The following is a 72,089-nucleotide window of genomic DNA, read 5'->3' as shown; positions in this document are numbered from 1 at the left end:
GGGAGTCTTGCCTGGCTACAGGAGGTGGCTGCTTAAGGTTCCTTACCTCCTATTGCTTGGAGTCTTAGCTAGGGTCAGCCTCATAAATTCCTGGAGGTTTCCATTGTCCTGGGTTTCTAGCTCATCCCAGAGATGACCCCCCCCCCCCCCTGCCGCTCCAACCCATTGGGGATTGGTCTGGTGCTATGTGTACAAATACCAAGTTCTGGCCCCCATAATCTGGTTGTAGACCAATGTTTCCTCACATACACAGGTATTTGTTGTGTAAATTTTGCTCCCCATTTTTTTCTGGTTGGTTTAAAAAGTTGCTGATAGCCAGTTACTGGGGAGAATAGATGTAGGCAGAACATCCTTTCTGGGTTTGGAGTCTGAGGTAGGGACCACAAGTCTGGGAAGGCGGGGGTGGGAGGGGAATGAGAGGAGAAAGAGGAGGGAGAAAAAGATGGAGACAGAGGATGTGGCCTGATGAAGCAGATCTAGCCAAGACAGGATGATTCTTTGAATCTGTGGACTATAGCGTGGTTACCCTGTACTTTATGGCTAATGTCCGTGACCCAAAAGTGATCAAAAAGCAGGCAACAAAGTCCAGACCAGAGACAGCCTTCTCTACCCTTACTAGTGGGTCCGCATTGAGCCTGAGCTGAAGGGCTACTAAGTTTGTTTGTTTGTTTTTTAAAGATTTATTTATTATTTATACAGTATTCTGCCCACATGTGTGCCTGCCCACCACAAGAAGGCACTGGATCTCATTACAGATGGTTGTGAACCACCATGTGGTTGCTGGGAATTGAACTCAGGACCTTTGGAAGAGCAGACCGTGCTCTTAACCTCTGAGCCATCTCTCCAGCCCAGGGCTACTAAGTTTTGTATCCACCGACTTTGCTTGAAAGTATTTATCAGCTGTAGGAGTTTCCCGTTGGAGTTTTTAGGATCGTTTATGTACACTGTCATTTTCTCTGCAGATGAAGGTCCTTTGATTTCTCCATTCCCAGTTTGTATCCCCTTAATCTCCTTCTGTTGTTTTATTGCTCTAACTAAGATGTCAAGTCTCCTTTGAGAATTCAAGTGGAATTCTAATAATGTCTAATTCATTATGTGTTACTTGGTCTTTTTCCCTTACAGCTTTTAATACTCTTTTTTTTTCTGTCCTTTATATTTAGTGTGTTACTTTTTTTTTTTTTAATGTGGCCAGGGTAATTTATTTTTCGATCTACTTGTTCTGCATGTTTCTTGTACCTTCTCAGTATCTCCTTCTTAAGGTTAGGTAAATTTTTCTTCTACTATTTTGTTGAAAATATTTTCTGGGCCTTTGAGCTGGGTTTCCTGTCTTTCTATTCTTATTATTCATAGATTAGGTCTTTTCATGGTGTCCCAGATTTCATGGATCTATTATACCAGGAGTGTTTTAAGTTTAACATTTTCTTTGATGGAGGTAACCTTTTCTTTTACTGTGTCTTTAAGGCCTGAGATTCTCTTTTGTCCTATTGGTGAGGCTTGCCTCTGAAGTTCCTGTTTGAGTTCCTAAATTTTTCATCACCATATTTCCATTAGTTTGGGTTATTTTTTCAAATTATATTTCTATTTTCAGTTACCTAGTGGTTTTATTCTTTTTCCTTTCACAATTTATGTTTTCGTAGATTTTTTAAAAGAGAGTTGTTAATTTTCTCTTTAATGCACTATATCATATTCATAAAACATTCATTTTTAAGGTCTTTTTCTTGTGCTTCAGCTATGTTGAAATACTCAGGGCCTGGTGTGGTAGGGTTGCTAGGCTCTATTGGAGACATAGTGTCCTGGCTGTTACTGATTTTTTTTTTTCTTCTTCTGACATCTAGGCATCTGGGTTTGGAAAGATTGTCATTCTAGGTGCTAATATCTGGGTCTTACCTTTCATGGGTGGGTGTTTTGTTCCTTGGTTGTCACCGTCTCTGCTTCTTAGCATGTGGTGGTCATGTGTTGCCTGGTATCACATTCTTCTAGATGTCTTATATGTGTGGCCACTGGGACCTCCGAATAAAATGTGTTTCTAAAAGCAGGCAACACAGTCCATGTCAGAGACATGCCCACTCCACTTGTTAGGAATCACTTTCCCCTAGCTGGGCTGCCTTATCTGGCCCCAGTGGAAGACAATTCCTTTAGTCCTGATTTGATATACCTGGGGTGGGGGAGGTGGTAGTTGGACTCCCCTTTTCTGAGGAGAATGGGAGGAGAAAAGGGGCAAGAGGTGGGGATAGACCAGGAAGAGAGGAGGGAGCAAGCTGCAATTGGGATTTAAAATGAATTAATAAATTTTAAAATATAAATAAAACAAAGAACAAAAAATGTGTTCCTAATAGTAGGAGCTGACACTTAGGAAAGGGAAGGCCTAGGGGGGCTGGAACAAAAGGAATACACAGGAGAGAGGAAAGCAGGATGTTCCCATCAGGATCTGCTTAGCTCCTGAGAACAGAGACAGAGTGTGGGGAAAAGAGGCCACAGCAGGTGGTGTGTTATAGAAGCTGGCAGTGGGACTGGGGGATTGGGCTTGGGTAAATGGAGGGAGAAGTGAAGATCTGCAGTTAGCCTGTGGAGTTTCAGGAACTGTCTATCGGAGTAGGGGGCCTTGGAGAAAGCAATGAGTAGGGCGAAGGAAGTTTGATCTGTGCAATCCACTGGAGGTGGGGGTGGGGGAGGGGGCAGGTGGCAGGCTGCAGCAGGTGATCCTAGACAAGGTGGGGATGAGATGGGAGGAATGGATTTGGAGGAGAGGGCGGATAGGTAACGATCTGCAGTTGGCCTACCTGCTATCCTGGCTGGAGTGGCCTCTGGGTTTCCCAGTGAGTCTGTTTGTTTAACTTTTTATCTTTTTGTTTTCGTTGGGAGTGCTCTGCCTGAGTGTACGTCTGGGCAGCACGTGCATTTTGTGCCCTAGGAAGCCAGAAAAGGATGCTGCAGCCTCTGGAGTTGCAGGTGGGTTGTAGATCCTCCTAATTGAACCTTGGTTCTGTCTTAACCACTGGCTATCTTTGCAGCCCTGTTTAGAGGTTTTTAAGATAGTCTTAGAAATTCACTGTTCCCAAATTATAGGGAGTTGAGAAAGTCCTGAGTGAACGAGTAAAGAGCAGGTGAAGTTCTAACTGAATTGTTTAACATGAGCCAGTCGGGTCAAGAACCAAGGCCTCAGACTCATGGGAAACTGGCAAACCCTTTCCCCCAGGTCAGAGTCTGAAAAGCAAAGCCTTCCCTCTGGTCCAAGTTTCAATGTTTATAAATGATCACCCAGTATGTGCAAAAACCACCAACGGCAGATTCCTCCTAGAGGATGTTTTACATCTGGAGACTACTCTCCTACAGAGACTGCCTACAGAGACCAGCTAACCCTTGTCCCTGTGACGTAGCTAATAAATACAGTGAAGTTCTGGGTTGATGTGATACTTAGTGCCACTCTATCAGATAACCTACCTGACCGCGGGTTTTCTCCGTATGTCTATCATTTCTTCAGTGTCTATTTTTGCTTCATCCCTTCACTGTTTCTTGCCATGGTTCCAGGGTTCAAGCTTTGGAGGAAATGGCACAAAATAATGTGTTTTTCAAGACTATTTGGGTCTTCTCTTCCTTCCATAAATAAGTAATCTTTATTCATTGTAACCATGCCTATACCATGTACAAAGTAAAAACAATTTCACTTAATTTTTCAGTAACATTTTTCACAGCCAATATGAGTAATAATAATGAAAATGTTTCCATAAAGCCAATGTGACTCAAAAGTTCCATTCCGTTATTGATGCCAAGAGCCAATCAGATCCAGATGGATTCATCCTGATTCAGCAGGCTCAGCAGGTTTGCATGAGGTTGGCATTTTGAAACCAACTCTTTCAGATTCAGGACGGAAAACCATTGTCCTCTTATGGAATAGGGGGCTTGGGTGTAACTCCTGTTTAAGAATCCGAGTGGCCCAGGGCACTAGCAAGATGGCAGAGTAGGAGTCCCTGGGGTTGTTTCCTTGGAGAACCGTCACACTTTGACAGTTCCCATAAATGGGAGTCTGGGCCTTTAGCAGAAATGGTACATCTTATTCGTAAATGAAAAATGACGACAAGCAGACTTAAAGGCAGTCTAAGAAAATCAGCCTTATGTTACCCATGCCACTCCTCCACCAAGGTGGCGCAGCTGAGTGCCAAGAGAGATCATTTTCAAACAGATGAATTTAACTATTATTGACATTATTAGAGACAGGAAAAAAAAAATCCAACCTGAAGAATACTAGCCTCTTTTTGAAAGGACTGGTGTAGGCACAACACAAGACAAGACCAAGTTCTTACCACAGAGGAGATTTATTTGCACCACAGGGAATTAAGAGACAAAGACAGGAGACAGATGGCGAGGGAGAAGAGGAAAGGAGCAAGAGAAAGAAGGGGAAGGGATATTTGTCCTGGACGGAGAAAGGCCTGCCTCTGGATAGAGAGGAGACAGACTTGGCCTATAGGCAAATGGCAGTTTATAAAGGGAAAACCCCACTTTAGGAAGAGGTGTTTAACTTTAATTGAGCCAAAAGGGGGCTTTTGATTGCTGGACTTAATACTTTGAAAGCTGGATCTTGGAAGGGAAGCTTTAAGAATATAATCTAGTGGCTTTTAGCAAGGGGGAGGGATTGGCAGAAGGGGAAGACTTGCCAGAGCCATGTTTGCCACGCTCAGGCCGGCTAGGGCCCATACATTCTTCAGGAACAGTCAGAATTCAGACAGGTGGGGAAAGGAAGAAGTTTGGAAGTTTACTGGTTTACAAAGGAAATCGCGAGAAGGATTCCCCAACAACAAATAATAAGAAAAACGTGTCGCAGAAGTTGTCCAAGTTTTGAGTCGAGGTAAGCTGACAGAGATAGAAGAGAAAAGGGATCACAGGAGGAAAATGAATATGTCTTGGTACAGAAGCTCTGAAGGGATCGCTGGCCAGTCTGCTTGAACTAATCTTGTGCTAGAAAGGAAAACTGAAACTGAGGTGGGGTCGGAAGCTCTTGACACAGTTTGAAAGCAGCTTGGCTTTGGAAAAGATAAGCAAAGGGCCCAGGAAGGCTCTGCCGTGATTTAGTAGGAACTTGGCCAGGTGGGGGCAGCAGAGACTCACCAATTGGGAAACAGCAAGCGCGTTGCTAGGGAGCTGGGTTGAATCTATGGAAGAATTGTAGCCAACTAAAAAGACATAAGCTGTGGAGCCTTGGTAGCGGGGGGGGGGGGGGGGGGGGGGCGGGGCGGTCACCTTGACTGCACAGATGTATGGAAGTCAACGACGAAAAGGTTTCTAGAAAGTTAGGGACAAGTGTATGCGTGAACAGAGCCAAGAGCCTATGGATGTTGGAGAAGATGATTCAGAGGAGCAGTGTGTGGGGTTAAATGAAAAATGGACACGCAAATGGAAGAAGCGGTGACAGTGGAAAGAAGTTGGTGACAGGATGGTAGCTTACAGAGAAGGCAGAGGAGGCTTAAGTGTTCAATTAAATATGAGTTCAACGGACTGATACCATGAGAAGAATACAGGAAGGTGACAGAGATGGGTGGGTGTTTCTCAAGGGAGTCAGGACATGATCAAGGCTACGGGTGGGAGGTGTGCCGGACAAGAGGACAGATACAGATGCTATCTGCATTTTGGCTCATAGGCCTGCACTCCCAATTACTGTGCAGTTTTCTACTTAACAAATTTATTCTACTCTAAAAAAAAAAAAGTACCAATATTGGATATATTAAGCCATATTTTAGTGTCCATTAGTTATCTAGGAAGCTTAACTCATTTCCCGAGACACAGGTGGTATTGAGTATGTGGTGTGTACAAAGACTGAGAGGTGAGCTCTCCAGAGAACCCTGTAGTTCCAATCACTTTCACCTTATGAATGCGCATATAACTCACAGCTTTGGTCTCAGATGTTTTTACTTTGAATTCTGCTTCTCAAATGTGTATTACTTTTTTTTTTTTTAAGATTTATTTATTTATTATTATGTATATAGTGCTCTGCTTGCATGTACTCCTGCAAGCCAGAAGAGGGCGCCATATCACATTACAGATGGTTATGAGCCACCATGTGGTTGCTGGGAATTGAACTCAGGACCTTTGGAAGAGCAGGTGGCGCTCTTAACCACTGAGCCGTCTCTCCAGCCCCGTGTATTACTTTTATACTCTGTTTGCACATTAAATTTTAGGTGCTGAGAATTGGATCTGGGCCTCATGCATGTTATGCAAATGCTCTACCATTTGGAGTTGTCTCCCCAGTTTTTGTTTTTGTTTTTTTTAACTTGATTCTGAGACCGGGTCTTTTAAAGATTCCTGGGTTAGCTTTGAACTGTGGTCCTTCTGCCTCAGCCTTCCAAATAGCTAGAATTACAGGTTGTGTCATTAGGCATGACCCTTTTACTACTTAAATATTAGTAAATACATAAAATATTTATTTATTTTGTTGGAAAAAATTCTTTAGAAGGAGGAACATGTAATAACTAGTTTTCATCAGTATTATAGTTTTTTTGGGTATTGTTTTAGATACTTTTTTTCCCCTTGCAAGCTCATGTGTTTGAGAACTGGGATCCTACTTGGTGAAACTGCTTGGGAAAGATTAGGAGATATGTCTGTGTTGGAGAAGGTGTGTCACTTGGGGTGGGCTCTGAGGTTTCAAAAGACTCTTCTATTCCCAATGCTCTCTCTCTATTTCCTGTTTGTGAATCAAAGTGTCAGCTCTCAGCTGCTGCTCAGTTTCCTGCCTGCCTGCTAGCCTGGTGTCATGCTCCCAAACATGATGGAGATGAACTCTTGTCCTGCTAGAACTGTAAGCCTTGAATAAACCCTTCCTTCTATAAGTCATCTTGGTCATGGTATTTTGTCACAATGACAGAAAAGTAACCAAGACAATTTCTGTGACAAAAAATACTTCAGGGAGGAAGGATTTATTTTGACTCACAGTTTCAGAGAGGGGGAGATAGGTAGATGATAGATAGCTAGATAGCTAGACAGGTAGACGATAGATAGATAGATAGATAGATAGATAGATAGATAGATAGATACTGGTTCATTGTGGCAGAGAAATTAAGAGAGTCCGTAACAGTAATAGTGTTTAGTGGAGAAGTCCCCATACAGGGTAGGAGACCTGGGAACAGAATGCAAGGCCAGATCTCATGAGACATGTATAACTTTGAAGATGATCTGGTTCTGTCAGGTCAGCACCACCTCCTATAAGGTCCGCAGTCTCCTTCAATAATGTGCTGGATGAAAAAAGAAATAAGCACTCAAAACACGAAGCTGTGAGAGATGTGTCAGATTCAAACCATAACAGGCACCTTTCCCAAAAACCAAGTATTTCCCAGATGGGGATTTAAGCACTACTTCTTAATTTTGGCTGATCATTAGAATCACTTTGGGGGAGCTTTTAAGCAATATCAATTCCCCAGCCTCACCCTTGGAGGTACAGAGAGAAGCCTAAGTCAAGAGGCTTAGAGTGAGGTCCATTTTTAAAAACCAATTTTCCAAGTAATTATAACTTTCGGTGAAAATTGAGAGCCACACATTTAGGCCATGATGGCAAAGTATTTACACTATTAGTCAACTTTTCAACACATCATGTAATGTAGGCTGCCCCTTCCAACTCTTTATCATCAAAATGGAATACATTTCCATAAGCCAATTTTCTTCATAATTTTTCTGCATATTAGTAATATTTCCACAAGAAAAATGTGGGGATGGTTTTGATTTACTCCATTCCTCCATTAACTCTTAAATACAATGAACTCCATAGTTTCATATCTGTTCTCTCTGAGCACTGCCTACCTCCAGGTAGTCATCAACCCCTGGAAATCTCTTTCTCCTTTTTAGTTCAACACAGACAGTTGAGTGATCTTCAGAGCACAGCATGTTGTCTTCATAGGTTCATGCACAGCCTTTATGAAAGTACGTATTTATTAGGTCCTTTAGTGGCCTCTTCTGCCCATAAACATCAGATTATTCCTTTAAGAGGTTGCCCTCTCCACATCCTCCTGCCTCAATCTTGCATATGTGTCTCTAGTTTCACCATCTCTGAAATCACACATAATCTATATTTATTATTTATTTAATGTATGTATATATATATATATATATATGTTCTGTTCTCATGCTCTTATAGATTCTTTTTTTGATCTGTGTTTAGTCATGCATGATTGTTTTTAGATACAAACACATATCTATACGTCTCTGGATTATTTAGCAAGATACTACCTTAAAAATCAAGTAAGCTGAGCTTGTAGAGATGGCTTAGCAGTTAAGAGTGCTTCCTGCTCTTCCAGAGGACCTGAGTTTGGTTTTTAGCACTCACACTGAATGGCTCATAAGCACCTTAAACTCCAGTTCCAGGGGAAAATAACTTTCTGTAACTCCCATTTCAGAGTATTTAGTGGTCTTTCCTGGCCCATTTGAAACACACACACATGGCATACATTCACACAGACACATAAAGATAAAAATTGATTTTAAAACAAAAGCAACAACAAACCATGAAATCAAACTCAGAAAGCAAGAGAAAACAAAAATAAAAGAATAGCATTTCATAGATTTAAAAGTCTGATACCTTTAGTTTGAAATAGATTAGAACCGAAACAAAATAAATGAAACCCACCAAAACCATGCCAGGAACCTAGGATAAACAAATGGATGCTAATTAAGTATTCATAAGTGGTGACTGCTCAGAAAATGTACTAATGCAATATAATCTGTCCCTGTAATTCCACTGCCACCAACGTGGTTTATTGGAGAAGTTATCAAGGGAGAGAACGTTGCTAATGCTTCTGTCTTATTTTGAAGAGGACCAAATCACTGCTTATCTTAAGACATTTCTGAGCAACATCGTGTTGGCACATATCACAATGTAAGGGTAATACCAGTAAAGAGTAGAATAAAAAACTTCCCAAGTGTTATAAAAGCCAATAATTTAGAAAATACTGCAGAAAAATGGATAAGTAGAACACGGAATGTACAACAACAATAGAAGCTCTGAGAGGCCATTTAGTGATAAATATGAATAGATTAAATTCGTCTGCTGAAACCCTGGATACAATTCAGATATAGATAATGAAGATGAGCAGAATAAGATTACTTGTGATGGTTGAACACAGAAAGGAGGAATTTAATGAGAAATTGTTTCAGAATATAACATATTTTCCCAAGATAATATTTATTAGGGTGTATGTGGAGGGACTGTATGGTGAACTAGAAATCATGTCCTACAGCAGATCCACTTAAGAGGCTTATTAAGGGAAGGGAATACAGAGACAGTCTCTGGAGACACACGAGGGAAAAAGGGGTCCTGGGAATGGGAGGAATTCAGTTTATAAGGTACCCAGCACATGCACAAAATGTGCACATGCATTCTCAGGCGTACATGTGTCGGAGGATGGGAGGAATTCCCTTTTATAGGTCAACTTAGCGCATGCGCAGAGGGTGTGCATTTGGCTTAGGGAACCTGAATCCTGCCGGCTGGTGGTGATGTGTTTCTGATGACATGCTTCCAGGGTGGATTTGGTGTTGCTTATTTACCCACGGTGATCAGGGCCTTTAGGGGTGGCTGTATCGCTGCCTGTTTACACAATATTTTTGTTGGTTACTTGGGAATTTCACATTATGCAAGCCAGTCACACTCACATTCCAGTCCTCCCATGTCCACTCCCCCACCCTTGTGACATTTCCCTCTCCCTACCCCATTAAAAAAAAAAAAGAAAGAAAGAAAGAGGAAAGAAAAAAAAAAATAAAAGGAGAGACAGAGAGAGAGAGAAGGAAAGGGGGAAGAAAAAGTCCATTTTGTGTTATTCATATACTAATTGGATCATAGTCAAACTCCCAGTGTCCAGCCCTTAAAGAAAATAGAGTCCTTCCCCACTCCCCAGAAGCCATCAATTGAGGAGAGCTACACTTCAGCATCTTATGGCAGTTTTTCAGATTTCTCTTTAATGGCTTCCTTTTTAGACTGTTACTTTTGGGGGTTTGAGGTGGAGGTAGTGGTTATTCCAGAAGCCTTCTATGTCCCTCCTTTTCAACTGTGCATCTGAAGTCATTGATACCACTGCAAAATTAGTTCCCTTGCCTTTTACAGTAAGAGGGAGTATGGATCCTGGGCTTCTACATAGTGTGTGGCAACAACACATACCACGAACATCCACATGGTCTCCAACATCAGCACCTCTACTTGGTCTTTGGTGGTAGTATGGTCTCAGGACATCAACATAACCCTCTGTTGAACCATGACTATGGACCAGCATGGCCTCTGGGAGAATTATGGACCATGGAGGACTTCCCAGCGACTTCCTGTCGCTGCTCAGAGCCAAGATGGTGGTGTGGCTGGGCAGCTTGGGGAAGGGGGTTGACTTGGCAAAAGCTTCTGGCTGCTGCTCACCACCCTAAGGACCCTACTGTGTAGTTATCTCTTCCTCCACCATCTGCAGCCTTCTTCCACACATGTTACAGTTATCATGTCTCTAGTTCGGCCTTTCTCGACTGTGCTCCCCTCTGTTTCTCCATCTTTGCCACCTCTCCATCATATATTTGTTCATCGTAGTGGCATTGGAAGCTGCAGTGTGTCACACGGTATTTTTTTCCTAAGCTGCTTGATATGCCGAATGTTCATTGCAATGAGCCATTGACTTGGTTCATGGGCCTCTGGCTTCTGCCATACAATCAATACTAAACTGTTGCCAAGATTTGCTGTTGTCCAGAGTCATGAAGATCCTGTAGCTCAAGTTATGGAGGATGGATCCCTTCACATGCACCATCAGCTCATATATGGAGTAAGTGTTGGGGTGGACCAACTCAGAGAGTTAGATCTGGGTTTGGGTGGTAGCTGAATTGGTCAGCCCATGACCTCCTTACCATCGCCCCTGGGCCGGGCAGAATATAACATTTTTTAAAAGAGAGGAATAAATGTAGCTCAGTGGAAGAGTGCTTGCTTAGTGTCAGGCCCTGAGTTTAATCCTCAGTACAGAAAAAAAATAGATGTATTACTCCAGACATTTCTTTTATGTGTAGGAGTGTTTGCCTCCATGCATGTCTGTACACCATAGGTATGACTGGTGATCATGGAGGCCAGGAGGGGGAGTTGGGTTGTCTGGAATTGTTGTAATGGATGGCTGTGAGCGGTTATGTGGGTGCTGGGAACTGAATCCATGTTCCCTGCAAGAGCAGCAAGCACTCTTAACTTTTGAGCCATCTTTCCAGCCCTTAAAAATGCTTTAGTATTGATAGTAATATCTATTTTCTACATTTTAATATAAACATTGGAGTGTAACAAAATATCAATTCAGGATGCCCCATGCAGATATTTTCTTTCTGGCTTTTGTTTGTTTTCCTTTCACCATTTCTCTCTCTTTTCAGCCAAATCTCAACTCTGCTTGTCAATACCATTTCCACCTGCTTCTTCCATCTCTACTTGTGTGGCATGTGATCCACAGAAACTCTTCCTGTTTCCATTACTTTCCAATTATAATATTCCTCTTGTGGTCCAAGGGAAGTGTAGCCAATCTGGATCAACAGCCAAGAATTCAAATCAAATATTATTTTCAGTTTATGGATACTTTGACCACAAGAGGAAAGCTCAGTTAAAAGTTTCATCCTCAAAATAGTGCAGTGTCTTGCACATTGTGGACAAAAGATTCTTCTGCCATTGTGTCCACTGCTTGATTCCCTTTCTCAAGGTCTAACCCTACCACCATGTCTTCAAATATTTTCAGCCCATCACCTCCATTTCTGATCATTAGTTTGCTAATGCTTTGTGGATCTTTCCTCTTCTCCTTAGGCTGAATTGATTCTTTTATTAGTTCATTGGCAGAATGTTCTTTTCCACATTCTTAAAAAGAGCTTTGGCTCTGAAAGAAGTATTTATTGTACCTGTAATTTAACTTTAAGGGAAACCAGAAAAAAGTAACTAGGATAAGGAAATAATTTTTAATTTACAGGGATGTTAACAGATGAAATATGGTTAGAAAAAAAATTTCTGAAATAGCCACACTGCTCTTCAGTCCTTGCCATTAATGTGGTTTGTCACAATACCAAATTAAACCCATTAAAAAATCCTTTTAGACAAATATTTTCCTTAAAGTTTAGTAAAAAGGGAAAAATCTATTCAAGGCAATAAATACTGGAGTGCTTCTTGTTTTTGTGGCACTGTTGTGAGACCTGGGAAAGAGCAAAATCTTGCAGCCTTTTGTCTTTTTTGAATGCATAATTATTGCATGGACAGAAATCCAGTGTCTCTGAGTTCTCATACTCTCGTTGTTTTACCTACTTGCAAATCCTGAGACACTCAATACCATTGATAAACAAAAGCTTGTCAGGAGTTTAGGTTTTCGGTTGGGAGTGTGCCTGATGTTTTCAAAGATGAAGAGCAGAGGGCCAATGTGACTGGAACTGACTAATTAGGGAGTGAGTAAATAAAAAATTAAATTCTAGATGTAAAGAGACTGAGGAATGGCTTTATCTACTTTACAGTCTAGGTACATCATTAACTGAAGCTCACTGTGGCCAGAGGCAGGAAACAGAGAAGGAAGCTATTCAGTGGAAAGAGATTATGGTACAGGGTGTGGCAGGCATAATGCTTGATTTTGGTGATTTGCTGAAGGATTAAGAATGTATGTTTAATAATTGAAAATAAGAAATAAGATGCCAGGCAACAGATATTAGATTATATGAGATTTATTAAGTGAGCAGGGGGTGAGAAGGAAGTGGGGGAGGAGGAGTACCCCAGAGGGAGAGAGAGACAGAGAGATAGGGAGAGAGTGGAGAAAGAGACACACAAACTGGGTTTGGGCTTTTATAATCTTGGGTAGGGCCATGCCCCCATGCTAGGTAGGGAATGACATCACAGGTAGGCAGACCGAAGCAGAGGCCTAACAATTAGGAACAAAAAAGTAAGGACAAGGAACAGTTGGCTCTGGAAAAAGTTACCCCCCCCCCTTTTTTTTTTAAATCATCTCTACCCAAGTTAGGACTTGTGAACACCTAGATTCCTGGTTTTCATATCACATTGTTTAATAAAAATCGCCAGGATCGTGTCCTTAGGAAAAAATACGCTTAAAACTCCTCCCAAGATTCTTCCACAGACAACTTGACCTGGATAAATGAAGTGTGCCAGCTAGGGCTCACGTGTGTTAGTTACCTGGAAGATGCTATGCTTGTAGGGAAAACACACACACACACGCACACACACACACACACACACACATACACACGTACAGCACTGGCGTGGGCTGTTGAAAGGAACAATGAATCCCACAGTTACCTCCCTCCGACGAATAGCCTTGACAGTTTGGATTAAGCAAGGAAGGATTTTTGGAGGAGACCGATTTTGATGAAGTCTTTTTAAGAAGGAACTGAGGAATAGAAACGACTATTAGCTAGCTCTGGTAGTAACAAAAAAACTCGCTCACTCAAGACTTTTGACTTATATACTATCTCTCTAGGAAGCTCAAGAATTTGCAGTGACTCCTCAAAAGCCACGCCTCTAGCAGAACCGTTCTGCCAACACACACACACACACACACACACACACACACACACACACACACACACACACACACACACACACACACACACACACACACCACACACACACACACACACACACACACACACACACACACACACACACACACACACAACACACACACACACACACACACACACACACACACACACACACACACAACACACACACACACACACACACACACACACACACACACACACACACACACACACACACACACACAACACACACACACCACACACACACACACACACACACACACACACACACACACACACACACACACACACACACACACACACACACACACACACACACACACACACACACACACACACACACCACACACACACACACACACACACACACACACACACACACACACACACACACACACAACACACACACACACACACACACACACACACACACACACACACACACACACACACACACACACACACACACACACACACACACACACACACACACACACACACACACACACACACACACACACACACACACACACACACACACACACACACAAACACACACACACACACACACACACACACACACACACACCCCCCCGGAAGGACAAGATTCGTTGAGGGACCAAACCGGATAAAGATAGCGCGCCCTCTTCCGCCCGCTTTCCCATAGGAGCCTTCTCAGAGGGGCGGAGACGCGCCGACCGACCTTCTGCGCAGGCACGGCGCGGGGTGGAGCACGCGCGGAGCCATGCCGGGGCGGCATGTTTCACGAGTCCGGTCTTTATATAGGCGTATCTTACAGCTACACCGGGCTCTTCCCCCGGACCTCAAAGCCCTGGGCGACCAGTACGTGAAGGACGAATTTAGGAGACATAAGACTGTTGGTTCTGGCGAGGCCCAGCGTTTCTTGAAGGAATGGGAGGCAAGTGCTGCCCCCCACTCCCCGCCTCCTTATTCCCGGACCTTCGGGGTTCCTCAGTGGTACTCGGTTCAGAGACTGCTGTCCTAGCTGCTCCCCACTGTCCATGCACGACCAAACAGGGCGTCTGTATTAAAACAGCCCAAAGCTGGTCAAACAGCACCTCACCGAGTTCGATCGTGAAGCCCCTCAGCTTACAGACTTTCTGCTTGAGGACACTTAGTTCCCCTGGTGTTGAGATCAACTTTCTGAGAGTCTGAGGGTGCCAGGAGTCGGAGGAGATTTGCGCGGGGGGGGGGGGGGGGGCGGAGATGTGTGTGTGTCTCAGAATTGACCGTCTCACTGTGATGTGCTCCAAAAGTTTGCCTGCTGCCCTTTTCGTTTCCTTTATACGCGACAGCATTATGTCGTTACTAGCCTGTCAGGCTTGTTTCGATTGTTTGTTAATTTTTAATTGTAGGGCCTTAATAAGTTTTCCACTTCACAGATAAGTTAGATAACACAGAAAAGTTGAAAGGTTACACTTGGGAAAGGGGAAAGTGTTGACGGAAGTTAAGCCAGGTAACAGTTGTTTTCTTTCTTTCTTTTTTTTTTTTATTAATTTATTCTTGTTACATCTCAATGTTTATCCCATCCCTTGTATCCTCCCATTCCTTCCCCCCCCCAATTTTCCCATTATTCCCCTCCCCTATGACTGTTCCTGAGGGGGATTACGTCCCCCTATATATTCTCATAGGGTATCAAGTCTCTTCTTGGCTACTTGCTGTCCTTCCTCTGAGTGCCACCAGGTCTCCCCCTCCAGGGGACATGGTCAAATGTGAGGCACCAGAGTACGTGACCACTCAACTGTGGAGAATATTCTGACCATTGGCTAGATCTGGGAAGGGGTTTAAAGTTTACCTCCTGTATTGTCCTTGGCTGGTGCCTTAGTTTGAGCGGGACCCTGTCCTAGAAATCTACAAGTAGAACAATATGATAAACAGTTGTTTTCTTTAGGGTCTTAAGTCCTGGTGACTTTTTAACATAATACTGCGCTGTTGAATAATTTTTTAGACATTACACGTGATTGGATTTAGTTGTTTGACTTCATTTTTCTTTACTATTTATTTTAATCGCATTTATTTCTTTGTGTGTAAGGAGGATGCTGGGGTCAGAGGATAGCCCAAGGGAGTCTGTTCTCTTCTTCCACTGCATGGGACCTGAGGATAAAAGTCATGTTGTGTGGCTTGGCGGCAGACGCCTTTTTCACACAGGCGGCTCTGAGGCCCTAATATATATATTTTTAAGAATGAAGAAAAAAGTTGACTATTGCATGGTGTTGAGAGTCTTGCAGGATTTCTTCCTGCTATTGCTATGTAAATACCAGGAGGTGAAAGGAATTGGGGAGCAGAGTGCTTCTAGGCACTTTAAAGAAAGTGCTATGATAAAATAGAAAAAAAAATTTTTTTTTTTTGGTACTGATAGTGGCTGAGTGATGTTTACCTTTAAAACAACATAAGGAACTGGGTGCTATTGTGGATGCCTATAATCCCAGCACTCTAGGAGGCAGAGGCAGGTATACATAGTGAGTCCAGGACAGCCAGGGCTACACAAAGAAACCCTGTCTCGAGGAAAACAAAACAACAACAACATAAAGATTAGGCTAAGGTAAAACATTTTCACTGAATGCTATAATTCTTGATTGTATAATTATTGAAGTTTTAAGAGAGAAATTTAGAACAATAATGAAATTTAGAACTTTCTTAAAAGTCTTGGTTTATTAGATGTATTTCAGTTGCCAGGAGCTGGGAAGGTTTGCATCTTTTAAAATGCAAGGCACTTTAAATATATAGTTGGTCTTGGAGTCAGAAAACTGGATTCAAATTCAGGCCTCAGCATTTACTAAATGTCACATCAGTTAAATTTTCCTGTCTTACCATCTGTAAAATAACATCTCAAAGGCTAGTGTATGTATTTATTATTTTATTTTATTCTATTTTGGTTTTTTGAGATAGGGTTTCTCTACGTATCTTTGGGTGTCCTGGAACTCACTCTGTGGACCAGGCCGGCTTGGAAATTGGAGACCCACCTGCCTCTGCCTCCTGAGAGGTGGAATTAAAGGCATGCATCATCATGCTCAGCTAAAACTAGTGTATTTAAAAAGTATTTTATATATTAATTATATTGAAGCTATAATATATTAAAGTGTTTGTAAACTTGTGTCCATTAAGTTAATTTGAAGCCAGAAAGGAAGACTATATCTATGTTGAGAAGAAAGGAGGGTACTTTGAGAAGTCCTAAAGTCTAAGAAGTGAGCATGTTTAAGGAAAATGTAGGAAAGGAGAGAACTTAGACTAAGTTCATAAAACGCTGAATGAAAGGCTACAAGAAGAGCACCGGGTAAATGTGTTGATAATCATGGGAGGCCTGCTGACAGCAATTTCACTGTTTTTGTTTGTTTTGTTTTTAATGTTTTAAAGGAACTTTAGACTTATAGAAGAGTCGCTAAGACAATGTAGAGTTTAGGTACATCCACTACCCTGGCTCCCCCTGTGCTAACATAGAGCCAAGACATTTATCAAAATATAGAATCTCAACAGTGCTGGGGAACTCTTAACCACAAGACTTACTGCTACTTTACAGAACATCTCTGTGCTGATTCAGAAGCAGGTCTGGAGCCTACTCTTTGTTTAGGGATGTTTTGTTTTGTTTTGTTTTGTTTTTCTCCTTCTCTGTAATCTCCTGTAGCTCCTTGACAGTTGTTCAGGTGTTCCTTATCTTGACACTTTTTTGAAAAGTACTTTTCTGTTACTAAGAGGAACATATCGATTTGGGTTTATTTGCTCTTTACTCATGATTAGCTTGATGTTGTCCATTCTTGAAAGAATCTTATGATTCTCAACAAGTTATGAAAGGAGTACACTTCATAAACGTTATGGGGATAGGTTTTTTAAAAATTATAATTTATTCAGATTGTTATCCCCTTATTTGTATCTTCCCATCTCCTCCCTCCTCTTTCTCCCTATTCCCCTCCTCTAGACCTATGACAGAAGGGGACCTCCTCCCCCACTATATGACCACAGCCTATCAGGTCTCATCCAGATAGCCTGCTTCCTTTTCCTCTGTGTGCCACTGGGCCTCCCCACCAAGGGGAAGTGATCAAATGGGGGGCACCAGAGTTCATGTTAGAGGCAGTCCTTGTTCTCCTCACAACTGTGGAGAATGAGCTGTCTATTGGATAGATCTGAACCTGTGTGTGTGTGTGTCTAGGTTGGTGCAACAGTTTGTGCAGGCCCCACTGGGTCCAGATCCACCAGCCTTGACGGTCTCCTTGTGGAGCTCGTGAACCCTCACGGCCCTTCCATCCCCCCATTCTTCCATACTGCTCTCACCTGGAGTCCAGCAGTGAGTCCCAGCATCTGTCCCAATCTCCTGCTGAGTGGAGACTCTCAGAAGAGCATCTATGTTGGGCTAATAGCCACTTATAAGTGAGTATATACCATGTGTGTCTTTCTGGGTCTGGGTTACCTCACTCCGGATGATCATTTCTAGTTCCATCCATTTGCCTGAAAATTTCAAGATTACTTTGTGTTTAATTGCTGAGTAGTATTCTGTTGTGTAAATGTACCATAGTTTCTTTATCCATTTTCCGACTGAGAGACATCTAGGTTGTTTTCAGATTCTGGCTATTATGAATAAGGCACCTCTGACATAGTTGATCAAATGCCCTTGTGAACGGTAGAGCATCATTTGGGTATAGCTTTGTCTTGAGGCAAGAACTATTCCCAATTTTCTGAGAAAACACCAGATTGATTTCCAAAGTGGCGGTACAAGTTTGCACTCCCACCAGCAATAGAGGAGTGTTCTCCTTTCTCCACATCCTTGCCAACATGTGCTGTCACTTGAGTTTTTGACCTTAGCAATTCTGATGGGTGTAAGATGGAAGCCTTTAGATTTGCATTTCCCCAATGACTAATGATGAAGGCGATACTTGCCAGGTGTCTTTAATGTTAAGGCAAAGCTGCAGTTTAGGGAAAAGTTTTTCGACCAGAAGTTCATAATTTGATCCCCACCATGTCCTGTTGAGAGTGAGTGGAAACTTTAAGACGTAGGCCTCAGCGTGAGGCCATCAGCTCATTGAGGGCATCCCTGATGGGAGAGGTGTATGTGGTTTCAGGAATCTTGGAAACTCTCTTGTAACTGGTGGTTATAATAGAAGTAAACACAAACAAAACCAGCAGCTGGAGCTCAGTGTGATGATACATGTTTATAATCCTGTGTATCCCAGGGCCAAAGGCAAGGGAGCCTGTACACTGCAGCAAAACCTCATCTCAGAATAAAACACAAGAGGCTGGAGGGGCGGGGGGTGATAGGTCAGTGATGGAGTCCTTGCCTGATATATGCTAAGTCCTGAGTTCAAGCTGCTGTCTCACACACACACACACACACACACACACACACACACTGCAGTCAAAAGACTTCTACCATTGCCAAGTGGTTGCTAGTGCCACTGTCTTGGAATTCCAAACTGTGAGTTAAGTAAATACGTTTATATACTACGCAGGGTCAGTATTTTTCCTTTTGAAATTATTAAATATTTTGTGCCCGGAACTCTGAGGCTACACAAGTGTCCTGTTTCTCTTTAAACTTTCCCTAATTCAGCACTCATGGCTATATGCTGTGATTGTGTTCCAGGGCTAGTTTTCTGTTTCCAATATTCCTTCTGAACACATTAGTTGAAATGTGTCTGTAAGGAGGAAATGGCTCGTCTTCTCCACTGGTCCAGTAGTTTTACATATTTTCTGGGATGAAGAAAAAGTTTTCTCTGCGTTTAGGGCCCTGTAGTTGATGAATCAGCAGAAATTTAAACTTAGTATTTTAACTATCAGAGTTCATGCAACCTTTGTAACTCATTTGAGGTATTTTTTTTTTTTATTTGTGACTTTTAAGTGGATCATCAGATAAAAAGAAATAACCGAGTTGCCTGTCATTTAATTTAAAGTTTCTTTAACTTAGTATAATTAGAGCTGGATGGCATTTTGATTTCCATTCAAATATGTAAATTGTTACACTGCATGGATGTAGCAGAAGTAAGACATTGAAAGCAGTGCAGCTGTCCAGCAGTAGAAAAGAATTCTAACATAGCTCTAAATTGGGTGGGTTAGAAGGCAGCTACGAAAAAAGGTTTTAGAAGAATGAGTGACATGGAACTATTGATGGTGTAATTAGATATAAACAGTGTTCATCTCTAGTTGATAGGATGAAGGATGCTTTTAATTTTTTCTTTGAGCTTTAGGTTTTCCACATTATCTCCGAATATGACATTTTAGTAATCATAAGAAAATACTACTTAAGCTGGGTGCTGCTGGATGCCTTTAATGCCAGATTCAGGAAACAGAGGCAGGTGGAGTAAGAGGCCAGGCTGGTCTACAGAGCCAGTTCTAGGACAGCCAAGGCTACACCAAAAAACTTTGTTTTGAGATCCTACCCCCCAAAACAGGTGTTACTTTAAAATATAATCAAATATACTCAATAATTGTGTAACAAGTTGCATGTGTTTAAAGCCTCGAGTCTGACTCATTCAGTGAACCAAACACCAGCACTTTATAAAGATATTTCGTGCCATTGTCCTCTATTTTGTATGCTAATCATGGAGTTTTCATTTTGTATAAACGTCGATGCCAGATATATAGTTTTATGATTTCTTGCTCCATTTTGGAAATGAAATGGAATTCTAAATATGTGTGGCTTCAAATTAAAGTGGTTTAATCTCCACCTTATCGTTAGAGTAAGTATTTAGAGTAGATAGATAATTTTTAAATACTCCATAATCTTCCAATAACTTAGTTTGGTAAAAATAAGGTTGTTACTTAATAATTCCATTTAGGTTTTTTACTTTAAAAAAATGTACGGTAACAGTGAGATGGGATGGGAGGGTCCATTAATATATGTTTGTTCTTTGACGTGTTACCATTCTCCCTCTGTGGCTTGGAAACTGGTAGTAGGCTTAGGGAAGAGACTTGTGGCGGGCGTGTGTCACCTCTGAGATCTGGTTACAAGGCGCAGTAATGATCTTGCATTATGGACTGGACTTTACAGTACTCAAAGATGTCAGATTGTTGTTCTCAGACTCATTAAGCTCATATAATAAATAAATATAAACTGAGTTGCTAATTGGCTTGTTGTGCTGGGGACTAGTGAAGAGTGTGTCCTTTTCTACAAGTCAGAATATTTGCCTTCACATCCAGGGAATCCTTTCTCAGTTATATCTCAAAGTATTGTTTTAGATGTTTTGAAAAGACTCCTAAGGAGTGTAGAGTGAAAGTTACAAAGTTTCCCATTGGTGTCTGTGGTGGCACCTGTTACCTGTAATCAAATACAGTTTGGGTGGGGAAATACGACCATTCACATTAATAAATAAATTAATAAGTGGATACAGCCTTCATGTTCAGTTATGCTAGAATTTAGTGCTGTATATAAAAGCTTTTTTCTTTTTCAGGATTTCTTTGACTTTAAACTTGGAGAGGAGGGGTTGTGGATCCCTGTCTGCTTCCTGGGGGACTGGATTAGTGCCCACACGGCTGCCTAGTAATCAAGACATTCACATAAAGGAGCAGTGGAGTGGGCAGGAGACTGTCAGGCCTCACTGCATCTGCTGTGGCCATGGGTCCTGACGCTTTGCCACCCTTCCTGCCCTAGACAGTTCTGCTCTCAGACTGATGTGTTCTCTCAATCCTGTATTTTAATGCTACCCACTTGGCTTGACATCATTGCTACATCTGTTAATAGATGAAGCTGATTAACTCAGCCTTCTGGGCCTTAGAGGTATCAGCTTATTCTCCTTGTATGCAGATTTAATTAGCTTATTTCCCAAGGGAGGATCATGTTTGTCTTGTTTACAAATTTTTGCTCTTCTTTACTCCTAAATCACTGTAATTGAGGCACTGTCTGCAGAAAAGGTAAGCTTTTGTTTAAGTTCTAAAGCACTGAAGTGTTTGTGCTTTATTTGGATTAGTTTCAAAAATACCAGAAGTTTCAGGACACTTTACTTTGCTGCCAGTGAACAGGTCTGTCCTCCTATCTCGCATAATATAAAAAATGCATATAGTGTGTATACTGCCATTGTATACAAAACTCAGAATGGTGGTAGGTGGCATAGCAAACACATGTTTCTAAAAACCACCTCAGTGGTCACACGAGTGACATATAGACTTGTCTAGCGTCATACACCATAGTTTGAACTGTGAACTCGTGACATCTAAAGTGCAGCCTGGAGAGTGTGTCTGGGTCACTTACTCATTTGATAAGCTGCAGATACACATATGCCATTGGCAACTTCAGAATTTATAGGCAGCAACAGTGTTTAACACCATTTTAGCTGCAGATACACATATACAGTTGGTAACTTCAGACCACAGTGGTTAACACTTTTTTTTTTTAAAGTACTTACTTATTTGTTATGTATACAGTGTTCTGCCCCCACATCAGAAGAGAATACCAGATCTCATTATAGATGGTTGTGAGCCACCATGTTGTTGCTGGGAATTGAACTGAGGACCCCTGGAGGAGCAGACAGTGCTCTTAACCTCTGAGCCATCTCTCCAGCCCCGTGGTTAATACTTTTAAAGGAATGTTGTACTAGTCTTTCAGTGCCTTAAGAATGCTATGAGAAGGTACACAAAGCCAGAAGAATTTCTTACTATAAAATGTGTGTGTAGATGTGCACCTTGAGTGTAGTTCAGGGTGCGTATAACCTTGTGCATTTTATGCAAATTGCTGGTTTCTAGAGCTCTTCTAGAAACTGCAGTGTGATCATACTTTAATTGTGTGGTTAAGGAGAGCAGAAACACCTTCAGTGGCTATAGCCTGCAGATGTATGCAGAAACAGGTAATTCAGCTTTATTTCCTTACAACCACTATCCCAGACCTTTCTTGTCATTTTCTTTGTCATCACGGTTTTCTGGCTACCCTAGGCATCCCTTTTGCTGACTCCTTGTCATCATCATTGTCATCACAACATCTATGCTTGCAGTGGCTTTGTCCTTGTCATATATATATTTTTTTTCAATTTCACCTCATTATAAGGCTGCTTTTGCTATTATTTAAATTGCAAGCTTTTTGGTGTGCAATTGGAGATGCCATGGATTGTGGATTTGTTTTAGGGATGGAACTCTGAAAAGAACAGGAAGAAGCCAGGAGTGGTGATTTGGCTCCTCAGAATCCTTCTTCTTGTCACTCTTTAGCTGCTCAATTCAAAACCCTTCATTTCCAGATCATCAAATTTGGATTGCTCTTCTAGGCATAGCCTTCTGCCTCTGAAGAGGTTTTCTTAGAAATGGAAGTAAATGGGGATCTCTGGACTTTGTCTTCCTGTGTTTCCTGCTGCTGTGGGACCACCTTTCACACTGACTGCACTCTTTGGCACTCCTTGACTCTGCCTTGAAGGATGGAGTTTGTAGGTTGAAGGTTATTATGACATTCTTGTGAGTGTGGGTCACACTATCCCGAATATGTTTCTATGCCGTTTTCAGCCATTGTATTTAATCCTTTAGTTCCAGTGCTACCTTTGTCACCATATTGGGACAAAGACTAGTAGTAAGACTTTCTGAAGCTTGATATTCATGTAAATAGCATATATTGGAGTATATTTTTGAAAACTTATTATTATTATTAGAAAGGAAGTAGAACTGTTTTAGGTATACTGGAATACTTACTATTTAAGCAAGTTCTCTTGTGAATCCATTTTAAAATGAATAATCAACCCATACTTCCTTTCATTGTGTAAAAGTAATTTGCATATATCAGATTTGTTTTAAAGAGGAGTGGGTATATCTGCACATGTTGATGCACATGTCTAGAAAGAAAAAAAATCTAATTTCTATGTGATGCAAAGAATAAGTTAAGATTTGGCAGTTGATAAGTGCGTCACACCACATTAATTTAACTACATCCCTTTTTACCTAATGTATGAAAATATGTGCCCAGCTCTAGTTAAAGGACCATGAATTATCCCTGGTTAGCATTTCAGTCTTTGTGAACCCCTATGGGCCGAGGTTAGTTGATTCTGTAGGTTTTCTTGTGGTATCCTTGACCTCTCTGGCTCCTATAATCCTTCCTCCTTCTCTTCCTTAGGATTCCCAAGCTCTGCCTAATGTTTGACTTTGGGTCTCTGCATCTCTTTCTATCAGTTTCTGCAGGGAGCCTCTCTGATGATGCTATGCTAGGCTCCTATCTGCAAGTATAACAGAATATTAACAGTGTCTGGGGGTGGGCTCCCTCTCAAGGCATAGGTCTCAAGCTGGACCAGTCATTGGTTGGCCATCCCCTTAATTTCTGCTTCATGTTTACTCGTGCACATCTTATTGGCAGGACAAATTGTAGGTTGAAGGTTTTGTGGCTGGGCTGGTGTCCCAATCCCTCCATTAGCTGTCTCGCCTAGTTACAGGAGATGGCTGATTTTTACTTTATATTCCCCATTGTTAGGCGTCTTAGCTAGGGTCACCCTCATAGATATTTCCATTGCCCTAGGTTTTCTTTCACCCCAGAGATGCATCCCTGGTTCCAGTTGTCTCATCCAGTACTTTCTCCCTCCATTCTTCCCCAACCTGATTCCTCCTGCTCCCATCCCCACACTGTCCAGTCCTCCTGCTTTATATACACCCACAATGTCTATTGTATGTCCCCTTATCAGTGAGATTGACACATTTGTTACTCAGCATCTTTGGGTCTGTGGATTGTAGCAAGGCTAGTTATTCTTTATGGCTAATATCCACTTATGAGTATATACCATGTTTGTCTTTCTGGGTCTGGATTACCTCACTCAGGATGATATTTTCTAGTTCCATCCATTGCCTGCAAAGTTTAGGATTTTTTTGTTTTTTAATAGCTAAGTAACAGTCCATTGTGTAAATATACCACAGTTTCTTTATCCATTCTTTGGTTGAGGGACATCTAGGTTGTTTCTAATTTCTGACTATTATGAATAAAGCTGCTATTAACATAGCTAAGCAAGTGTCCTTGTGGTATGGAAGAGCATTTTTCTGGTATATGCCTAGGAGTAATCTTGAGATATCACTATTCCTAATTTTCTGATAAACTGCCAAATTGATTTCTAAAGTGGTTTCTAAGTTTGCACTCCCACCAGCAAGGGGGAGTGCTCCCCGTGCTCCACATGCTTGCCAGCATGTGCTGTCACTTGAGTTTTTGATCTTAGCCATTCTGATAGGTGTAAGGTGGGATCTCAGAGTGGTTTTGATTAGCATTTTGCTTGATGGGTAAGAATGCTGAACATTTCTTTAAGTCTTCTTGGCCACTGGAGATCCTTCTGTTGAGAATTCTCTGCATAGCTCTGTACCCCATTTTTAAAATTGGGTTATTTGGTTTGTTGATGTCTAGTTTTTTTGAGTTCTTTGTATATTTTGTATATCAGTCCTCTGTTGGATGTGGAGTTGCTGAAGATCTTTTCCCATTCTGTAGGCTGCCAGTTTTGTCCTTTTGATGGTGCCCTTTGCTTTACAGAAGCTTTTCAGTTTAATGAGGTCCCAATTATTAATTGTTAATCTTAGAGCCTGAGCTGCTGGTCTTCTCAGGAAGTTGTCTCCTGTGCCAGTGTGTTCAAGGCTAATCTCTGCTTTCTCTTCTATCAGGTTCAGTGTATCTGGCTGTATGTTGAGGTCTTTGATCCATTTGGGTTTGAGTTTTGTGCAGGGTAGTGAGTATGGATCTGTTTGCATTCTTCTACATGCAAACATCCAGTTAGGCCAGCACCATTGGTTGAAGATGCTTTCTTTTTTCCATTGTGTCTTTCTGGCTTCTTTAAAAAAAAAAAAATATCAGGTGTTCATAGATGTGTGGATTTATCTCTGGGTCTTGATCAATTTGATTTCATTGATCAACCTGTCTGTTTTTATGCCAATACCATGATTGCTATTGGACTGCAATATAGCTTGAAATTAGGGATGGTGATGGCTCCAGAAGTTCTTTTATTGTTCAGGATTATTTTAGCTACACTGGGTTTTTTGTTTTTCCATATGAAGTTGAATATTGTTCTTTGAAAGTCTGTAAAGAATTATGTTGGAAGTTTGATGGGAGTTACATTGAATCTCTAGATTGCTTTTGGTAAGATGGCTATTCTTCCTATATTAATCCTATGGACCCAAAACATGGGAGACCTTCTGATACCTTCTTTAATTTCTTTCTCCAGAGACTTGAAGTTCTTATCATAACTTGTTTGGTTAGAGTTAGACCAAAATATTTGATATTTGTGTCTATTGTGAAGGGTGATTTCTTTCTCAGCCCATTTGTCATTTATATGTAGGAAGGCTATTGATTTTTTTTTTTGAGTTAGTTTTGTATCTAGCCACTTTGCTGAAGGTGTTTATCAGTTATAGGAGTTCTCTGTTAGAATTTCAGGTTTCACTTATATATGCTATCATTGCATATATAAGTAAATGTTGATACTTTGTGATGCTTTCTTTTCCAATTTGTATCCCCTTGATTTTATTTCTTTAGTTGTTTTATTGCTCTAGCAAAAACTTCAAGTACTATATTGAATAGATATGGAGAGACTGGACAGTGTTGTCTAGTTCCTGACTTTAGTGGAATTGCCTTAAATTTCCCTCCATTGGTGGTGGCACACGCCTTTAATCCCAGCATTTGGGAGGCAGAGGCAGGCAGATCTCTGTGAGTTCAAGACCAGCCTGGTCTACAAAGCAAGTCCAGGATAGCCAAGGGTACATAGAGAAACTCTATCTTGAAAAACGAAAACAAAAACAAAAACAAAAACAAAAAAACCAAAAAACCCCCAACCCCCCCCCAAACCAACAACAACAACAAAACCAAACCAAAAAACAAAACAAAACAAAAACAAAATGATGTCATCTATTGGTTTGCTGTATATTTCCTTTATTATGTTTAGGTATGTGCATTGTATCCCTGACCTCTCTAAAACTTTTATGATGAAGAGTACTGGATTTTTGTCAAAGGCTTTTTAGCATTTAATGAGATAATCATGTGTTTGTATTTTTTTCTTGCAGTTTGTTGATATAGTGGATTATATTGATGGATTTTCATATGTTGAACCATCACTACATCTCTGGGATGAAGCCCACTTGATCATTGTGGATGATGTCTTTGTTGTGTTGTTAGATTTGGTTTGCTAGTTTTTTTTTGTTTGTTTGTTTTGTGTTGTTTTTTTTGAGTATTTTTGCATCAATGTTCGTGAGGGAAATTGGTCTAAATTTCTCTTTCTCTGTCAAGTCTGTGTGGTTTAGGTATCAGGGTGACTCTGGCCACATGTTTCTGTTTGTGGAATAGTTTGAGGAATATTGGTGTTAGCTCTTCTTTGAGAGTCTGGTAGAATTCTGCACTGAAACCACTGGTGTTCGGGTTTTGTTTTTGTTGTTATTGTTGTTTGTTAGTTTATTTGTTTTGCTTGGGAGACTATTAATGACTGCTTCTATTTTCTTAGGGGTTACGGGTCTGTTTAGATAGTTTATCAGTTATTGATTTAACTTTCATAAGTGGTATCTCTCAAGAAAATTGTTCATTTCTTTAGATCTTCCAATTTTGTGGGGTGCAGGTTTTTGAAATAAGACCTAATGAATCTCTGGATTTCCCCAGTGTCTGTTTTTATGTCCCTCCTTTCATTTCTGATTTTATTTTATTTTTTTAATTTTTTTATTTTCACAGAGTCATTTCTGATTTTATTAATTCAGAGATTCTCTCTCTGCCTTTTAGTTAATTTGGCTATGGGTTTGTGTATTTTGTTGATTTTCTCAAAGAACCAACTCTTTGCTTCATTGAGTCTTTGTATTGTTCTCTTTATTTTATTATATTGATTTCAGCCCTGAGTTTGATTATTTTATGCCATCTGTCCCTTTTGGGTGTATTTGCTTCTTTTGTTCTAGAGCTTTTCAGGTGTCCTGTTTAGTCATGTATGAGATCTCACAGATTTCTTTATAAAGACACTTAGTGCTATGAACTTTACTCTTAGCACTGTTTTCATTGTGTCCCATAAATTTGTATATTCATTTTTATTGAATTCTAAAAAAAAAGTCTTTAATTTTCAAATTTCTTCCTTGACCTAGTGGTCATTGAATAGAGTGTTGTTCACTTTTCATGAGTTTATAGGTTTTCTGTTGTTGAAGTCCTGCTTTAGTCCATGGTGGGTTAATAAGATACAGGCGTTATTTCAATTTTCTTGTGCCTATTGAGACTTGCTTTGTGACCCACTATATGGTTAATTTTGGAGAAGGTTCTGTGAGGTGCTGAGAAGAAGGTATATTCTTTTGTATGAGGGTGACATGTTCTGTAGATATCTGTTAAGTCCATTTGAGTCATTACATTTGTTAGCCCCATTATTTCTTTGTTTAGTTTCTGTCTTTATGAACTGTCCATTGGTGAGAGTGGGTTGTTGAAGTCTATTAATGTGAGAGGTTCAATGTGCATTTTAAGCTTTATTAATGTTTCTTCTACAAATGTGGGTGTCCTTGCATTTGGGGCATAGATAATTCAGAACTGAGATGTTGTCTTGATGGATTTTTTACTTTGATGAGTATGAAGTGTTCTTCCCCATCTCTTTTGATTAATTTTGGTTGAAATTCTATTTTGTTAGATATTAGAATGGCTACTCCAGCTTGTTTCTTGGGTCCATTTGCTTGGAAAGTCTTTTTCCAGCCCTTTACTCTGAGTTAATGTCTATCTTTGAAGATGAGGTGTGTTTCTTGTATGTCCAGAATGATGGATTCTGTTTTGGCATCTATTCAGTTAGCTTGTATCTTTTTACTGGGGGAATTGAGTCCATGTTGAGAGATATTAATGACCATTGTTTGTTAATTCCTGTTATTTTGAAGTTGGTGTTGGGGTGTGTGTGTGTGTGTGTGTGTGTGTGTGTGTGTGTGTGTGTGTGTGTGTGTGTGTGTGGTTTCTTTTTGTTTGTTTTGCTTCTTTTGGGTGTAGTTAACCTCTTTGGATTAGAGTTTTCCTTCTAGTATCTTCTGTAGGGCTGGATTTGTGAATAGATATTGTTTAAATTTGGCTATGTCACAGAATATCTTGTTTCTCCATCTATGGTGATTGAAAGTTTGGCTGAGTATAGTAGTTTGGGCTGGCTTCTGTTGTCTCTTAGAGTCTGCAAGACATCTTCTCAGGGCCTTCTGGCTTTTATAGTCTTGTTGACAAATCAGATGTAATTCTGATAAGTCTGCCTTTATATATTACTTGCCTTTTTTCCCTCGTAGCTTTTAATATTCTTTCTTTGTTCTATACATTTAGTGTTTTGATTATTATGTATTGGGAGGGCTTTCTTTTCTCATCCAATCTAATTGGTGTTCTGTAAGCTTCTTATGTGTTTATAGGCACCACTTTTCTTTCTTCCCTTTTTTTCTTTCTCCACCCTTTCTTTCTTTTTTTCTTTTCTTTCCCTTCCTTACTTCCTTCCTTCCCTTCTTTTTTGGGACAGGATTTCTTTATGTAGCCCTGGCTGACCTGGACCTTGATGAAACCTGGCTGACCTTGAACTTGGAGAGATCAATCTGCCCTTGCCTCCTAAGGGCTGGATTAAAGGTATGCACTACATGACAGCTACAACTGTTCATTAATGTAGCATAAATATGATAGATTTATAATGAAAAAGATAAAATATAATTGTCACTGTAAATTTTGAACTGTGTTGTGTGTTAAGTGAAATGTTTTGGTTTTTGGTTGTCTTATTTTACCTTAGAGTTATCTAGGGTAGGGTTATATATTTTTTACGTATTGGCCTCTACTACCTGTTACTTGCTTTTTAAAATATAGATAGCTAATCCTTGAATAAGGCATGCGTACATATAGGGGCACTACTCTCTTATGGTCTACCATCCACATAGAACTTCTGGATTTTCCCAAAACAAATTTACTACTGTTTGCTATTGACTGGAAGTCTTAAAATACCACGAGTTTCTATTAACGCATGCTTTGTATTTTTATTTCTATTTTGCTAGCCTGTTATCCTAGCCATTTGTGAGGCTGAGGCGGAGAATCTCAAAGTGTATGATTATTTGACATTGGTTAACAGTCTATGGCCAGACCACCCCGAACATACCCAATTTTATCTGGTCTTGGAAGCGAAGTGAGATCTGGCCGGGTTAGTACTCAGACAAGAGATTTAGTTAACAGGTAGGGACTTAGTGCTTGTTGTTGGATAATTAGACCATTCCAAGCGACAGTGTTCCTGTAAACATGACATCTAAGGTTAAGGATCAGATAAGATGGTATTTGCATACTAGTCATCAGTACTTTGAACACAGTGTCTAGTGAGCATTTCTGATCTTGGTTCTCATGTGGAGTAGGAAGAAGGTTAATAAGAAGGTAGGGTTTATGAGTAAGAGACTTGAAGGTCCGAAATGAAAGGAACTAATTTAATTTTATTACTCATGTTTTCTTCTCTACTATGTCCAACTAGTTGTGAAATTCTTTTGACTCCCTTTCCCTTTGTGGTCTCAGAATTCTGACCTGTCATTCTTGTTCCAACTGCTGTCACCTCCAATGTCCGTGGTAAGTGTGTAAGTAATCTTGCAATACTCTTTCACCTGCGTGGCTTTGATCATGTTACTGCCTTTTTGAAAACTGTTTTCTGTTTTTCTGTTGACCTGTCTTGACCCAGGAGTTCACAAGTAGGCAAAGTCTCATCCAAGTGTAGTTTCCTTTCTGCCTTTGAGTGCTTGTTCTGCGAAATTCTGTGTTGTGGTCATTCATTTGAGAATCCGGCTCTGAAATTGAACCAGTAGTTTTGTTTCTCATTTATTCAATAGAATAGTTTGTTTTTCTGCATCCTCAGAGTCCTATGTTGTCCTTCTTACATCTTCCAGTGACAATGAGATATCTTTGTCTCCTCATTCCCCAAAGCGCTGCTTTCATTTGCTCTTTGATGCTTCTACATTGTACTGTGGTGGTGTATATGCTCTGTCATCAGTATATGATAGTTCTGTGAGGACAAGAACAGTGCTTTGCTTATGTTTGTGCTTTAAATTTATTAGGGTGTATCTTATCTATAGGACATGCCCAGCAAATCTTTCTCCCTAATGCTGTGACACTTCAATACAGTTCCTCATGTTGTGGTAACTCCAGCCATAAAATTCTTTTTTGGTGCTACTTTATAACTGTAGATTTTGCCACAAATCTTAATGTAAATATCTGATATGCAGGATATATGCAATCCCTGCGAAAGTGTTGTTTGACCCCCAAGGGGCCTCCAGCCACAGGTTGAAAATCACTGCTTTAGGAGAAAAGCCAGTAACTCTACTAACATCCACAGCTGCACAAAAGCTGACCAACTAAGTGTATTTGCTATAGTGTTTAATAAAAAATGGGAATTTACATCAAGGATTAGCTTCTTAAACTGTCCTTCATAAATATGAAAATGCAATTATTTTTCACACAATACTGGGATTTCCCCCAAACACTTCAATTGGTCAGTGTTTAGTCTCTTGCTATGTGGCAATTAATCCATGTTTGGTCTATAAAAACTGGTATCATGGGATCTGGAGACATGGCGTTGTGGTTAAGAGCATTGGTTGTTCTTCCAGAGGACCCAGGTTTGTTCTCAGCACCCACGTGGTAGGTCTCAACCATCTGGAACTCCAGTTCTAGGGGGTGTGATGCTTCCTCTGATCTTTGAGGGCACCAGAAACATACATAGTGTACACATACTTTATATATAAATATATATGTGCAAAACATCTGTACACATAAAATAAGATAAATAGACCTGATTAAAGACCTGGTACCAGAGATCTGAGATTTCTGATTATTCAGGATAAGTTTGAGTAATATAATCTTTTTTTTCTTTTGTTTAGTGTAATACTTAAGTGCCTGAGATAGGGATAAATAAGAAGACTATTTAAAGAGTAATATTGGAGAAACCTGAAACTGAATGTTGGCCATGTAGTTTCCTAATGGTACAATTAACACCATTTTCTTCAGGAAGAAGAGAGATGGAGTCTGCACACAGGTTTACATGGAAGTGAACATGTTTAAAATAGTTTACAATGGACTTAGCTATTTGAACCTGGGGAAAAATAATCGCTCTAGGCATACTGTTTTTTAAAAATTATGTGTAATTTCACAACCTTCCACATGGTGGCAGAAAATCCTTATGTATAGAAAGACTTACAACCCAATGTCAGAAAGCTTTCAGTTTTAATCTGTATCTGTCCATCCTATTCCAAGTACAGTATCCATGAATTATTTAAGTTAAATAATAAAATAAAATCCATGAATTATTAAGTTGCCATTCTCCATATCTTCTGTGAATTTACTGACTTTAAAATGAAGTTTCTCTTTCTATGTCTTCTATGTAGTTTAATGCATTTCAAAGAGTTCACTGAGTGTCCCTGAATAGCATTTTATGTAATTGTTTTAGTAAATTAGGCTAGGAGAAATAAAGAAGTTACTTGTTATCTCTAGACAAATGTATAAAAAGTAATGTGTGAAATTATTTTATTTTAAAAATTAATAATTGATTCAGTGTGATCGTTTGTGTTGTTACCTAGAATTTTGTATAGCCATTTATGGTTTCATTACTACTATTTTTTCTTTGCCTTTTTACTCTTGCATTGATGTCGAAGTCTTCTTTATATTTTTCTAGTCTTAACTAAAGAAATTAATCCATTCAGTATATCTTTATATAAATGCTCATTATGTGTCAGAGACCACATAGACGCTGATAACTGCAGGTAGTAACAAACAAACAAACAACAACAAAACCAAGAAAGGGCTGGCAGAATTGCTCAATGGACCAAGGCATCTGTGCTTAGTAGGACTGACAGATGGTGTTTGATCTGAAATCCACAAGAGGGCAGGAGAGAACCAGATCCTGAGAGCTGTCCTTTGATGTCCACATGCCCAACACAGACAGACAGACAGACAGAGACACACACATACACTCAAACACGCGAACACACACACACACGCGCTTACACACACAGACACACAGATACACACACACACACACACAAATAAGTAATTAATTAAAAAAAAAATACAAGAAAAGCAAGCCCTAACAAGATAGGGGTCTTTGTTTGTTTGTTTGTTTGTTTTTAGATTTATTTTTATTTGTGTATGTGAGTGTATGTGCATGACTGTCCAGGAGAGGTGTCACATCCCAGAAGCTGGAAGTTCAGGCAGTTGTAAGCTGCCCTGCCCGGGATGGATGCTGGAAACTGAAATCCAGTAGAGAGCAGCCAGGGCCATCAATCCCTGAAACACCTTTTCAGCCTCAAGTCTCTGTTTCCTGGTGTTTCCAGTATTGTACGGTGCATACTTACCAAACATAAAATGTATTTGAGTTAATTTTTGTCATGCTTCTAGAACAAAAAAGTTCCTATGAAAAATTTAAGAGTGTACAGCGTTTACATGGGCAGAGCAGATTGTTAGAGTGTGAAGTTAAGAATAATATGGTGACAAAAAAAAAATAGTTCAAATTAGAGATTTAGGAAATTTACGGAAAATGTCAAATAAATTATTCTTTTTTTTCCCCGTTTTCGAATACTAGATGGTAATGATCTAGATTATAAAAAGAAAAATAAGACATTGGTCACTTTTAGTCAGTAGTATTTTGACATTTTTCAATGTGCTTAATGTTTTGCACTTTTTTTAAAACAGTATTTTTATTCTTTGAGGATTTTACACAATTTATTTTGAACATATTTACCCACTGTCCTAGCCAGTGTTCCATTGCTCTGAAGAAACGTCAGGACCAAGGCAACAGTTGCCCAGGAAAGCATTTAATGGGAGCTTGCTTATAGTGCTAGAGGTTTAGTCCATTATCAGCATGGTGAGAGCATGGCGGCACACAGGCACACGCGGTGCTGGAGAAGGAGCTGAGAGTTCTACATCTGGATTCACAGGCAGAGACTCTGCCTTTTGAAACTGTAAAACCCACCTGCAGTGACACACTTACTCCAACAAGGCTACACCTCCTAATCCTATCACTATCCCTGGTGACCAAGTGTTCAAATCTATGAGCCTATGGGAGCCATTCTCACTCAACCCTTCCCCAACTGTTTTCATAACTGTCCCCTTCACCCTCCCCACAAAAGCATCGTCTACTTACATGTTTGAAAAACTTACCAATTGATACTTGGGCTTTATTGTCAGAACTGTAATACACTTATCTAGAGTGATTATTGCTGAAAGTAAAATTTCAAGTTATGAAAACATATCTGGGTACTTTATAGCAAAAATTTATGATTACATGATCATTGTAAAAAGAACATAAAATAACTACCCATAGGCCACAGTACAGTTTTACCGGTTCATGTCTCTAAAGCTGTTTCTTTTTTTCCTAGGAAATATACCTTTTGCAATATGGTTATATTTTTTAAAAATTCTTCAATTGCTTGTTGTCTTTTTTGAAAATACATTTTTTTTGTTTGACAGAAAATTGGCCTCCGTGTGGGTACTGAGACAGGCAGAGAGTCTCAGGGAAAACTCTGCTCAGTAGAAGCTTTCATATCAGTTTCTTTGGTGTCTTTAAGTGTATTAAATATTTAAACGTAAATGTTTTTACAGGCACTATCTTTTTGTCTCCAGTTGGATGAGCTTTCTTTGGAAGTTTTGTGACAATTTTTCCAACCAGTTTTCTCTACTTAGGATGCTTTGCCATAGTCAGATGCTCCAAATCATGTACCCTTACAGTTTTCTTCCACCTTGACATCAGTGTGAGCACGTTCCCATTTAAGCAGGAGCCCCTTCCCCCCTAATACTACTCCCAGAGGCTGAGTGCTCAGTATCTGAATTTTTCAAGATGAGGCCTTATAGACTGTGCCTTCATGACTGGTTGTTCCTAGGCAATGACTTTGGGTCTCCAGTTTACAAACTTTCCCTTAAACACTGTTGAAATCCGCAGCTTTTGTTTCTTCATTTGTCCAATACTTTAAGTAATGGTGACTGATGTGAAAAAAATGCATGTTGAATTTAGGGTGCTAGATTACAAAAAAGCCCAGTCTCATTGTAGGTCATTTAGGTTGACCTGCACATGAGTTGCAGAGCTATTGTAGGACCCACTACCACACTGAAGAACTTACACCCCATGCAGTCCTGGTGCAAAATCTTGATAGGTTACTTGGGCTGTAATAGAGGACAGACATTAAGGAAGGTGTCAGTTCAATGACAGCTTGTTTGGGGCTGTGACAGTTTGGGTACAGTATGAATTATACATATACTGCAACTCAGATGAAATACATTCCTCGCTGAAGGCTCTTAGCTTAGTGGGAATATTGCTACTTCCTTTGTCATTCTTCTTTAAGTGTGTTGGTGTTATCAACTTAAAACCAAATAATTTTGCCTTCACTGCTGAACTTATAAAAGCTGAATTTACAATAGCATTAAGAATACTATTTTTTTAAAGAATACTATTTCTAACAGCTTTACGGTGACTCCATAAGATTGATAAAAGACATTAAGATATTCTTAGAGCCAATTAATTGACTTTTTATTTAAAGCATTTTTTTGTAGCACTGATAGAATATATCATTTAAATGTTTTCCACATGGCTCTTTTTGCTACCAATTTAACAATTATTATTTTTTTATATGTGTGCACACACACACAAATCAAAGATAACATGAGTGAAATTAACTTAAATGAGAAGTTGTAAGTTGATCTGATTTTTAAAATTATGTTTTTCAGTATAGTATATATACTTTCCTGGTATCTGTACTTTGGTCTATGGTGGGTTGTGTAGCTGATATGAGTAGCTGTGGATGTTGCATCTCCCCAGGAAGTGCTTTGTTACACAACAGTAACTGTATGTGATGACTGTGTACAGCCTTAGAGTAATTCTAAGTTACCTTTAAAGTAAATATGATGCTTAGTAGATATGTGTATGTTCATTTGTATGTGGTGAGTGATTTTGCAGTACACTGCATATTTATCATGAAATGTTTAGTAATAGAGAGTTAATACTTTCTATTCAAGATAAACCTTTTTGGTTAGCTCATTATGAGTGCCAAAAGAAGCACAAAAATAGAAGCATAAAAATAGAAGCATTATTAAATGATAAGTAAATAGTTACAAATTTGCATCCTATATCAAATGACAAAATTATTGTCTGAGGAACAAAGTCTTTATTGTACTTACTTTCTTGTATACTCAATTTGCCTTACATATTTCACATGTACTTTCCCATGCTTCCGTGCAATTCACTCATTGGCTGCTTTGTATGTTTTATGGGTCAAAACATATTATAGCACACATGCCTAGAACAGTCGTTCTCAACTGTAGGTCGTGGTCCCTTTTGAGGAGCAAATGGCCCTTTCACAGGGGACACCTAAGACCATTGGAAAACACAGATGCTTACATTACAATTCATAACAGTAGCAAAATTACAGTACTGATGCAGCAACAAAAATAGTTTTATGGTTGTAGGTCACTACAACGTGAGGAACTGTATTAAAGGGTCGCAGCATTAGGAAGGTTGAGAACCAGTGGCTCTAGAGGCTCAAGGGCAAGGTGCTAGCATTGCCATGGCCCTGGAAGAACCAGGGCCCAGGCGTGTGAAGTCTCAAGAGTGGAAATGCGCTGGTGGAGTTGGGGGCTATACTTGAGTCAGTAACTGATTTTAAAAGAGAGTCAGTATAGGAACTCTAAATTTTAGTATTCAATATAAAACTCAAATATGTCATGTGACTAATTCTCTATAAACCAGAATATAATTGTTATATAATTCAACACTTGATAAAAATGAATTTTTAAAAGAGAGATATGTGCTATGGTTTTATGACTAAACTACTGGGTCTTTTTGTTTGTTTTGTTGTTGTTGTTGTTGTTGGTATGTGATGTTGAGTATTGGACCCAAGGCATCTCACATCCTCACCCTTGTCTTGTTTCTGGTTTCCATGGAAATTCTTTGAATTTTTTTCCATTCATGATAATATTGGTTATACCTTTGTTACGTATGGATGTGCCTTCTAAGTAACACTAAATCCCATCAAGATGAAAATCTAGATTAACCACTGTAGAGCTATGGTTTGCTGTGGTCAACATTAACCGTGATGAGTATGTTCTTCTGTGAATTGACCACCTGCACATTTTCTTTGGTGAAGTGTCTGCTCCTAGTTTTCATCCCCTTTTCTAGATTGTTTTTTGCTGTCCAGATTTTTACATGTTGAATTTCAGTCCTCTGTGTATGAGGTGTGAGTTGCTTTTCTCCTCAGTTTGCTTTTCGTCCTCTTAAAAGGAGCTTTCTAGAGCAGAAGTTTTTAGTGTTGATGCTTGGGCTTACCAGGTTTGTCTTTCACGGATCAGGCTTCTGGTGTCAAGTGTATCAACTTTTTGTTTGCCTTGAAGATTTTCCACTTGTTGTTTTCTGGATAGTTTTATAGGCTTACATTTTATGCAGTTCATTTTGAATTAGTTTGTGTATAGTACAGGATTTAGTTCAAAGTTTTTAGCTTTACTCCTCTGGCTGTCCGGTTACTTTGGTCTCACTTGTTGAGAAGGCTGTTGCTTTTGCACCAAATTGCTTTTGTAACTTAGTACAAAGAGTAGTTACTTAAGACAAAACAAAACTAATCCTGTTCCTCAGTTTGTCTCAGTGATCGTGTGTTAAGTGCTCAATAGTCATATGGGTTATGGGCACTCTATTGGACCTCTGAACTGACCTGCTATAGGCCAACTCCTTATCTTTTGATTTTAAATTAAATTTGAGGTTAGCATACATACAAAATAGTGCATTTCATTATGATCCTTTGGCAGGTGTCATTAAGCTTTGTTATCATTTGTTTCCTCCCTGCCTACCCACCGCAGTCCATGCCCTCTGTTCCCCCCTTGCCGGTTCCCTTTGGTTCCCTTTTGGTTCCTTTAGGCTTAGGTTAGATGGCACATTGTTCTGGAGATCTTTTCTACCCCGTGTCCCGTCTCTCAGCTAAATGTTCCCATTGAACCCTGTGTTCATTTCTGTTCCTGGCAATTATTATATACTCATTCCTCTCATTATTCCTTGGTGATAATTGCTTTCCCCCTTGTCTGCTGCACCACTAAATTATAAGCTGCTTTGAAGCAGAAGTTGTGAGATCATTTTGTGTCCCTAATATCTGACATCGAGAGTACTTATAGTAAATAATTGTTGATGTGGGCACAATAGTGCCACGTCTCTCTGTGTTTATGGTGACTGTTGACATTTTCTAGAATTGTTATCTCCATACTTGTGAAGCATATATCATTTATGTGAACAGTTACTGTTTTATAAATTCTGAAATGTCAAAGATTAATATTCACTTGATGGAAGAATTACTAACAATAGTGAATATAAATTTGCATTCCCAATATTTCAGAATGAGTGAGTGTTTTTACTGCATGTTTGTGTGCATGTGTTTGTGCAGGTGTACATGCATGTGTGTCTGGAGGGCAGAAGTGGATAGCACAGTGCCTTTCTCAGTTCTCTACCTTAGTTTTTTTTTTTTAATTTTTATTATTTTACACATAAGGATGTTCTGTGTGCCACTCTCATGTATAGTGTCTGTGGTAGCCAGAGGAGTACATCAGACCCTCGAGAAGAGATGGGAGTCTATCTTCCAGGTCCTCTGTGAGAGCAGCCAGTGCTCTTAACCAGTGATCCACGTCTCCAGCCTTTCTCTGGACCTGGGACACGCGTTTCAGCAGCTGGCTGGGCACTGAGCTCATATATCATTCTGTTCTCTCCCTCTCTAGGACTGGAATCACAGGTGAGTGCTGTTCCGATTGGCTTTCTGCCCCCCCCCCCATGTGGGTTATGTGGATTTTGAGAGGGGATAGAACTCAGTTCCTCATGTATAAGCAGAAATCACTGACTGAGCTATCTCCCCTGGAGACAGGCTTTTTAGATCTGACTATATAACCATTAAAAAAAAAAAATAGTCCAGCACATATGTGAAGAGTTTGTCTTGACTCAGCATTGATACACTCTTAACTACAGTTCATTAATTCACTGCCTGGTTTTTACCTCTTTATCTTCATAATCCCACCCAGGAGACCACATTAGATTTAGCTGTCACGGCCCCTCAGCCTCCTCTGAGCTGTGATAGTTTCTCAGGGTTTCCCTGTGTTTGACGACTTTGATAATCAAGGAGCACTATTCAGTTAGGGTTTATAGAATGCCTTCTTTTTTTTTAAATTTTTTAAATTAATTTATTCTTGTTACATCTCAATGGTTATCCCATGCCTTGTATCCTCCCATTCTTCCCTCCCTCCCATTTTCCAATTATTCCCCTCCCCTATGACTGTGACTGAGGGGGATTACCTCCCCCTGTATATGCTCATAGGGTATCAAGTCTCTTCTTGGCTACCTGCTGTCCTTCCTCTGAGTGCCACCAGGTCTCCTCCTCCAGGGGACATGGTCAAATGTGAGGCATCAGAGTCCATGAGAAAGTCATATCCCACTCCCCACTCAACTGTGGAGAATGTTCTGACCATTGGCTAGATCTGGGTAGGGGTTTAAAGTTTACCACCTGTATTGTCCTTGGCTGGTGCCTTAGTTTGAGCGGGACCCCTGGGCCCAAATCTGCCTATCATAATGTTCTACTTGTAGGTTTCTAGGACCCTCTGGATCCTTCTACTTTGCTATTCTCCCATGCTTCTATCATCTAGAGTCCCAATAGGATGTCCTCCCCACTGTCCCAGTTTCCTGGTAAGTGAAGGCTTTCGTAGAATGCCTTCTTGTTGGCATTTTCTGACTTTTTATCATGTTTGTAGGAGCTGTGGTGTTTGAAAAGACCATAGATGTAAGATACCATTCTCCTCATGATATCAAGGGAACATTATTGTCAATGTTTTTACCTTGTTAATAAGCTTATCTTGGTGGTTGGGCAAGTGTCTGTCTTCTGTTTTCTTTGTCATTTTTTGGTGCTTATATTAATCATACTGTTTTTGATCAAAAGGTGTGTGTGTGTGTGTGTGTGTGTGTGTGTGTGTGTGTATGAGACAGACTTTGACTACATAGTCTAGGGTTATCTCAAACTTTCAATCCCCCTGCCTCAGCTTCTCCAATGCTGCAGATTGTTCGGGATAGTCATCTTTTAAGGCTACTTATTCATTTTGTTCTCAGTTCAGTTAACCTAGATGGTATGAGTTGTAACTCACTTAACTGACTGCCAGGTGATAACACTTTTACATAGCCATGTCTACAGATACGATTAATACAAGCACCAATAAGAGACAAAGGTAACAGAAGATAGACACTCATCCAACCACCAGCATGAAGTGATTCCTGTAAGGAAACTCAGTGTGCAGACTGTGACATAAAGCCTGGTCTATTTGCATACGTTTAAGGGTAATTGTTTTATTTCCAAAAAAGTTTTCCCCCGATCCCGTTCCAAAGAGCTTTTTAGCTTTGACAAAGTTTTTAGGAATAGATCATTTTGTTTGCACTTTTATTTCACTTTGTATAAATTTGATTGAGATAATTTTATGAAAAATTTTATAAATGAGGCATATATCTACATGTTTCGACAGATTCCTATTGTTAACATATTAGTGAGTGGGCTTTCTATAAAGCAGTACTTGGGTAGTCTATGCTTTCATGTGTTTGTTAAAGTAGCTTTTATTAAAATGCTTTAATTATCATCTGGAGGCTTACTGCCTCTGTCTACTAAACTAGGCCTAGTCAGGGAAGCTTCTAGCCTACATACCATCTAATCTAGACCTAGAATGTTTTCAGCTTCTGAGACTTACTGCTGAATAAACTCACCCTTTCTAGCTCTTTCTGAACTCTGGCTGCTGGATCAACTCAACTGTTTTGGCTCAAAACTTCTCTCCAAGCTGACTGATTCAAACTGACTTCTCCCAGTCAGACAGAATCGCTCTGCTTGGCCTCAAACTGACTTGAGTAATGTGTTCTAATCTTCTGGCTCCTTCTCTGGCTCATTCTTTCTTGACCTGTGTCTAGCTCTTCAACCTGTCTCCATAAAACAGCCAACATGTCCTGGTTAAAACTCCCCCCCTGTCCTCTCTCTCTGCATTGCTCTCTCTTAAGTTGCTTTTTCCTCTCCTCATGAGAATTGGGCATATTATATTCTGTCAAATTGTTCTCTGATTCATCACTTTGTCTGCCTCTTAATTAGACATCACTTTCAAACATGGGTGCTTCTTTCTACAGACTAACTTACCTTCATTGTTTGGGAGGAAAGGTGTGTGCTAAGGGCGTGTCTGTGTTCCAGCCAGAGTAGCCATGTTGCTGCATAAAAGTGAGGCTATGTACTGTATGCATTGTCTTTACTTATTTCAATGTTTGTAGATTACTTGCTTTCTTTAACATTCTGAAATCTGAAAACACCTTAAATTCTGATAAGTGCTAATGATAATGATAATATATTACAAAATGTAGTAATTGATGTTTTAATGCAACTTAGACATGAAATGTCATATTTTATGGTATGATGTGGCAACATAGATCAAGAAAGTTGGTATTGTATGTCTGGCAGATCTGTTTGCTTCCTGAGTTCTTTTTGTTGGATCTGTGTGTGATGTTTCAGCACACAGTTTTGTGAGGCTGTTATTGTGTTGCTGAAGCGGATGAATTCAGATCGAAGTGCAGGGCTCTTTATCCCATTGTACTTCAAACTTTAAAGTGGTAGATTTCTCTTTGGCTTAACTTCCTATTGTTTTAAGTGATTCTCTGTATTGCTCAAGGCTGTTCTCTTATTTTACGGTTCCCATTGGAAGCCTTATCATTCAGGAGAATAATTGCTTAGACTTGAATGCAATTTGCATAGATTTCTATTGGCTGGTTTGTGTTTATCTTTAGCTTAAAAATCTGTCCATAGTTACTTTTCTCCCAGTAAATCCCCACATGATACTATGGCTCAGGGGAGTAAACATTCTAGAAAACTTAAATTTGAATGTATACTTCCCATACTTATTTATTGGTTTATATTATAAAATTTAAAATTTGATGGGGTGTGACCAACATGTATTATAAAAACAATTTATTGAAAAAAATGAAGTCCATATATGTGTCTTTCCTTTAATGTATTTGTTAATTCAACAGTATAAAGGACATCTGCTTGCTGAAATACCAACAGAACATAGTATAAAGAAGTCATCCATTTTCTGTTAGCAAGTTCCTTTCCTAGCATAAATGCATGCCTGTCTTCCAGGTTTTTTAGTTCCTTTTACACTATTTGTTATTAGTTCCAGCTTCTTTAGCAATCCCAGAAGTCTGGCTGGATTATAATGATAAAATATTAATCTACTTTTAAGAGTGCATTGTGGATATTTAGGTAGCTTTCCTGTGATGAATCTTTTCTAAGCAGTGGCTCTGGACTCAACTCCTAAAGGCTTTTATAAATGGAAGCATGGCATTAGATTCTAGAAACACATAGGTGCATTGCACTCTCTAAGCCTTCTGGTCTGCAGCCTTTCATGCCATTATTTTTGGTTAGACTGGTGTTGGCTCCTAACAGTTGTCCCTTTCCCCAGGCAGCAGTGACATTTATATGCTTGACATGTTTTTCACAGAACTGCTCAATAGCTCCCTTCAGCATTGGGACAGTCCCAAGGAAGAGAGAGAAAGGCAGTCCTTTTATCCTGGCCCTGTGCAGCCACCAAGCTGGTCAGAGCAGACAACTCCGGTTCTCTGAGAATAAGGTCTGCTCTATTTTCCTTGGTACTGGGTACCTGTGTCTGGAATGGGGCGTGGGAATGTCTTTGAAGTTCTCCGCTTCTCTGAGGATCCTGGGAAAGAATCAGACTTAGAGCGTCACAAAGCTTCAATATTCTGCTATTTCTGTCTGACTAAATACTTGATTTGGTAAGCTTTCCATTAGTTTCTAGAATTTTGAGAAAGTGCATTTTGATAGTGTATGGCTGTTTTCTTATTGCTCTGGGGAGAGAAAGAGGGCCAGTCAAAATCCTCTGCCTTGCCATTTTTGCTGATAGAGGGTTTTATATGGGCATAGTTCTGTCTTGATGTGCTAAAAGTTGGCTAATGGAAGGCCATCCAATGGAGAGTCATTGTAGGCAATTGTAGATAGAGGGTGTTAGAGTGAAAGGGGAGACTTCTGGCCCTGAAACTAGACTTTCAAATTTGTAGGTGGCCTCCTGGAGCAGAAAATGAAGGAGTGGCGAGAACTGAGTGTAGGAAAACAGGAATAGTCAAGGTGTATTAAAATTTTTGTGAAAAAGTAGCATCTGTGTGTGCTAGGCAGAGCACTTCCAGAAGACTGTTCAGGTTGCTGTGTCTCAGAGCGAGGAACTGAGCAGAGGCACAGCTGCAGCAGGAGCAGAGACAGTTCACTGAGAGGAGGTACGTTTCTAAAGGAGGCAGCAGGCCAGAGCAGAGAGTTGGTGGCTCAGACAGCCCCCCTGTACACTGTGGTGTGTGCATTCATGTGTCTCTAGCATTTACCTGTCTGCCTGTCTTATCTATCTATGTGTCTGTGTATCACCTATCATCTATCTGCTACGTGTAGTTGTGCATAGAGCTTCATGTTTTATATGACTAACATCTTAAATTCTCACTCAGGGGTGTGTATTTGGAATTACGATATAATGAAGCATGGCATCTTTAGACTCTGGAGTTCTTCTGCGCAGTACTTTCAGCTTGTTCTAGCTGCCTATAAGCGGTGGGCAGATGGTAGTTTTTTATGTTCTGGTTTCTCGAGACAGGGTTTCTCTGTGTAATTAGCACTAGCTATCCTGGGCTTGCTTTGTAGGCCAGGCTGGCCTGAAACTCACAGAGGTCCACCTGTTTCTGCCTCCCTGAGTACTGGGATTAAAGGTGTGCACCACCATGCCCAGCTTTTCCCCCCCATATACTAATTTTGTAAGAGTTTATATCAGGCCCTCTTTATCTCACTTTCTGCCCTATTCACGTGACCCAATAGGACCTTTTTATTATTTTTTAAAAGCAAAAAAAATTTTGCAATTTACTGTAGATTAATACATTTTCTGCTTGCCTTGAACCTTCCTTTTCTTAACCTTTCCTCTCTCTCCCTCTCTCTCTCCATCCCTCCATCCCTCTTTCTTTCTTTCTTTCTTTCTTTCTTTCTTCCCTTCTCTTCTGATCATGCAAAAACAAACAAAAGCCAGGAGTGGTGGCACATGCTTTTAATGCCAGCACTCAGGAGGAAGAGATAGACAGTTCTCTGCGTTTAAGGCCAGCCTGATCTACATAGAGAGTTTCAGAAAAGCCAGGCCAAGAGAGAGGCCCTGTCTCAAACAAACAAGCAAACAAACAAAGAAAAATGAAACAAAACCCCAAAAAGCAAAAGACCCCCAAACATATGACAGAGCAGAACAAAAATCCCACAGCTTTTGCCTCAAAAAGATTGAGAGTTTATTATAATATACTAATAGTTTATTTTCGAGCCAAATATGAGTTGACCATATCCCAAGAACACAGACTTAAGTCACCCCAAATATCATGTTCTAACATGTTATTAATTTCATGAAGTTTCTTAGTAGAATAGTGCCCTGGTTTTATTATCAGCTGCAAGTTAGAGTCACCTAGGAAGAGAAAGACTAGTTTGAGGTATTGCCCAGAGGAGACTAGCCTGTCTGTGAGCTGGCTGGCCTGCTGATGGCCTGGGAGGGCCCAGCTGCACCATCCAGGTAGGCCTGGGCTGGAAGAAAGAAGCCAGAGCAGGAGGCAGGGAGAGCTCCGAGCAAAAGCAGCACGCCTCCAGGCTTCTGCTTTTGTCCCTGCCCTGACTCACTTTGATGATGCCTTATGACGGGGTGGTAAGATGAAAGAAACCTTTTCCTCCCCTAAGTTGCTTTTGGTCAGACTATTTTTGTTTGTTTGAAAATTTTGTACAGTGTGGTATGATCATACTTACTTTCCCTCCCCTAAATCTTCCTCAATCCATTCCCACTTTCCTTCCCCCAACTGTGTGTCCTCTCTCCCCCAGCCAATATCAATTTGTGCTGTCAAGTATTCTTGGATGTGTGCCTTTCCACTGAAGCACGTTCAACTTACTGAGCCCACTAGAGGAAGCTGACCCCTTTCCCCCCCGCTTTGAGAATATCCATAGGTCCTCAGTTAGGGTAGAGCTCTGTGTCCCACTCCCCTCTCCATGCTGGCATGCCATGTGCCTTAGGCTTGCACAGGTCTGTGCGAGGGAGTGCTTCTGTGCAGCTGTCCGGCTGTCCAGCTGTACCCTGAGGACACTGCTTGTAATCACCACTGCATCTGGCTTGTGTACTCTTTCTGCCTCCTATTCTGCAGTAGTTTCTGAGTCTTTCCAGGGTCAGTCGCCTAAGATACCTACATTAAGATTCATAGTAGTAGCAAAATTACAGTTATGAAGTAGCAACAAAATAATTTCATAGTTGGGATCACTACGACATGAAGAACTGTATTAAAGGGCCACAGCATTAGGAAGGTTGAGAGCCACTGCCTTAGAGGGAGGCCTGTGTTATCTGTGTTGTATTAAGTTCTGGACATTCTGCAGTCTGATCAGTGTTTTATCCTTACAACAGAAAAGCATCCAAAAATACAGAACAAAGAAAGTCAGACATCAGAGCTCCTTATCTACATGGGTTGACATGCCAGAGAAAGGGGTTGCAGCAGAGCAGGGAAGTTTCTGCTGTGTGCCTCAGAAGTTGACATAATCTTAGCGTTTGGGTTGGTGGAAGCTAATATACTTGTTGAGGGCTGAGGATGTTAGGTCAGACACAGGTAAAATAGCTAAGGGAGCTCGAGATAATGATATTGGGCCTGCAGCACTCTACCTTCTCCACTGTCACTGACGGCTTTCTCTGAGCAGCCCGCCTTTGTCGATGTTCAGTGACATGTTGCTTCCTGGGGTTTTTGTTCACCTTCTCTTCCTCCCTTCTCCTTCCTTTCTCCCTCCTTCCCTCCACTCTTCTTTGTAGTGAGAACTTTTGAGGTTTGTTTTTGTTCTTAAAAACACAGAACTATTATAAGAATATGTTTTGCTTTTAATTCCAGGAGTGGGGATATGGGATTGCTTCACAGCAGGTGACTGACTTGCCTCATGCTCTAGCGGGGCCATAGTTCTGTCAGCTGCATAGTTTCTGTGAGCACATGACATTTGGAATTCTGGGACCTTTCAGGGGTTATGTAGAAGCTAGAGCCCTGAGGGTGGGTTGTTGGTTGGTTGTTGAATGCTGTTGGTCATGGTTTGTTAAGTCGTTGTGTTCAAAGAAACAAGGAGAAGACATTAGACATTCTGATGGAGAAGATGAAACTTACCCCAAGGAGCTCCTGATCAGCAGGACACAGCCTCCCCTCACCTCGCTATCCTTTTTCCCCTCCTGTCTAGTGTCAGGGAGTTGAAAGGGTGGAAGAAAAAAGGAACCCACGAAGTAGCAAACACTGGCTGCACTTTCTCCATCTCTCCCTCCTTTCCTTCCCTCTTTCTATCCCTTCCTTCCTTTTCTCCCAGGACCTGATGCATTGTAGGTGATCTTCTGTACCCTCACCTGAATTTGTAATTTCTTCAGGAAGGAAAAAAACAAACAAACAAACAAAAAAAACCAAAAAAACAAAAAACACCCAAGTGTTAAGAGTGTGACATTTGACTTCATATTTGGTCTGCTTTAGAGGAAGGTATAATTAAAACAGGTTTTTTTTTTTTTTTGCTTAAATTTTATTTGAGAACTATTAATTTGTACTAAATAAATGAGAGGCCAGATGTTGTGGCACTGGCCTTTAATCTAAGCACACAGGAGGTAGAGGCAGACAGATCTCTTTGAGTTCTATATATAGATCTCTGTGTGTCTATATAGTAAGTTCCAGGTCCTAGTCAAGGCTACATAGTGAAACTCAGTTGAAGAAGAAGAGTGATCTGAACAAATATTTCCATATGTAATAAATATAGGATGGATATATATATATATGAACAAATAAAAAGAACTAAATCTAATTGAGTCCTGTACAATGACATTTTAGTCGAACTACACTTGTGACAATGGCTCAATAAGATTATGTCACTTACTGATGTAGCTTTCTTAGTGTGAATACATCTGTGGTCTTTGTACAACATTGACATTACCTAAGTGTCCCTGTGACTAAGGGTAGGTGCTATATTCAATGTGGACTTTATTTTTTCCTTATTCATTTGGTAAATCGCAACACTCCTCAGCTCAGGCAGATTATTTTCCAGTTACCGGAGGATGAGAGGTTTTTAATCTTTGCTGAGTCAACTTGTACAACCCGTTTAATACATAATTAAATTCCTCTTGTCTAGTCCTCAAAATAAGCTGATCTTATTCTCTGTCACTCTCTCTTCTCATTCTCCCTTTCCCTCTGGCCTTCACACCTCATATATTTAACATTATATGTCCAGGTTTGTAGGCATTTTAAGGACAAGCAGTGGGATGAAATATATCTAAATTTCCATGTATGTTGTTAATTTCTACCCTAGAGGCTTTCATTATTTGGAACTCTGAAAAAATCTCGGTATATTTTAAAATACAATTTCAAAAATGTATTTTAAAATGTAGACCTCTTGGCAATTTGAGAATATTTTATCTAATGATCTGTATGTTATTATCCTTTTAAATATCTGTCAATAAATGGATTTGAAAAAGAAAGATATGATCAAAGCAGTTTAATTGCTCCCTAAGAGTATTTTACCAAGTAATACAAGGGCATGTGTGCCACACATGCGCACATGCACGCACACACACACACACACACACACACACACACACACACACGCTTAATTGTAAAAGGAGAAGAGTGTGTAGACTGCTTATTGCAAGGAACAATATGAAAAGCATTTTCCCCAGCATATTGGTTTAGAGAATGTTAATAATTCTCATGACTACTAATGAAGTGTAATGATTTTAAGGAAATTCTACTTATGGCTGAGTATTTAATACTTAATAATATTTAAAATATTCTTATGCTGTTATGTAAAGGAACACCCAGAACTATTATTGACAACTTTATACCAGGCCTATCAGATGTCTAGGAATTTTATATAACTGCTGAAAAATATTCACAACATACTTGTACAGTTCTGATTTACAGAAAGGTCAGCAACACTGTTTCAGGAATGCTTCCTGTACAAGTTAATAATAAAGTAAGACCGATTAGCCAATAATTCTATTTATAAGAAGTAATTCTTTTGAAATATTCCTGAGTCAATCTAGAAGCTCCTAAAGTTTAAGGTAAAAAAAGAGTCATCTTTAGATATTTTTTAAAGAAGTTAATCAAATACCAAAAGGTTTAAGACATTTGATTAAATATGATCACATATTACTGAGAAAACATTTATTAGCACTCGTTTAACAGGAGTGATAATTGAGAGACTTGAAAGATGAGAGCACAAAATTACATAGCAGATGGAAACTCCTGAGAGAACCTTGGTTGAACAGAAACCAGATTCCAGTTTTGTACCACTGGAATTTTTTTTAAAAAATCAATATTCAGTTTTTAAAAACTTGGAATTAATTCCCTTTTAATCCTCACCATATTTGGGGTCATATCTTGCCTATACACAAAATTTATCTCTTTTTACAGTTTATAATATTCTTTTGAATATTTAATTTTATACTTCCTCATACAATAATCAGTCATTTTGCTTTAGAACAAAAATTACTTTTTGTTTTTTAAATTGAGATTATTACATCATTCCTCCTTCCCCTTTATTCCTTCAAAACCTCCCCATACCCCTCCTTGCTCACTTTCAAACTTATGACCTCTTTTTCATTAATTATTGTTACATGCATATAGATATAAGCATACATATTCCTAAATATATAAATACAATCTGCTCAGTCTGTATAATATTACTTGTATGTATGTTTTCAGGGATGGCCATTTAGTATTGGATAACCAGTCAGTGTGCTTTTATTCCTGAGAAAGACTATTTCTCTTGCTCTTAGCATTCTTTTGTGGCTTTGGTTTCTTTGTATAGAGTTTGGGCCTCATGGATTTCCCCATCCACCATAGCATATCTTTTTTTTTTTTTTTTTTTTTTTTTGTCCTTGTTCTGCTCATGTTAACCAGTCATGTTGAGACACTATGAGTGTAACTTCTGACATTGCTAGGAGATGCAATCCCCACAGCAAACTCTCTGATCTTCTGATTTTTACCATCTTTTCATCCCATCTTCTGCAACATTCCTTGAGCCTTAGGTGCAGGAGTTATTTTGCAGAAGTATCCTTTAGTACTGGATACCACAACCCTGCAGTTTTATTAACTGTGGTGTTCTATGGTGGTCCCCATGTGTTACAAAGCGAAATTTCCACGATGAAGGGTGAGTCCTGCACTTATCTGTATATAGGTATAAGGACATATTTAGAATGTGGTTAGGGATTATATGGTTTAGGAAAGTGATGGTTGTAGGTTCCCCTCCAGAATCTATGACCTTACCTATCTCTGGGCTAGGTCTCAGTACCAGGCGTAATAGTCCTCTTGTTGAATGGGTCTTAAGTAAAGTTAGAGTTGCTGCTTACCATCAACATATGCATGTCACCACTCTATCCTTAGGCTTGTTGTGCCAGGTTAGTTCTTGTGCTTCAGAAGCACCATAGGTAGGTAGGACTGCTGGTTGCATCAGGAACATCAGAACTGAGTTTGTCCTCTTCCCCTGTGGCCTGGCAAGGCATTGCCATTAGGGGGAAGTGATTGAAAAGCAGGCAACAGAGTCTATCAGAGACAACCCTGCTTCCTGTACTAGTGGACTTATGTGAATCCTAAACTGCCTATCTGCTACATCTATATAGGGGGCCTAGGTCCAGTCCAGTCCATATCTAATCCTTGGTTGGTGCTTCAGACTTCACAGGCCTCTCTGGGCCCTTGTTAGTTGGCTCTGTTGGTCTTCGTGTGGAGTTCTTGTTAACTCTAGGTCCTTTTATCCTTCCCACACTTTTCCACTAAACTCCCTATGCTTTGCCCAATGCTTGGCTGTGAGTCTCAGCATCTTTATGGACCTACTGTTGAGTGTAGTCTCTCAAAGCACAACTGATAGGCTCCTGTCTGCAAGCATAGTGGAGTATCATTAACAGTGTCAGGGGTTGGCTCTCCATGGGTTGGGTTTTGGGTTGGGCCAGACATTGATTGGACAGTCCCTCAATCTCTGCTCTGTCTGTTGTAATTTTATCCCTGCATGTCTTGTAGGCAGGGTAAGTTTCATAGCTGTTGTGAATAGGGTAGTAGTAAACATTGCCAGTGTCTGCAGAGTAGGATGCCAAGTCCTTTGGGCATATGCCAAGTAGTGCTATAGCTGGGCCATATGACAGATTATTTTTTCTTTTCTTTTCTTGGATTCTCTATACTGATTTCCAGAGTGACTGTACCAGATTGCAATCCTGCCAACAGTGAATGAGGGTTTCCCTTTCCCCACAACCTTACAGCATTTGTTCTCAGTTTTTTTTTTTTTTTGGATCCTTGTCATTCACAATGGGGTGAGATGAAATACCAAAGTTGTTTTAATTGGGATTTGCCTAGTTGCTAAGGATGACATGCACTTTTTGACATATTTCATAGCCATTTTTATGTCTTTATTGGGTACTTTGTTCTGATCCGTAGTCCATTTTAAAATTTCCTTTTTATTGAAAATAATTTTTCATACAGTATATTCTAATAACTCTTTTTCCTGCTTCATCTCTTCCCAGCTTTTCTACCTATCCTACTCCATGGCATGAGAAACATACAGACCCAACCCATAAAAAACATAAAATCAGAAAACATAGTATATTATCAAAAGACCAGCAAGGTTTAAAAAAAATGCCAAAAAAAAAATAGCATTATGAGACAAAAAATAGCATTGATTTCATGGGGATGGGGCCTTCCCTTAAGAGTGGTTCATAATCCATTAGAAAAAAATTAGTTTTTCTTTTGTGAGTCAATTGGAGATAGCTTCTGGGTTAGGGATGAAAGCTCATGTCTGTTTCCCCTCTTAGTGCTGGCACCCATCTGGCCTAGGCCCTTGCTGCCAGAGTCTCTGTGTATTCATCGTGTGTATTCGTATGCATCATTTCTGTTGTGTGTGGAAGGCATTGTTTCCTTGGTGTCTTCCATCCCTGCTGGCTTACAGTCTTCCCATATCCTTTTTTGAATAGCTCCCTGATCCCTGAGAGGAGAGGTTTGATGAAGACATCAAATTTGGGTTTTTCAGTCTTTACACATTGTCCAGTCTCTATATTAGTTCCCATCTCCTGCAAGAGAAAATTTCTCTAGACACTGATCTATGGGTATAGCAGAATGTTGTTAGGAGCCATTTAATTGCTATATTACTTTAGCAGAACAGTAGTATTTAGCATATTTAGTCTGAGGTTCTTGGCCACCTAGCAGTGTCAGGCATGGGTTACATCTCATATAATGGACATTAAACCTCATCAGATAGTGATTGATTACTCCCACAACTTTTGTGCCCCTAGTGCACCAGTGTATCTGCAGGTAGGTCACTGATGTACCTCAAAGGATTTGTAGCTGGATTGGCCTTTACTTTTCTTTTTGTGGTAGCCTGCAAAGTGCCTTTCAGTATCATGGTTGAAGGTTCTATGTATATGTCCAGTGAATTGTATAATACAGTTTTCAGCACTGGGGCCTTAACCTTCAGTTGTAGAGAGAAACCAATAGTCTGAGTTGTTTGGGGGTTTCCATGGGGTGCCCTTGCAAGCAAAGAGCTCAATTAGATGGAATGTATTTCTGGTACTGGAGGTTTCACTTGGTATTGAAGATGTCCAGTGGGGCTTTTTCTCTCCTGTTAATTTGGTGATTTCATTTAGATTTTGTTGGTTTATTTATATATTGGTGATCCATTTATGTTTCTTCTGTATATTTTAAGAAGCCTCTACTGTATTACATTTCCATATGACTCCCCAAATGAACCTTTTAGGAGTTCCTCCCTATACTTCATCTCTTAACCTCTCTTCCTTCCTCCTCCTGACTTAATCCTCTTGTTCTAGGTGCCCTCATTGTCTCTCCATAACTATATATTCTATTGCTCCTTCCTTGGGAGATCCTGGACTCTTCCTCGGCCCTTTGCCTTATCCCTAATACCTATTCTATATGAATTATAGGATGCTTATCAAAGTCTTCAAGCTAACATCCACATATAAAAGAATATAGACCATATTTGTCATTTTGGGTCTGGGTTACCTTACTCAGGATAATTCTAGCTCTGTCCACTTACCTATGAATGTTATGATTTTTTTTAGCATCTGAGTAATATTCCATTATGTAGATATACCACATTTTTTATATCCACTCATCTGTTTATGGACATCTAGGTTGTTTCCATTTTTTCCCCAGTCAATTTCTTACTTGGATCATTTGTTTCCTTGACCTTTTGTTTTTTAAGTTCTTTGTATTGTGGGTATTAATTTTGAATCAGCTGTGTAGCTAGCAGAATTTTTCGGTTTTGTGAAGTCCTACTTGTCAATTTTTGGGTTTAATTCCTGGGCATATGGAGTCTAATTCAGAAGGGCCTTTCATACACCTTTTATGGCCTGTGGGGTTTTGTTTTTGTTTTTGTTTTGTCTTTACCAGTTTTAGTGTTTTAGGTTTCAAATTGAGGTCTTTGATCCACTTGGAGCTAATTTTTGTGCAGGGTGATAAATATGGGTCTACTTTCACTCTGCATGTGGACATGGATTTTTACCAGCATCATTTTTTTGAAGTTTTTTTTCACGTGTATGCTTTTTGCCTCTTTTCCAAATATCAGATATTTGTAGTCATTGAGTATTCATGTTTGAGCCTTCCATTTTCCATTTATCTATATGTCTGCTTTGTAATAGTACCATATTGTTTTTATTACTATAGCTCGGTAATGTATGTTGATGTCCAGAATGACCATCCATCCAGCATTAGGTTTCTCACTCAGGTTTGTTTTCACTATCTAGGATATTTTCTGGTTCCGTATGTTCTTTTTTTTTTTTCTTTCTATTTCTGTGAAGAATGTTGTGGGTATTTTTGATGGAATTACATTGAATCTGTAAATTTGCTTTTGGTAGGATGCCCATTTTCACAATATTCAACATGGGTATCTCCATTTTCTAGTATCTTTCTCAGTCTCTTTAGAGGTGTGAAGTTTTCACCTTAGAAGCCTTTCATCTGCCTAGTTAGGTGTATTTCAAGACATTTTATTGTCTTTGATGCTATTGCAAATGAAATTGTGTTCATGAGTTTCCTCAGTGTGTTTGTTGTTGTATAAAGGGCTACTGGTTTTTGTAAGTTGATTTTGTACCCTAGCACTTTGCTGAAATTGTTGATTGTTTCTAGACATTTTCTGGTGGATTTTTTTTGCAAACCCTATGCTTATCGATATCATCTACAAATAGAAAAATAAGTCAAAATATCCCTATTTGTATTTCCTTTATTTCCTTCTGTTGCTGGATTGCTCTGGCTAGGGTTTCCAAAACTATATTTAAAAAGGAGTGATTATCTTGGACAGCCCTTTTTCATCTCTGATTTTAATGGAACTGGCTTGAGTTTTTCTCCAGTTAGGATAATGTTGCTTGTGGGTTTGTTCTATATAGGCCTTTTAATTTTAAGGTATGTCCAGTTCAGTCTCACTCTTGTCTAGGACTTTTTAACATGAAAGCTTGCTTTTTCTGCAGCTACTGATATGATCATATGATTGTTGTGTTTAAATCCATTTATATAACACACTATATTTATTGGCTTACATATGTTGAGTTACCCCTTCATTTCTGAAATAAAGCCAACTTAGTCAATGATGTTCTTGATATGTGCCTGTATCCAATTTTCTGGTGTTTTGAGGATTTTTTGCATCTGTATTCATCAAAGAAATGGTCTGTAGCTTTGCTTTGTTATTGTTGCTGTATCTGTACTTGCTTTGTATATTAAAGTTATACTGGCTTCATAGATCACCTTTGTGAGTGAGCCTCCTATTTCTACTTCTTTGAGTAATTTAAGAAGTTTTAGTTATAGTTCTTTGAAAGTCTGGAAAAATTCTGTGAATCCATCTGGACCTAGAATTTTTTTTCCCCTTAAGTTAGTGGAAAGGTTTTGCTTCACTCTCCTCCTTTGTTATGGGTCCGTTTAAGTTGTTGGTCATTTCTTGGTTTAACTTAGGTAGTTTGAAAACTCATCCACTTCTTTTAGATTTCTGATTCTGTCAATTTAAGTTAGTCATCTTTTTCTTTTCATTGTAAGTTGTGTCAAATGTCTGTCTATCTTGTTTTTTTTTTTTTCTTCAAAGAACCAGCTCTTACATTTATTGTTTCTTTTTCATTAATTTCTGCCTTGATTTTTACTACTTTTTTCCCCATATACTGGTTTTGGATTTGGTTTGTTTGTTTTCCAAATTCTTGAGTTGCATCAGTATGCCATTTGTGTTCTTTCTGGTTTTTAAAATGTAGTCATTTCGAGCTATAAACATTACACTTAGGACTATTTTTTTTTAATGGATCCCAGGGTTTTTGTTGTATTTTATTTTTATTTATGTCCAGAATTCTTTTTTTAAAAAGATTTCTTTATTTATCATATATACACAGTGTTTTGCCTGTATGTACACCAGAAGAGGGCACCAGATCTCATTATAGATGGTTGTGAGCCACCATGTGGTTGCTGGGAATTGAACTCAGGACCTTTGGAAGAGCAACCAGTGCTCTTAACCTCTGAGCCATCTCTCCAGCCCCCAAGATTCTTTTTTGATTCCTTCTAGAAAAGAATCCATCATTGAGTAATGAGCTGTTTAATCTCCATGAGTTTATATACTCAAAGAGTTTGTTTGTTGTTGATTTAACTTGCCTGTATTTGTTAAGGTTTGTTTTGGGTCCCAGTATATGGTCTGCTTTAGAGATGCTCCCAGGGGTGTTTGGGTGAAGTATTCTGCAGATAATTGTTAAGTCCATTTGATCTAAAATATTCCTTCATTCTTATGTCATCTGGACAAAAAGAATAGAGAAACCTGTTTATTGAAGAAAGTGTGGTGTTGAAGTCACCCTACTGTTACTGGGTTTGTTATAATCTTTCTTTAATTTCAATAGTATATTCCTTATAGAATTAGGTTGTTACCAGAGTTTGGTGAACACATATTCCATATTGTAATATTTTCTTGATTAATTAATCCTTGTTTAGAATGAAGTACCCTTCTTTGTCTCTTCTGGTTAGATTTGACCTTATTTTTGGGCAGCGTAGATACTAATTCAGCTAACTAAGAAACTAAATAAACTAATCCCCCCAATAAAAAACTTGTAGTCACACTAACATTTTGGTACAAGCAGTGATTGTTGCATCAGTAGGACTTATAAAAGGCAGTTCTGCTTAAGAACATCCTTAGTGAAACAGCACAGATTTTTCCATTAAATGTTGCCTTTCGAGAATATTTGGGAAACTGAGAAGTAGAAAGTACTCACCACCAGGACCTCTGTGTCTTCACTAAGTATGATCGTCTTGAGTAAATGGACTCACGCGCTAAAGCAGCCATGGTTCTCATATTCTAGTACTTATAACTGAAAGAATATCTGACAAATAATTGTCATTGCAAGATTTTCTTCAGAATTAATGGAGCATACTTCTCATTTTAAATAAAATAATTGACTGTATTTACTGCCAATTTTATTTACAAGCTTAAGTTATAATTTTGCAAAATTTATATCTAGCACTATAATGCCTTACAAATATCATCTTTAATTTGTTGATCCTTTGATCCTTGTAAACATCTAGAAAATTTAGTAACTATATATTCATTTCCTTCTTAGTAAAAGGTTGCTTCTGAGCCTTTTCTTTATCCCAATTACTGTTTTTCATGTACTCTTTCAGTGGGGGATACAGAATGCTTCCTATCTGGGTAGGTTTGAGCATGGTGGACAGAGAATTGAGGAAGAGTAACAAGAGTAATTTAAGATAGGAAGGCTTCCTCAAGACGACTTTACGCAAGGCATGGCAAGCCTGATGTCAAAGAATTTTCTCCCCATAAAACACACTCTTTTGGCAATAAGAAATTTAAAGGTGAGAAAAGGGACTAACTGGTCAAAGCAGAACACTGTCTACAGTGGAAAATAAGCAAAAAATGGGTAGAACTTACCATGATGAGTGTAAGAAAAAACATTTCCTATTATGTGCAACCAAGAGCGCCTCACAATATTTTCTCTAAACTCTTTTAAAATCATTTTAATGACAATTATATCTTAGTTGGACACAAATGTATTTACTTTACTCTAGCAATAGAACAAAATATAATTTTTAGCCAATTTTTATGAGAATAGTTCATTGTACAGTTGAGGAAACAGGAAATAAGGCCTATGGTTTGATGGCTACTGGTTAAACACATTTTCAATTCTTGCCTTAATGTAAAAGATTTGCAGGGAAATGCAAATGGGTGCAGAATCTCTTTCCTGCTTTTCCAAGTCTTGTGAGGAAAAGTAAGCTACAGTCAAGTCCTGCCTTGCCTTGCACAAATGGGGAAATCTGGAGGTCTTGACTCATCCCTCTGTTTATTCTGGAACAGAGGGCTAATGAGGCAGTGGGTACTTCTCACAAGCGTTTTAGTTAACTAAGGATGCCTATTCTTATTTTTAAAAATAAAACAGAAATATTACTCTTCCATATTCCTCCTGTCTATATTTAGTAATTTATTTTATGGTAAAGTTCTAATGACATGTAAATTGTTTCAGCAAAGCTCTGTTCTTTCTTCCAAGCCCTTTGTATAAACCTGTTAATAATGAGCCCATCACCAATATCCAGGGTAAAGTTAACATGGTTTGACAGCAAATAAATGTGAATTTTTTCAAGTTAAAATAAAAAAGGCATTAATGGGGGCTGGAAAGACAGTTGCTTTTCCAGAGGTCCTGAGTTCAATTCCCAGCACTTGCATGGTGGTTTACAACCCTCTGTCATGAAATTTGATGCCCTTTTCTTGGTCCTTTAAAAAGGGAAATATATTTATGCAGTACCAGTCTGCTCACAGTCACAAGAGGAGCCGTGAAGGCAGGAGAGGAGGACTCGCAAAGACACAAACCCAGAGAATTGAGTCCACAGTATTTTATAGCCTGTATACAAATGCCTATTAGAACTATTAACCATTTTAATTCTCACCACAGTCACATGAGGTACAGATGTCATCATCATGCTATGTTTGGCATGTTCCAATTAAAGATGTCCCAATAATTTAATAATTAGTGCTGAATAACAGGTTGGTGTTTTGTTTGTTTTTGTCACTTTTCGTTAACATTCTGGTTCACATAGGGTAGACACAACATCTGTAACATAATGAAGTATTACAAAATTCATTGATGAAGATGTACCATTTTAGAGAAAAGGTTGTGGGACTAGGGAGATGGGTCTGCTGTTCTTCTAAAGGATAGTTAACAACTGTTTATAAGCACAGTTTCTGGGAATCTGGTGCCTTCCTATGGTCTCCACACACACCAGGCACACAATGGTTCATACATGCAGGCAAAGAAAGTAAGAATAAGTATACGGCATGGGCCATGATGTCTGGCAATATTACTTTTTAAAAAGGAAAAGAAAAAGGAGCTATATAAAACAAAATATACAGATAATCCATTTGACACCATTTGGCTTTTTTGAATAACCACAAAATGACTTTTAAAATTAGTTCAATGAGCTGGGTATGGTGGCACATACAGAGGCAGAGGCAGGTGGATTGCTGTGAGTTCAAGGCCAACCTGGTCTACAAAGCGAGTCAAGGACAGCCAAGGCTACACAAAGAAACCGTCTCAAAAAAAAAAAAAATTAATCCAATGATTATATTTGTAGATGAGTTACATAGCACATTTAAAAAATGTATTATTTACTTTAAGAACAGTGTTGTTATTAAGCGTATAGGAACTTCTGGGTTTCATGAACAAGAATGTGTTTATTCGTTGCCTGTGACTTACCATTTCTCATGCTGTGCCAGTTTTCATTTGTACATGTCTAATGCCAAGGACATACAATTCACAATAGACAATGGAAAGATCATTTATGAGCCATCTCTTCTCAGACATTTCCTTATCATGTCCTTCACAAAGAGCTTTGCATGTTCTTGCTCTTGTTCTCTTCTCCGGCTCAGCTGTGAGTCTGGAATTAGGGTTGCTGCACTAGACAAAGAGACCTGGGACTCACTTCACAGTTCCTGAGAAGTGCACTTGCTGGTGATGGTGTGTTACTTCTTGGACTTGTCTTTTGTGAATCAGTGCAATTTAGAATATGTTATAAAAAGAAAAGATGTTCTGTATGTGATTTGAAAATCAAGTCAAAAAGAATCAAAATTCAAATTTATTATCATAGTTACCAATGACTCTTTGTGTGTATCTGAAATAGTCTGTCTTAATGATTTGGCAGAGGAACTTCAAATCCCCAAGGTGTCTTTGGATAGTTATGATAATAATCCATTCTGGTAGCTTTCAGGAGCTCATGGGGAGAGGTGTTCTGTTGATTTTGCTCCTCAGGGAGGTGTGGCATGTTAAATCATGTCTGTGGGGAAAACGGGGTAGAATCCTGGAATGAGTCAATACATTTTGGGGAGAGATGTTTTTCTCTAGAGCCAATACTTTTCTTTCTGGTTGAGAGTAAAAGAAGTACAAATTATTTATCTAAACTATTAAAAGATTGCTGTTATTTTAGCTTTCCAGCAAACTGAAGGAGTGGCAGTACAATCTATACTGTTCTTCCTTTCTTTTAAGGAAATTAGGAATGCTAGTAGAATTCAGAAGAAAAATTGGAACTAAGCCAAGGCTGTATAGACAAACACACTGCCTAAAAAGAGGGAGGTGGGGATCCAGTAGCTTTTCTCCTCGGGTAGCATGGATTTTTTTTTTTTTAAACCTTTTTGCTTTCTGTGTGTGTCACCATCACATGTTCAAATCTTGCTCTCTTAAACTCTCGCCCTTATTGGCATCTTTAAAACAAACGACAACAACCACCCCCCCTCCAAAAAACTGTGGTCTAGCTTTGTTCTTCAGAATCAGTCTCAGTGTTTGTGAAAGTCTATAAGGACTTTTATGTCACTTTGTTTCTATCTTATGGGCAAGGCAGCATCAATCTAGTAGTTCCCACTATGGATCTAAGTTCTAATGTAGTGCTGTAAAAAGGCTCAACGTTCACTAAAGTGACAAATCTGGAATCCTGGGCACTTACTGAGGAAGTTTCTGTTCAGTCCATTTAAAATGTGTCTTATTGAAGAAAGGTCCAACTGTGTTTTCAATTGCTAATTTCAGTGCCTTGAGATCTGGTTCCTGACCTGTCATGGGCATTGTTAAGAATCCTCTGTAACCATGTGATGATAAGGAATGTTCCTCAGTTTTCCCTCATTGGTTAAATAAAGATGCTGAAGCCTATGAGTGGGTAAGAGGAGGAGGTGGAATTTTAGGTGCCCAGGCTTAGGTTCAAGAGAGGAGGAAATAGAAGAGGAAGAGGAGGAGAGAAAGGAGTCACCATTGAGGGAAGAGAAAGGGGAAGAGGAAGAGGAGGAGAGAGAAAGGAGTCACCATGAGGCAAGATGGCTGTGAGCACTTGGTAGTAGGAACAGCCCTGGGAGTCAGTCATCAGATTGGCAAGGGGTTGCTTTTTCTGTGGGTTTTAAAGGTACTAGGATTAAAGGTACTGGGAAGAATCTGTCAAGCCTAGTGCTTACAGCTTAAAATAAATCATAGTCTCTCTGTGTCAGCCATTGGTGAACTAGCTGGTTAAAGAAAACTACTGCCTTAATAGTTTACTGTATTGATAATCATAGAAAGAATAATTCATCTTTCTACAACAAAGTCTTACTTAGGTTTTAAGTGCTGAAGAACAGTAATACTGGTCCTGCAGGTGTTATTACTGCTCTTTCCAGTCAACACTTGACAGAGGAAGGCGAGAGCACGAAATGGTTAATGGGAGGCAGAAAAATGAGGATCAAACAAGGTTAATAGCAGGAGTTAATAAGGGACAAGTTTAGTCAGCGAGGCTGTCATTCTGCTCTCATTTAAAGGGTTCATGATCAGGAAAAGATATGCTCAAAAATAACTACTTTTTTTCTTTGAACCCCAATAAACCCACAAGAAAACAATTTGAGGGGTATTTTAGAAGCTAAGATACAAATACAGGCAATATTTGAATCTGAGCAAAATATTGCCTTGTTTCTTGACTGATTTGTGAAGTTAATTAAAATTTAGCCTTGAAAACAGGCTCATGAGAGCTATGCTTTTCAGGCTGATAAAATAGTATAGGTATAACATTTGCCAGTTGAAGGCCGTTTAGGCACATTCTGTTTCCTTGCTACTATGAAAAAGAGCCGTGATAAACATGGATGTGCAAGTGTCTCTGTAGTCAGGTGCAGAGTACTTTGGGTATATGCCCCTGAGTATTGTAGCTGGTACTTCTACTTTGAGTTCTTTGAGAAGCCGCCACACTTATTTCCAGCTGCACTAGTTTTCACTCCCATCAACAATGTGTAATCACCCTGCTACCTGAAGCAGCTCAGCTTAACCTGAGGAAGAACTGTGATTCTCTTCGATGTCACTGATGACTGATCCTTGAATCTAATTGGTAGGTTAGCTGTTTTTTTAGAGGCCAGACAGGCTGCAGCTCATGTGCAGTGTTTTTTGTTCCCTTCAAATAGATTTCCTTGCTGTGGTAACTTGCCTGAACAGTTTATACTTCACAGTTTTATCTGGATACTTCCAAATTGCTGTAGTGATTCTTTTTGTTGGTGATGCCAGTCTTCCTACTTAAAATTTCTATTGAGGTGCTGGAGGTGACTCAGTGGCTCAGAACACTTCACTTCCTGCTCTTGCAGAGGGCCTGGGTTCTGTTGCCAGCACCTGGTTAGACAGCTCACAAGTGCTTGTAGCTCCATTTCCCTCCCATACACTCTTCTGGCCTCTCTGAGCACGTGGTGTACACACATATACTTTGACATTCATATTCACCTAAAATAAAACAAAATAAATCTAAAAAATTACAGCTATTACTAGTGAAATGTATTTCTAGTGTCCCCAAGAATCATGTTTTTAAAAGGTGAGCCTTAAGGTAAAGTACAAATCAAGTAAAATATTCGGGATTTAAGTTCATAAGCTTAAGCTTAGAAAAAGTAAATAGTGACATTTTGGATCACTTTTTTTCATTGTTTTGTTTTGTTTTCAGTTTTTTCAAGGCAGGGTTTCTCTATGTAGCCTTGGCTGTCCTGGACTTGCTTAGTAGACCAGGCTGACTTGGATCATTCTTAAAAGTGACCTGAACTCCCCCTACACTGGTCTTTCCCCTTTCTCCCGTGTCAGAGGCAGTTGTATCTTGATGTTGCTTTGTTTTTTCCATGGTTCTTCTATTTTATACATGTTTACAATTGTAAATAACTTCGATTTTCCACTTTTAAACTTAAGATTTTAGAGTTTTCCAACAGCTTGACTATGGTTTTTATAAACATATGTTTCTTTCACTTTTATTCGGCTATGGAAGTTAGTCAGCTTCTTGAATAGCACTCCTGAATTCTGAGGTCCACTTTTGAGCTTTTAAGAAAACCTGATGAAAAGTTATACTCCCTGAAACATGTGTGCTTAGTTATGCATGCTTTTGTACATGGGCTTAGCTGGTGGTGATGCGTACTTCTACCATTGGTTTGTATATTAAGGACTTTCCTAAATGTCTATAAAAACCTTAAGAATGATAAAAATAAGATTTACTTGAAATCGTGTTGGAAGACTACCACTGTGACTGTTTGTATTTTTTCAATCAAATGCAGAAAAGTTAGTGATGGAGCTCAACTGGTGGCTTGGGAACTAGAAACTCAGTACCTCATGACTCATTAAGTGATCACAAATGGTTTTAAATCTCTTAACTAGTCATTTCTCTCTGTCTCTTTACTAGACATATGCAGCAGTGTTGTGGGAACAAGCTAAGGACAGCAGACAGAGTTTTGGCACTTCTCTCCCAGAAGAAAAACTTAATGACTTCCGTGATGAGCAGATTGGTCAGTTGCAAGAACTGATGCAGGAAGCTACTAAACCCAATCAGCAGTTTAGCATCACTGAATCTTCAGAACCAAAATTGTGATACAGTGATCCTCAGAAAGCCTCTCACCTCACCTCTCAGTGGCTCTTTGAAGTATAGCCTTTCAGCTTTAATGGTATAGTTCCTTATTCATGGACAGTATGAATGATATACGAATCAAGATCACAGATGTGCCATGTTTGGAATAACATAGTTATTTACTGTGTGGAATGTAATTCTGAGGAATTTAACTTTTGGACTAAAAAGGGTACATTTTGGAATTCTGTTGGAAAGAATTTTTGTGCATGAATTTGTTTTAAATTCTGTTCCCCTCAAGCCTCATGATTTGTTTCTAGCTTCATCGATTAAATAGACACATCATGATAACGGTAGACTTGGAATTATAGTAAGTTCATTATTAGGCATATTGTCATTCTGAAAATCCCACCATTTTTCCTTTAATAGTCACGCAGAATGTCCTCTTTGAATCACTCATGATGAAAGTTTTAAGAAATGCTTTAAGATTCTGTTTCTAAGAATTTCAGTGATTGCTTTAGGTTGGGGAGATGACAAATAGTAAGTTGACTTACACATTTAAAAATAAAATACCTATCAAAACCCATGTGTATATTGGGCAGCCTGTTGGACACTGGAGAGGCACATGTTGGGCCAGGGAGCTGGCTCAGTTGGTAAAGTATTTGCTGTGAAAGCCTGATTTGGATTTCTCCTACGCATGTAAGAAGCAGGCACGGCGATGCGTGTCTTTAACCCTCACGATGAGGAAGCAGTGACAAGCACATGAGCTCACCAGCCAGCGAGTGGAGCTGCATCAGTGGGTGTCATGTTCAGTGAGAGACCTGGCCTCAAAAGGTGGAGCAGAGGAAGGATGTTTGTCAGCCAGGCTGTTGACCACGCCCACTCCTAGCCTGCTGTCAGCTTGTGCATTCCTTCCTTTGAAGGAACAACCCTGTGTGTTTAGCATTCGGAGTTTGCCTAGTGCTTATCTGTGAGCCCAAGGACCCTCCATGCCTCTTACACCAAACGAAACCTTATTTCTAAAATTCAAATCTGTTTTTTAAGTTATATGTGATATTAAACTTATTTTTCTCCCCTCTTAGTAACTGAATGATGTAAACATAGAAAATATATACCCAGTTCATCAGTTAATTGGTAATTCAGCTTATATTTTACATTTGCCTAGAGGCTCCTTGTTAGGAATTCTGATAATGCCACATGGTAGATTGCAAGGTAGCTCTAGCTGTCTGCCACTTTTGATAACTATCTGTCTTTAAGTAACTGTAGTTCTTTCCTCTGTAGTCCTTCCTCCTACATCTATCTAGCTGGCTTTGGAACTTGATTTGCTCAAAAGAACAAATGTATGGTCTCAACCTTAAAGCCTGGCACACCTTCTACCAGTGTTATTAGAAACTTCATCTCCCAGCTGCCATATGGGCAACCACATCAGAGGATCCAAGCCTGTGAGGAGGGTGACCTGCCTTACACCAGCTCTGCCAGCAACAGACCCATAATAATCCTCCTGAAATTTCCATTTACAAAGAAGTTTTAATGACATGTGAAAAATCTCTGGTGTTATTAGTAACCAAGAAAAGATGTTTTGAAATAGAATTTTCCTAAACCATAAGATTTTCTTTTCCATAACATGGTGGACTCTATACAGCTGATCTCCTTTCCTACTGGAAACTGAAACTCTCAGGTGAAAAAGAAAGCAAGCATGTTGGACACACTCAAGCTGCCAGTATCCTTAGGGATGCAGGAACCTCAAAGCCAATGCTACAAATAGCAGTGCTGAAGCATCTGCTTGAGGGTATTCCAGCTTTGATTTTGCTTGTCCCTGAACAAACCACAAAGCTCAGAGCCCACCTGAAGCAGAAAATCTCAAGAAAATGGATTTTCCTTGAAGCCAGGATCCTTACAACTGCACTAAGGGTTAGAGAGTAAGCCAGAAGAAAAGCTGCTTACTACTTGGGCAGAGCTGTAAGTCATCACAAATTTAAGCTGTGGCTAAAATAAAACTTGTAAGCTATAAAATTGTGTACATTGGTCTCCTCCAATAAATACCTGACAAATGTAAATATCATTTGGGAAGGTACCAGAGTGGTAGCACATGCCTGTAATCCTAGCACTCAAGAGGCAGAGGCAGGCAGATCTCTGTAAGTTTGAGGCCAGCCTGGTCTACAAAGCTTGTCAAGGACAGCCAAGGCTACACAGAGAACTCCTGTCTTGAAAAACCAAAAACCAAACCAAAACAAAAACAAAACCTACAAAGTAAATTGGCACCACAAATAAGACAACAGAGACAGACACATGGAAGTTCAGGTTTGAGATTAGCATGTGTATAATATAGTATGAAGCACTTTCAAGTAAAACCTTGGTAACAATAGACAGGTTTCAAAGAAGATTGGGGGGGCTGAAATGTGAGATTCATGACAAAAGACAGGCTGCTGAATATGAAAGTATGTGAGCTCATGAAATAACAGTGTAGCATTTATCTAGAATATGACATCCTCGCTGAGCCATACCATGGGAAGATGATGCCAAAGACAATTTCCTCTTTTTTCAACATAATATTTAGTGATTATTTGGGAATTTCATTTCCTGCACCCAGATCACAGTCACTCTCCCCCATACACCCTTGTGACTTCCCCACTCCTAGAAGAAAAATAAGCCCAATTTCTTTTGCCCATATACTCACTGGAGCATGCTCAAACTCCCAGGGGCCAGCCCCTTAAATTTAGAAAACAGTCCTTTCCCACCTGCACCCCCACCAGAAGCCATCAGTACAGAGCTGAACTTACCCTTAACACAATTTTCAAGAGCTATCTTTGATAGTTGCCTGTCTAGGTCATTGTTGGTGGGTGGTGGGGGCTTGGGTGAGTTGTCACACAAGCTTTCTATGTTCCTTGTTATCAACTGTGTGTCTGTAGTCATCCATACCACTGCACAAATAACTTTCTTGCCCTTCACAAGGGGAGCACCAATCATGGACTTCTGTGTAGTTTCCGCGGACTTAAAGCAGCCCAAAGTCCAGATAACTTTTGGAAGAGTATCAGTGAGTGCAGGACAAGGCCCTGATTAGTCCTGGTGACCCACCTCATCGCTCCCTTTCTCCTCTGTAGTTCTTAGAAGGTGCTTGGGATCTGCTGGTGATGTAAATCTTGAGACAAGAGGAGGCCATTCAGATCAGCCTGACTCCTGGCTCTATCCCTTCTGGAGCAGGATGTCTTTCAACACAGAAGCTCAATATATCAGGTCACCCTCAGGATGTGAACCCCACAGAGAACTGTCCCCTCAGATACAGTGTGAGCCAGGCATGTGTAGGGGAGAGTCTACTCTGATCAGTTATCCTTATCCTGGCCTGGCTGGTTATGAATCTTAGGCTGTTCATGATCCCAGATGCCTACCAGTAGTAAATGGATTTAGTGTATATGAGAGTTCTTACCAGACTCTTGCTAGTAGAAACTGTGACTCAAGATCCAGTGGGCAGATATTGTGACCTCTGCAGTAAGTTTTCCCCTTAGAACTTCACCTCACTTTTCAACAGAAATAATGGAAGCCAGAAACCAACTGAATGACTATTCTTAATTTGTGGAGAGAAAAATACCTTCAACTTAAAATTTTGTACCAAGCAAATAAGATGATAGGCTATAGTTTCCGGCATTATGTAAGTGTGTCATCTGCATATTCTTAGTACCCGCCCCACCCCCAGTCTGTTTCAATATGGGTAAATCTAAGGCGTATTTCAGGTGGTTAAAAATGAGAGAGTTTGAATAAACATGGAGAGTAATGCATAGTGTAACAATTGCAGCCAGGGTAAATTTGGATACTTTGAAAGGAGAGTTCCGGTGTTAGTTAATTTTAAGTATATAGAATTGAAGCTAGCAAAGGAGTAAATGAAATTAAAATAAAAAAAAAACATTATAAAATAAGGGACACAGAAAAGTAAGGAAGGAGCAAGATCAATAGAAAAATCAGAGTAAATATATGCTTCTGTTTGATAATGGCTGTATCCTCTGAAACTCATGTTGGGCTAATCCTCACTGAGAAGCTAGGAGGGTAGAGTGAATCTGACGTGTGCCTTTGGAGGGCTTCAGGATATACAGAATCAGCAAGGTGGAGCCTCATGACTGAGTATTGGTAACTTTATTAGAAGAGACAAAAAGATAGGACACAAGGCATCTCCAGGTGAGACCTCAGCTGCATCAGGGTTCCGGTTAGTAAGAAGGCCAACCATCTCCACTGGGCGAGGCTGCCTCCACAGGCCACGGGAAGAAAATGTGCTCAGTCATGACTTTGATGTGCTGGGGTGGGTTGGTGAGAGGGGTTTTGCCTTTTCTGAAAAGCAGGGGAGAGGAGAAGAGGGTGGGAGGGAGGGAGGGACCAGGAGAGAGGGTGAGACCAGGAGGAGAGGAAAGGAGAGGCCTACAATCGGAATATAAAGTGATTAAATAAATAAATAAAGCTAACCATCACCAGATCCAGCCCCTCCACCTCTGGCCAGGACTGAGAGCCAAAGTAAACATCTAAAAATAAGCATATTGATACTATATTGTCAGCAACAGAAAAGGACTCCAGTGATAGATATAACTCAAAATGTCATTAATTGTGTTTGCTAAAGGTAAAGTTATCCATTTAAAGCCAATATTTAAGTAGTTAAAGAACAAAACCAATTCGTGCTATTATGAAAAATTACATCAGAAGCATAATATAAAGATTAAATGTCATACAAATGAAAAGAAAGCTGAAATATGTGCAAATACACACACATATGTGGATACACATATATGTATGTGCATATGTGTATGGCAAAAAGATTGCTAGAAGTGGGGTTGGAGAGGTGGCTTAGTGGTTAAGAGCACTGTCTGCTTTTCCAGAGGTCCTTAGTTCAATTCTCAGCAACCACATGGTGGCTCAAAACCATCTATAATGGGATCTGACACCCTTTTCTTGTGTGCAAGGGTACATGCAGATAGGGCATTCATAAACTAATGTAACTAAATAAATCTTTTTAAAAAAGATTGCTAGAAGTTTACTACGAAGATAACTCAAAGTTTCGTTTACATGGTGAGAGACTGGCTAAATAGCCCCATAACTTTAAATAACAAACAGAATTCCAAATAAATCACATGCCAAAGAAGAAACCAGGACTATAAGGAACTCACCAACGGTGAAAATGCCCAATAAGATGTATATATGGGCTGCCACTAAAACAACATTTGAAGCAAACTGATCTTCAGTGTGTCTAGTAGGTACAAGAAAGGTTGAATATGAGAAGTGTATGTCTTAGCCAGGCAGGGTGGCAGACACCTAACATCCCAGCACTTGGGGAAGAGATGGAGGCAAGATCAGTTCAAGGTCATTCTTAGCCTTGCCTACATGAGAGACTCTCTCTCAAAGAACTAAAAGGAAATAGTCATGCTAGTCATTCACAAAAACAAAACTCTGAAAGAAAGAGCCAACCAAAAATGGTAGGTACATTTAAAAAACTGAGTAAAACAAACAAACCAACAAACCAACAAGCAGTCTACCATTGATGGCATCAGTGGTAGACTAGAAATGTTGATTAACAGAAAGAAAAAGTAATCATACAGGAACAGAGGAGGGCATCTATTGTATCATTCAATAGATAGGATATTACAAAACAAAAACAAAAACAAAAACAAAAACAAAAACAAAACAAAACTTAAATGTAAGATATTTGTAACATCCAGAAGAAACTGATGGACTTTTTAAAACTTAAGCTTACCAAAATACACACACACACACACACACACAAACACACACACACACAGAGAGAGAGAGAGAGAGAGAGAGAGAGAGAGAGAGAGAGAGAGAGAGAGAGAGAGACAGACACACACACACACACAGAGAGAGAGAGAGAGAGAGAGAGACAGACAGACAGACAGACAGACAGACAGACAGACAGACAGACAGAGACAGAGAGAGACAGAGCTGCAGCAACAAAAGCCATTTAGTGAAGAGTTCACAGTGATTCCAGAAAGAAGAGTTCAAGCCTAAGTAATTTCTGGATGAGTGCTGCTAATATCAATAACTAAATAATTCTAAACTAAACCTTTTTCCCTGAGCCAAAAGAGATGAGAACTCCCTGATTCACTTTATCACACACTGAAGTCTGAGAAGGAAAAACTAGTGGTCACCTTCACCTTGACCATGGATGCAAAAATGCCAAGTATTATGGAATAAATGTAGCAAACGGCAATTCATGACCCAGTCAGATTTATGCCAGGAATCCATTCTCACACTAGAAGATCAACTACTATCATATTCCATGTAATCAAAATAAAGGTTTTTGAATTAATAAAGGTTTTGAGTTAATCACGATCCGTTGAGAGGTATAGAAAAAGTATTTGCTAAACATTCAGCTTTTATGCATGATAAAAAATGTTCTTAATTTACAGATGAAGGACACTTCAGTCCAATTAGAGGATTTCTGTGGATGTCTCTGGCAATCATGAATCATTGACAGCCTTCTCTGTGAGGTTCAGGAAAAGGCAAACTATCCCTTCTTAAGGCAAAACTAACAGTCTCTGATCATACAAGATTTAATGCAGAAAATTTAACAGCTACAGATTACTAGAGAGAGTAAGGACCTACTGTTCGGTAGATGCAAATGTTACTATACAAAAATCAACTGTAATCCTCCAGAATGCAGCAAATATAGAAAAGTATTTTGTCAACAAATCGTAAATATTTAGACACCAATTTACTCAAAGATACCCAGACTCTGGAGGAAACTATAAAAGTTTCTATAAAGATCTGAAGACCTGGGGTGCTCACTGCTGAAGACTGAACATTGCAAACATATTTGTATGCAAATTTCCTATACTCTTAACACATTAATTACAGAAATGTCTTTTTTACTTTTTGTTTTGCTTTGTTTTCTTTTTGAGAGAGGGTTTTTCTGTGTACCTCTGGCTGTCCTGGAACCTGCTCTATAGACCAGCCTGGGTTTGAACTCACAGAGATCCACCTGCTTACACCTCCCAAGTCCTGGGATTAAAAGGTGTGTACCACTACCACCTGGCTTTCAAATTCATTTCTTAAAAAGATATTTTAAAATTGAGAATAGATTTTTCGTAACATATATTCTAATTATGGCTTCCCCTCTGCATGTCACCTCCTACTGCATGCATACCCTTTCTGTCTCTCCTTACAAAACAAAGAGGCATCTAAGAAGTAATAATAAAATAAAGTAATATAAAATGAAACCAAACAACTTGTAATAGGACTAAACAAACAGAAGAAAAGGAGCCAAATAAAATACCTGAGGAACACATGTAGATAAAAAGATAGACACAAGAATTCCAGAAAAAACTGGAATATCTATATCTATATCTATCTAATCTATCTATCTATCTATCTATCTATCTATCTATCTATCTATCTATCTATCTGCGCAAAGGACCTGTAAGTTAAAAAAAATACTCTGACACAACATTATGAAACAAATAACTTCCAAAGATACCATTGAGTTTGTTATGTGTTGGCCATCTACTACTAGGCATGGGGCCAACCCTTCAGAGTGGTTTGTTTTCCCAATGAAACTCCTTGGAGAAAACTAATTTTTCCCTTGCAAGTGGCTATCAATTGGAGATAACTTCTGGATTAGAGATGTGCCCAATTCTTTTAGCTCTAGCTCCCTGCCTGGGGCAGACCTATGCATGCCAGCAAATACTGCTTCAGTCTCTGTGAGTTCATATGTGTATCCATTACACTATGCACAGAAGGCCTTGTGTCTTTGGCGTTCTCCATCTCCTCTGGCTCTTACCCACTTTGTGCATCCTCTTCAGCATGGGTCCCTGAGACATTAGGATGGAGACATCCCATTTAGGACTGAGTGTTCCTTAATCCAATCCAATGTTGGTCGGTTACTCTAATAAGCTTTGTGCTATTATTGCACCAGAGTATCTTGCAGGCAGGTCACCACCGTAGATCAAAGGTTGTAGCTGGATTAGTATTTACCTTTCCCTTTGGTAACCTGCAGAATACCTTACAGTGCCATGATGAACACTATCTGTAGTGGTCCAGGCTCTATGTAGGCACCAGCTCTATTTTTCTGGCTTCACTGAGTTGTGTAGGCATTATCTTCGGCAATAAGGCTTTACTGTAAGTTTGTTGGGATCAACCAATAGCTTTGGCAGTATCCTGGGTTGTTTGGGGGTTCCTATAGCACCCTTTTGGCCAACAGCTCAATTAGATGTAACCCATCTTGGTATTGGAAGCTGTGTTTAGTAATGAAAGATATCCAGTTTGGGCTCCGTTTCCATTATTTGGTGATATCATTTAGATTAACTTCATATATTTATATATTTTAGAAAGCTTCTACTGTATTAGATATTCACATGACCCTTCAAATGGCCCTTAATTTTTACTGTTTCTACCTGCATTTCCTCACTCATCCCCTCTTCCCTACAGACCCAGTTTGATCCTCCTGTCCCAGTTGGCCTACCTCATCCATCCATAACTATCTATTCTCTTTCCCCTTACTCTTTGTTGAACCTCTGTGGTTATATGGAGTGTAGTTTGCTCGTCAAAAGTTTAACACCTAATAGCTACATATACAAGGTCTGTCTTTTGGGATATGGGTTACCTTTTCTCTAGCTCCATCCATTTACCTTTACATTTTATTTTTACCAACTGTAGTATTTCATCATGTAAATATACCCTATTTTCTTTATCCACTTATCCTTTGACAGACATCTAGGTGTTTCCAGTTTCTATTATGAATAGGGCATCAGTGTACATGTTTCAGCGAGCATCTCTGTAGTAGGATGAAGCATCCTTTAGGTACATGCACAAGAATAGTACAGCCAGATCTTGAGGGGCATTGTTTCCCATCTTCCTGAAGAACAGCCACACTGATTTCCATAGTGGCTGTACAAGTTTGCATTTCTACCAGCAGTGGATAAGTGTTCCCCTTACTCCACATCCTCGCCAGCATGAGCTGTCCTTTGTTTCATTGATCTTGGCCATTATGACAGGTAAAAAATGAAATCTTAAAGTAGTTTTGATTTGCATTTTCCTGATGACTAAGAATGCTGAACATTTCTTTCTAAAGTGTTTCTCATCCATTTGAGTTACTTCTTTTAAGAAGTCCTGTTTAAGATGGAATCTCAGAGTAGTTTTGCTTTGCATTTCCCTGATGGTTAGGAATGTTGAGCATTTATTTAAGTGTTTCTCAGCCATTCAATATTCATCTGTTGAGAATTCTCTGTTTAGCTCTGTACCCTTTTCTTAACTGGGATACTTCCAATTCCTGGAAAGTGCTATTGCAGGCTGATTAGGATAATTAAGTAATACAAGCCATTTTTAGGTTGATCAAATTATGGTCATATCAACTACCAGCCTATTTCTAATCACAATAACATATATCTTAGGTTTAACAGATAGATATGATCCTATAGATATATCAGGTAAGTAGATAGTCTTCAAAGTCTCAGAGACCTACAGAATATGGCATTTAAGAAGCTTTTACTATTTTAAAGATTCTCTGACAACAAGACAGGCTAATTTACAGCAACACCCAACCTATCACAAGATGATGAACACCAAAGTTCCTCCTTATGGAGATGGCTTCAAATGTGGCAAACCAGACACTGTGCAAAACATCCTCATTTTTGCCACAGATGCAATTCTGCCTAAAAGTGGGCAAGATTGGATACACACAGAGTTGATGGCCAAACTCTACCAAGACAGGGTAAGCAAGTTCTTAATAGTTCCTGTCTCACAAATATGTCTGTCAGATATACTGGGCCAGAAGGCTGAAGATGATGTTCCAATGTTAAAGAGAGTTTTGGGTGACTGTTGAGGCAGTAAACAATCTCTGTAATTTTTTTCCTTCTCATTCTGGAAGCTGCTAACCTGCACTTCTTGGCTCACTCAAGTAATTAAATTTCATTCTTTCTCAAGTCTCTGATGTGGTTGAAGACCAAATAGATTAGTCTTACAATTAACTTAAGCTGTTTAGGGGTTAAGATGTTTTTAGGTCAAGACAGAGATTTTGAGTTGGCAGAGATGAGAGATGATAGAAGTTGATTCATTCAGAATTTTAGACTTACCAAGATAGGAAAGATGTTTTCTACAAGGATGCCAAATGGAATTAGCCAAAACACCTTGACTGTAACATTCACATGATTCCTAATTATTTCATGGCTGTTCTTGCTCAATGTAATTTTTTCTACTTATGTGTAATAATATAAATGTATATGCCAAAAAAATAAAAAATTAAATCTGGTAAAAAAAAAAAAAAAAGGTCGTGTTTAAATCTGTACCTCATTTTTAAAATTTGGTTATTTTTTCTTGATATTTAGTGTTTTAGTACTTTATATATTTTGGATATATATTGTTGATCTTAATGCCCGCACTACTGGTGTACTGTTCAGAAAGTCTTTTCCTGTGCCAAAGAGTTGAAGGCTAGTCTCTCCATCCAGGTTCAGTGTATCCTGCTTATGTTGAAATTGTTGATATATTTGGGATTGAGGCTCATGCAGGGTGATAAATATAGATCTATTTGCATTCTTCCACATGCAGGCATCCAGTTTGATCAGTACCTTGTTGAAGGTTTTATTTTTTCCCCAATGTTTATTTCTGGCTTCTACATATGGTTATCCATAAATGTACAGACTTATTTCTATTCCCTTGATCAACATGTCTATTTCTTTGCCAATAGCATGCTATTTTTTGTTACATGCTCTGTATTACAACTTGAAATTAGACATGGTGATGCCTTCAATGGTTCTTTTATTATTTAGGATTGCTCTACATATCCTGCTTTTGTTTTTTCTTTCTGTTTTGGGGTGTGTGTGTGTGTGTGTGTGT

At 39.3% G+C, this 72,089-nt stretch overlaps 1 protein-coding gene across 4 annotated transcripts; it reads left to right on the top strand.

Annotated features, from left to right (window-relative positions):
- Positions 1-14,243: 14,243 nt before the first annotated feature.
- On the top strand, positions 14,244-61,419 carry Sdhaf3 (succinate dehydrogenase complex assembly factor 3). 4 transcript variants are annotated; one of them, XM_051151952.1, is made up of 2 exons: positions 14,244-14,437; positions 61,110-61,419. In XM_051151952.1, exons 1-2 carry the CDS (start codon positions 14,264-14,266, stop codon positions 61,293-61,295), a joined length of 360 nt encoding a protein of 119 aa, XP_051007909.1. In that variant the 5' UTR covers positions 14,244-14,263; the 3' UTR covers positions 61,296-61,419. The 4 variants fall into 4 exon arrangements, 1 of the variants encoding a protein (XP_051007909.1); XR_007831284.1 differs by lacking the exon at positions 14,244-14,437 and adding an exon at positions 16,285-16,522; XR_007831286.1 differs by lacking the exon at positions 14,244-14,437 and adding an exon at positions 42,051-42,179.
- The last annotated feature ends 10,670 nt before the right edge of the window (positions 61,420-72,089 follow it).

The sequence above is a fragment of the Acomys russatus genome, chromosome 10 (assembly GCF_903995435.1).
Source record: "Acomys russatus chromosome 10, mAcoRus1.1, whole genome shotgun sequence".
Classification (NCBI taxonomy): Eukaryota; Metazoa; Chordata; class Mammalia; order Rodentia; family Muridae; genus Acomys; species Acomys russatus.
This window is presented reverse-complemented; position numbering and strand designations above follow the sequence as displayed.

Bases quoted from the DNA above. Each gene is read 5' to 3' on its own strand.
- Sdhaf3 (XM_051151952.1), top strand. From the start codon at position 14,264: ATGCCGGGGCGGCATGTTTCACGAGTCCGGTCTTTATATAGGCGTATC. The intron at 14,438-61,109 runs GCAAGTGCTGCC...TCTCTTTACTAG, and splicing joins GTTTCTTGAAGGAATGGGAG to ACATATGCAGCAGTGTTGTG.